This window comes from Petromyzon marinus, chromosome 8 (assembly GCF_048934315.1).
Source record: "Petromyzon marinus isolate PM22_M1 ecotype Great Lakes invasive population chromosome 8, UKy_Petmar_22M1.pri1.0, whole genome shotgun sequence".
NCBI classification, from domain to species: Eukaryota; Metazoa; Chordata; class Hyperoartia; order Petromyzontiformes; family Petromyzontidae; genus Petromyzon; species Petromyzon marinus.
In genome coordinates this window covers 3,059,271-3,131,359 of record NC_133674.1, presented here as the reverse complement: position 1 = coordinate 3,131,359, position 72,089 = coordinate 3,059,271, and the positions used below count along the sequence as shown (strand labels likewise).

Sequence of the window (72,089 nt, the reverse complement as noted above, 5' to 3'; positions counted from 1 at the left end):
TTGAAGTACGTACCATGTGTTCCCACCGCCCCCCCCACCCCCCATAGCGTGGTTAACTACATTAGCTAAACTAAAACTTTTATTTAACAGGTAAAGCCCACTGCCCTATCAGTTATTTTTCACAAGCGGCCTGGTTACAAATTATAGCTAAAAAAAGTGGCTTATGTGGAAATGTATAGCAGCCAAATACTCTAAACACAAGTTTCTAAATGTGGAGGGACAAACCAGAGAACCCGGAGAAAAATCCACGTGACCAGGGGTAGAACATGCAAACTCAAAATATACATGCGTCACGGTCGGGATCAAAGCCCCGATCTCTTCCACACCAGGGGAGGGTGGTAACGTCACACCACCGGGGCTAGATGTTACTTTTGGGATTCCTGTGCCACCCACGCATTGCGGTACTGTGGAGCTGTCATGTGTCCCGGGTGCACGAGGCCACTCCTCTTTTCTCAATCAGCCCTGCCCACTTTTATATAGCCACGCCTCCACTCGATCAGCAGGTTGGCTGCAGCGCAGTGGTGACGCTTGTGCCCCTCGGTGAAAATCCCTGAGTTCGATTCTCAACTCGGACGCCTTTCTGCGTGGAGTTTGTATCTCCTGATGGATAATTCCACCACCCGGAAACAGAGCCAATGAAAGCAAGTGGACAGATGTGCTAACTGATTTGGTTCATCAGCAAACCGATGACCTAAACCCACACTGAGCTATGAATCATATTAGTCGTGAATGTGCAAATATAATATTAATATTGTCGTTATCAGAATCCACGCAGTATTGCAGGGTATGACACTGACGCTGCTTCGTTGTTGTCATTGTTGTTGCTGCTGCTGCCTCTTTCACAGGGAGAGCCTCTATGATGTGATTACGGAAGCGGGGTTCCGGAAATTGCACATGGGGATGGTGAAAACTTACACCAGGGGCATCCTCAAGTTCCTTTGCCACACCAAGGCCAGGAGCATCATCCATGCGGACATCAAGCCAGTGAGTGGACACAGCATTCAGCGTGACTTTGTTCCGGAGTTGTGTCATTATTGGGGACTCGGTCCATAGAGAAAACTAACCATGTTGGTCACAGGGTCGATGTGTTAGCTCTGTCCGTCTATCTGGAAGGAAGCAGGGTCACGTTACCTCTGGTGATGATCTGGTATGAATTAAACTGTCGTGTAGAGTCGTGTCGCTATTGGGGGACTCACCACAGATAAAACTAGCAATGTAGATCACAGCGTTGCCCCAAACTTTGGGAAACACAAACCGGAGCTGAAAAGAATGATTTTCAAAACGTGCCAAACACGCGTTTGAACTGACAGCTGCCCGTTGTCAGCTTCCATGCTGTGAATGGAAAACTTCCCAAGACAAACGCGCGGTGGAAGGCGTCACGAAATCCATGCGCCCTCAAGCGTGGTTTTTGGTCCGTAACTCGTTATCGGGCAGCTGAGCAACTAGGATAAGTTGTCTATAGAGCCTCGACTAACATCGCTCATCTTGACGCATTTGAAAGGGGCACCCCCAGTGGCAGCTGTCAGAAAACAGCGAATGTTGCACTGGACTCAAGGTTGATGACGGCGCTACGCCTCACCTAGTTCCCCTGTTTAGCTTGTACCGTGGTACGTGATTGATCCACTGCTGGCTGAATGCTATCGGCGTAACCTCCGAGTGTGAATTCCTTCTGCCTTTCTTCCTTTAGGAAAATGTTCTACTCAAGGATCCCGTAACCGGCACCGTCAGGGTCACGGACTTTGGCACCAGCTTTTTTGTGAAAAGGCAACGTGAGTAACCTCACCTGGGTGTGAGTTTCTGCCTGTGGGTGTGTCTGTGTTCCAGTGTGTGTGTGTGTGCAAGTCTCTTAGTGTCTGTACATGTGACAGTGTGTGATAACGATGCTGTTCATGACACAGTGAGTATACACACACACCTACATATATATTTGTTGTTGTTGTGCAGCTCTGCATGTGGGTGGGACCCTGCAATACCTCTCTCCGGAGGTATTGCTGGGCTACAGATTAACGTGTGCAGTGGACATGTGGGCACTGGGCTGCACAGTGGCGAAGTTGGCGACCGGCAGGAATTTATTCCAGTCGGACAGCTGCGACGACCACCTCCCGTGCTGCATGGAGGTATTTCCAACTGGGCGTTCACCCGCTCGTGATTCCCCCCTCCTTTCTTGAAGTTGTAGGCTATGGGGGGGAGCCAGGAGAGGGGGGGCGATTGGCTACTTGGTGATCTGGCGAATGGCAGCCATCGTATGTTTTATGTGTGTACACGTGTGTGTCTTGTACGTGTGGGGGGAGCAGTGGTGTAGCGGTTAGCGTGCTCAGCTACAAACCTGCTAATGTGAGTTTGATTCCAATTCACGGCCAACATCAGTGAGGATTATCTGAACCGGTACTGGGCATCCCCTAGTACAAATCAGCCTCAAATGAGTACCTGGTGCCGTGTGTACCTGCTTCAATATGGCCAACCATCCCCTCTCTGTGTGTGCCACAGTCCTAGCCCTCAACAGGTGCCGCTACTGTTGCTGCTGCTGTTTCTACTCACTACTAAAAACACTTGCCCCTACAGTCTGCTGCGGCTACACGGGTGACTTTTGCCTTTATCTCAACCATGTGCAGATCCTCGGGTTGCCTCCAAAATGCATGATGGATGCAGCTCCTGACGGAATGCACTACTTTGGTGAGTTGAAGGGTGGGGCGAGCATCCGACCGGATTCAGTGTTAGGGTGTGGCCTGGAGCTGTTGTAGTTTTTTTGGGGGGGTGGCCATGGGGGGGGGTCTCTTTGTATTTTCAATTCCTTGGGTGAGTGGGTGGGTAAATAGGGGCGTGGGCGAGTGGGTAGGTGGGCAAAGTGGTGGTTGGTGACTGTGTGTTTCTCCTGCTGTGCATGTCTCCTGCAGATCGTTTGGGCATGATGTTCTGCCCAGTCAAGAGAAGGGTGCCAGGGAGCTTGTCACTTCAGAGGGCACTCAGAAGCCACGACCCGGAGTTTGTTGACTTTGTCAGCTCCTGCCTGCGGTAAGAATCATCCCCCACTCCCTCCCCCCTCCCCATGAGGATTTCCCCCACCAAGGTGATCAACGATCGCTCTCCACCGATAACCAGGAAGATGTGGAGCTGAGTTAACCTGCCGATGACCAGTACCACCGGTGTTAAGATCGCCCTCTTTGGAGGTCCGTTAAAGATGCTCCTCGGCAGTGCGAGGCTCAGGGCATTTTTAGAGTACTGCGTATTGAAGGATTGACGCTGCTACCAAGACTACCGCTGCTGCCGTGCATTCCTGGACCTCGTGGGAGAAGGGAAGGAACGTCAATCCTCTCACCACGCCTCTCTCACCATGTGCGCTGCGTGTGACCCCCGTGCGTCTCTCAACAGATGGGATCCGGATTGTCGTATGACGCCAGCGCAGGCGCTGGGTCACAGCTGGCTCCGGACCGTGGCCACCAGCACCACCAGCAACGCCACCGCCACCACCATTGCTGCTCCTGGCAGGGTACAGTGTTTTGGAGCTGCTGAGCGACGGTAAGCCACGAGCTGCTTGTCCAATGTTCAAGGCAGTCCATAGGGAGGTGTGGGGCCCGGGGCAAGTCACAATTAAATCGGAAGTATTAGCAACAATACAGGGGTTTTTTCGGTTAGATCGCATAGATATACATGTGTTGTTAAACTCACCACCACCCAACACAGCCAATTAGTAAGGTGTATCATGTAAACAAAATGTGCCAATTAGTTACTAGATCAGCACACCAGTGTTGGAAAGTAAACCCACCACATTTACTATTCGATTTCGACATTTTGCCGGGGATTGCAACCAGCCTCATAAGGTGACGGCCAGAATTGTGGAGAAATACTCCTGTTTCGGTCGTAAATAGTGATAAATGTGAATGTGATGTCATCATTTGTGAGCCAATCTGGTGCGAAAGCCTACGTGTTAAAAAGACATTTGACGTCTGACACCGTGACATCGAAGCACAGGGCCGCCAAAAGCACGGTGCCTGGGGCAGTTTCCCCAGTACACCGTACCCGGGGGACGGCTCTGCTCCTGTTAATGTATTTATATTTATTACTACTACCCTTATTTAGCCAGCATGAGCCTCACTCAGTCTCAAGACTCTTTTTCAGTAGAGTCCTGCCAAGTTGTTTGCAGTACAGAACAAATTTGCTTTTGCTACTGCTGCTATGCGATCCCGATTGAATGATTTGGAGGTTCAATTTCTAACACTGGCGAGGATGTCCATCCAACACTGGTTGCGTGGCGTGTGTCAGGGTTCAGTTACGTGGAGGAAAATGCCAAACCCAAAGGAATGAAAGTTACATTTTAATGTACAATTTTATTGAGGGACTGTGTGTTGTCTTGGAGGGGTCTGGGGCTGTTTTTGTTGATGTTTTGCTGCCTTGCCCAAGTTTACATTTAGTGTTGAAAATCTGGCAGAATTTTATGTACTTTGTGCTTATGTGCTCAATTTTTTGTGACTTGCTTACATTTTTACACGTTGCACTCCTTTTGTTTGTTGTTGTAACTTGCTGACCGTGTGCCTCGACTGCATATCTGTGAAAGAAGAGCTTCATAGCTTATCGGATTCCTCTTCATCCAGTCTAAATAATGTATTCTGATTTTGGAAACCAATGCAGGACAAAACGGGGGGGGGGGGGGGAGGGGGTAGAACACACTCCACATTCCACACGGAGAAAGTGGCCCAAGTATGGGAATCAAACCCAGGTCCCTCTTTGAATGAGTTCCAGCCCTGCCGCCTGCAAACGAACACATGTACAGTTCAAACCCCACGTATACATTCGGTTATATACGGATGTATTTTTATAATTGGTTCCTGGGTGAGGACAAATAATGAGACAGCCATATCTTTGCCATGTAGCCCTTCATCCTTTGTGATATCGTAAGACTAATGCCCATTCTGTAACCAGACCCACGATGGGCAAAGGTATGCTGCATTATTGCAGCATCGTTATTAGCCTGGTTAATCTATCTCTGCACACAGTTAGTCCGTACGCGGACGATGGTGGGGGGGCTGTGATCTCTGCTGTAGCAGGAAGTTGGAACGGTGTCGTGCGCATCTCTTTACAGAGCGGAGCCGGCGCTGCCCCCATCCTCCGCGCTTGCCCTGGCCTCTAAATGGATGCTGACGTTTGTGGTGGAAGAGGAGACCCTGGTGGAGGAGCTGGTGGTGCAGGAGGAGGAGGAGACCCTAGTGGAGGAGCTGGTGGTGCAGGAGGAGGAGACCCTTGTGGAGGAGCTGGTGGTGCAGGAGGAGGAGACCCTTGTGGAGGAGCTGGTGGTGCAGGAGGAGGAGGACACCCTGGTGGAGGAGCTGGTGGTGCAGGAGGAGACACTGGTGGAGGAGCTGGTGGTGCAGGAGGGGGAGGAGACCCTGGTGGAGGAGCTGGTGGTGCAGGAGGAGAGTCTGGTGGAGGAGCTGGTGGTGCAGGAGGAGGAGACCTTGATGGAGGAGCTGGTGGTGCAGGACGAAGAGGAGATGGAGGGGGAGACAGAGGAGGTGGAGATGAAGAAGGAGCAGGAGGAGGAGATGGTGGTGCAGGAGATAGTGGTGGAGGAGAAGGAGATGACAAGGAAAGAGGATCAGGCGATGGTGATGCAGGAGGAGAAGAGGAAGCGAGGGGGCCTGGCCCGCATAGGGAGAACCATCCGTTCACTCCTCCGACGCGCGCTGCTGTGTGGTGGCCGGTCCACCACACAGTAGAGGTGGTGGTCATGGATCGTTGTGAACCACGACCACTATCACCACACCCACCACATGCACACTCCACACATACACCCCCCTGTGATACCCACCACCCACCACACACACCCTGCACCCACCAACCCCGTGACACCCACCACACACTACACAAAGGGCTAGGGGTTTAGAGGGTTAGGGGTTTATAAAGTTATGGGTTTAGAGGTTTTGGGGTATTTTGGGGATAAGGGGTTTATATGTTTAGGTATTTCGAGGGTTATAGGGTTTAGGGGTTGAGAGTGTTAGGGGTTTAGGGGATTCTAGAGTTAGGGATTTAGAGGGTTAGGGTTTTAAGGGTAAAGGGGTTTAAAGGGTTAGGTGTTTAGAGGATTAGGCTATTAGGGGTATAGGGGTTTAAAGAGTTAGGGGTTTAGGGGTTCAGAGGGTTATGGTTTTAAGGGTAGAGGGGTTAAGAGGGTTAGGATTTAGAGGGTTTTGGGTTTAAAGATTTTGTGTTTAAGGGTTTAGGTTAGGGGTTCAGTAGGTTAGAGGTTTGGGGGTTTATGGGTTAGGATTTTAGAGCGTGATGGGTTTAGACCGTTATGGTTTTAAGGGTAAAGAGGTTTTGAGGGTTGAGTTTTAGAGGGTTACAGTTTAGAAGGTTATGGTTTTAAAGGGTTCTCGGTTTAGAGAATTAGGTGTTTAGAGGGTTTATGGGGTTTGATTGTTAAAGGGTTAGTGGTTTAGAGGGTTAGGAGTTTATAAGGTTATGGGCTTAGGGGTTTAGAGGTTTTGGGGTTGTTAGGGGGTAAGCAGTTTAGAGGTTTGGGGGGTTTTAAGGGTTATGATGTTTAGGGTTTGAGCGTATTAGGGGTTTTGAGGGTTAGGGTTTTAGTGGGTTAAGGGTGTAGAGGGTTAGGGGATTAGAGGGTGAGGGGTTTAGAGGGTTGGGGTTTTCGGGGTATTTGGGTTAGGATTTCAAAGGGTGAGGAGTTTAGACAGATAGGGTTTTAAGGGTGAAGGGGTTGAGGTCTTTATTTGGTAGAGTTTAGAAGGTTATGGGTTTAGAGGGTTAAGGGTTTAGAGTTACTGTCGGTGTTTAGAGGTTTATGGGGTTTATGGGTTTTGATTGCTCGGTGTTTTGGTTTACAAGGTTACGAGTTTGACAAGGTTATGGGTTTAGAGGTTTCGGTGTTTCGGGGATTAGAGGCTTATAAGGTGAGGGGTTTAAAGGGTTATGGTTTTACAGGTTTATGGGTTTAGACAATTTGGGGTTTAAGGGTTTAGAACAGGGGTGGGCAAATTTTTTGACTCGCGGGCCACAATGGGTTCTAAAATTTGACAGAGGGGCCGGGCCAGGAACAGATGGATGGAGTGTTTGTGTGAACTAATATAAATGTCATGTAAAAATAATAACATGAAAGGATTTGGCCTTTAACAGGTAGCAAAGCATTTATTTGCAAGGCAATTTAACAAATTGCACCAACATGAAAAATACAAAAACATGTCGTAACTCCCGGTCAAAGTGCACCATCTAATGGGGAAATGGGGGCATTACAGGAGAAAGGTAAAATTTAATTTAATAATAATATTTGTACACGTTCGGCGGGCCGGATTAAAAAGCCCAACGGGCCGTACTTTGCCCATGTCTGGTTTAGAAGGTTAAGGGTTTAGACAGTTAAGAGTTTTTGGGGTTTATGGGTTAGGGTTCTAAAGGGTGAGGTGTTTAGATGGTTGGAGTCTTCAGGGTAAAGTCCTTTAGAGAATTTGGTGTTTAGAGGGTTAGAGTTTAGAACGTTTTGAGTTTAGAGGGTTTAGAGAGTTACGTGTTTAGAGGTTTATGGGTTTCGATTGTTAGAGGTTGGATGGTTTAGATGGTTAGGAGTTGAGGAGGTTATAAGGGTATGTGTTTAGGGATTTAGAGGTATAGGGGTTTCAAGGGTTAGGGATTTAGAGTGTTAGGGGTTTAGTGGTTTGAGAGTTGAGGGTTTAACACCTAGACTTTCACAACTAATATTGGGTTAGTCTCCAATACTAAATGGCACTTTTTGTTGATGTGACAAATTTTCCTAATTGGCTGTGTCGGGTGGTGGCTGGTTTAACGACACATTTATAGTTACACAAGCTAACCCCCAAAAAACATTTATGGGTTTAGAGGGTTAGGGGTTTAGTGGGTTATGTGTTTAGAGGGTTAGCATTTTAGGGGTATAGGTGTTTTAAGGGTTAGGCATCTAGAGGGTTAGTTCTTTAGAGGGTTGGGGTTTAAATGTGTTGGGATTAGATTAGGGATTTAGGGTTTTAGAACGTTAGGGTTTTGAGGGTTAGGGTTTTAGAAGTTGAGGATTTAGAAGGTTGTGAGTTCAGAGGGTTAGGGGTCTAGAGGGTTAGTTCATTAGAGGGTTGTGGTTTAGATTGGTTGGTATTTTGAATATTAGGGATTTAGGGTTTTAGAAGGATAGAGTTTCAAGGTTTAGAGGGTTAGGGATTCAGAGGGTTGAGGGTTTGGTTTTTAATGGCTTTGAAGGTTAGGGTTAAAAGACTAAGGGGTTTGGAGAGTGAGGGGTTTTTGGAGGGTTAGGGTTAAGGGTAAAGGGTTTGAGAGGATTAGCGGTTTAGATGGTTATGGGTTTAAATGGTTAGGGATTTAGATAGTTACGGGGTTTAGAGGTTTAGAGGGTTTTATTTGTTCGAGGTTTAGTGGTTAAGGTCTCTGTGCGAGTCCAACAGGTTTATTTTAGTCTATGGTAAGATAAAAACAGTTCAGTTTAATTTGTATATATTTAAACAATTTGTTTACCTTTCCTGTCGTGTTTTTGTATTGTATTTTTGTTATGTTCTGACCCGCCCGATTGGACGTCTGTGAAAACAGATCGTTATAGCTCATCAGATTCATCCAGTATAAATAAATATTCAGATTAAAATTCTATTGACCTCTGTGCGAATCTATGGATTTCTGTGTGAGTTTTTGGGTCTCTTGAGTGTATGGATCTCTGTGTGAGGCTATTGGTCTCTGTGCATGTCAAAATGACTCTGTGTGAGTCTATGGGGTTGCCGTGTGAGTCTGAGTGTCTGTAGGAATGTGTGGGTCTCTGTTGGAGTCTATGGGTTTCTGGGTATGGTTGTTTGTGCGAGTTTTACATGCACAAATGGAACTTAAAAAGGCCATTGAGGGTTGCAGAATCCAAGTTGAATATTAAGTTCCCCGCAGTGCAAGCCAGCTCCCTAGTCGTGTCATCAAACAGCCCCTGTAATTCTTTATAATAATAAAAGACTTACTCCAAGAAATCCACACTGAGTCACAGTAGGGTCCTGAATTGGGGTTTTATTTTATAATCTTTGGTTTTATTCTGTTAAGACATGTAGGTAAAAAATAAATTAAAATTAAATAAAAAAATTAAACACGACGTTTCGAAGGCAACACAAGCTTCCGTCTTCAGGTGGAAACAGTCACAGCAAAAAATCGCTGCACCAAGTGGCGAGGCTCTGGAAACCTCTGGCTTAAATAAAGGTTAAGGGAGGGGGGGGGGAGGAGCCATGTAGGGGGACCTTGGTGGGGTGCGGGGCTGAGTTAATCCGTCTTTTGTTGTGTAGAGGGTGCGGGGGATGGGTCACTGTGTGTGTGCAATAGAAACGGAAAAAAATAGAAAAATTTAAGATCGGCAAGAATGTGCTGTCAGGGGGAAGTAGAAAAAAGGGAAATTGAAAGTTCAGAAGGAATATGCTTGGTACACCACTACTTGAAATTGCTGTTAGAAATTAGTTGACGTTTGGTATGATTTTAAACGTCCTTCCAGTGGTTGCTTAATTTGAAACTATCCTCTCGGTTGAAGGTATGCCTGTATTTGTATATCTGAATGGCTTGGTGAACACATCTCTGGTGATAACCTAGAGGTTTACAGAGAACCTTGGTATCGGAGAAGACAATCTCATGATCACCCATAGCGTTGTAACAATGATCTGCCACAGCAGATGAATTCGTTCTGCCGTGTTTCAGATCCGATTTGTGCTCGCGAATTCGGTCAGAGATATGTCGTTTCGCCTCCCCGATATAGCAATCACCGCAGGTACAACTCGATTTGTAAACTCCGGGGTACTGTAAGTCAGGGATGACATCCTTTACACATGGGATCAGATCACGAATTTTGTGTACTGTATTGAACCCGACTTGGATCTTGTGTTTGCTTAGAATTTTGGAAATCTTTTTGTAACGCCTGCTATGTATGGTAGTGTGATGGTTTTGATCAGAGTATCAAGTGGTTGTTTCTGTGTGGTAGGAGAAACAGCTTGGCGGATGGTACGGTCAGAGTATCCGTTCCTCTTGAGGGCCAGCCGTACCAATTTTAATTCACTGGTCAAGTGGTGTTGGTCCGAGATGCAATGAGCCCTATGGTGTAACGTTTTGATGAGAGCATTCTTTTGAGCCGGGTGGTGGTGGTGGGAATCCGGTTTCAAGTAGGAATCTGTGTGGGTGGGCTTTCTGTAAACAGAATGTCCCAACGAGCCATCAAACCTCCTCTCAAACAGAACATCCAAGAATGGCAGTTTGCCATTTTTCTCTACTTCCATGGTGAATTTGATGGAAGGGTGTCTGGAATTGATGTGGTCCAGGAAAAGGTTCAAAGCTGGGAGGCCATGTTGCCAAATGACGAAAGTGTCATCCACATATCTCTTCCACAGGGAAGGACTGAGGGTGGATGTCTGGATGGCGTCCGATTCAAATTTCTCCATGAAAACATTGGCTATCACTTGTGACAAGGGGGAACCCATGGGAGTACCCTCATTTTGCTTGTATAAGGTACCATTCCAAGTAAAGTAGGTGTTGGTGAGGCAGTGCCTAACCAACGTGGGTACCTCGGGGTTTACTCCGTGTTGGACCAGATCCACAATTATTTTAATGGTGTCAGGTATTGGGACCTTGATGAACAGAGAAACCACATCAAAGCTGACGAGGATATCGTCAGGGGCCAGTGCAATGTCTTTGACCATAGAGACCAATTGGGATGAGTTAAGTACTGCTGAGGAGGTCTTGCCAGTAAAAGGAAGCAGAGTATCTGACAGAAAACGGGCCAGTTTGTGGGTAGGGGAGTTGATCGTGGACACGATGGGTCGTAGTGGGGTACCTTCTTTATGGATCTTGGGAAGACCATAGAATCTAGGAGGTCTCGCAGCAGAGGGTTTTAGGGAGGGAATTTTGGCTGATTCAATTAGGGAGGTCGAATTTGTGATGATCTTGTTGGTTTTAATCGTTAGGCTGTTAGTAGGGACATTTTTAATTTTTGAATAACTCCCATCATTGAGTAGGTCCTGAATTTGATTGTTGTATGAGTCTTCATCCATAATTACAGTGGCATTGCCCTTATCGGCTGAGAGGATGACTATATCATCTCTCTCTTTTAATTTAGCGAGTTCAGAGCGTTCATGTTTGCTGATGTTGCTAACGGGTTTCTTAGCACTCTTAAGAATAGTGGCTATTTCAGCTCTCGTGACGTCTGCTTGGATGTGTCCTATACCTTTGAGAGCTACATCGACCTGACAAATGATATCATCTATTGGTATATATTTTGGGGTGACAGCAAAATTTAGCCCTTTAGCCAATACAGTTTTCAGATTGTCCGAAATCGAGGTGCAACTCTAATTGATAACAATTTTGTTCACGTCTAGTTTTGTGATCTGTGGAACTGGGTTTTTCTTTGATAGGTGGTTGAATTTAGCAATTAGGTTAGCCTTGCATTTGACTGATAGTGAATCAGCAGAAGAAACAGTCATATTATCAAAGTGGTTCCAATCATAAAGTGTTATTTTTTGTGTTAGCATTAAATGAGATTGTAGGAAAGTCCTGTCTAAACTACCGAGTTCAAATCAGAGTAACCTAATCCATTGGTTCTATTCGGTAACATCACGTAGGTAAAAAATAAAAAAACAAAAATCACGACGTTTCGGCCACAACACAAGCGGCCTTCATCAGGTGAAGGAACCAGGCTGTCTCGAGGACAGCGCTGGAGTGAAACACAGCCACGCTCAGACCCCGACCTTTAAGCTGTGTGCGAGGAAACAAGGTGCCTTGACAAAGGAAGTAGCATAAAAATTAGCATTTGATTGGCCGACTTAGCATGATGAACGGTGTAGAGGTGGTGTACATGCGGGTGCACATGCCGGTTGGCGCGGGGGGGGGGGGAGGGGGAGTTTACCTATTGATGGTGTGAAAAGGGAATTTTTAAGAGCTGCGAAAGTTGGGGTACCACTACTTAAAAAATATTCTATACCATTGAAAATTTGTTTAATGTTTGGTTCGATTTAGAACATCTTTCCAATGGTTGCTTAATTTGAAACCATCTTCTCGGTTGAAATTGTGTCTGTGTTTGTAGATCTGAATTGCCTCGTGAACAAATCTCTGATAAAAACCCGTGGGTTTGCAAAGAACTTTGGTATCGGAGAAAATTATATCGTGATCACCCAGAGCGTTGTAACAGTGATCAGCTACGGCAGAATAATTCGTTCTGCCGTGTTTCAAATCTGATTTGTGCTCGCGAATTCGGCCAGAGACATGTCGCTTTGTCTCCCCGATATAGCAATCACCGCAGGTACAACTCAATTTGTAAACCCCGGGGTACTGTAAGTCAGGAATGACATCAGATCACGAATTTTGTGTACTGTATTGAACCGGACCTAGATCTTGTGTTTGTTTAGAATATTGGAAGTCTTTTTAGTAACGCCTGCTATATATGGTAGTGTGATGGTTTTGACCGGAGTATCAAGTGGTTGTTTCTGTATGGAGGGAGAAACAGCTTGGCGGATGGTACGGTCAGAGAATCCATTCCTTTTGAGGGCCAGGTGTACATGTTTTAATTCACTGGTCAGGTGATGTTGGTCCGAAGTGCAATGAACCCTATGGTATAAAGTTATGATGAGAGAATTCTTTTGGGCTGGGTGGTGGTGGGAATCAGGTTTCAAGTAGGAATCTGTGTGGGTGCGTTTCCTGTAGACAGAATGCCCCAATGAGCCATCAGGTCTCCTCTCAAACAGAACATCTAAGAATGGTAGCTTGCCATCTTTCTCCACTTCCATGGTGAATTTGATGGCGGGATGTCTGGAATTTATGTAGTGTAGAAAAAGGTTCAGAGGTGGGAGGCCATGTGGCCAAATGACGAAAGTGTCATCCACATATCTCTTCCACAGGGAAGGTCTGAGGGTGGAAGTCTGGATGGCGTCTGATTCAAATTTCTCCATGAAAATATTGGCTATCACTGGTGACAAGGGGGATCGCATGGGGGTACCCTCATATCTTTTGTAGAAGGAGCCATTCCAAGTAAAGTAGGTATTGTTGAGGCAGTGCCTAACCGGTACAGGTGTATCGGCGTCTAGTCCATGTTGGACCAAATTTTCAATTGTTTCAATGGTATCAGGTACTGGGACCTTGGTGAACAAAGAGACCACATCGAAGCTGACAAGGATATCGTCAGGGGACAGTACAACGTCTTTGACCATAGAGACCAATTGGGCTGAGTTAAGTACTGCTGAGGCGGTCTTGCCAGTGAAAGGCAGCAAGGTATCTGACAGAAAACGGGCTAGTCTATAGGTAGGGGAGTTGATCGTGGATACGATGGGTCGTAGTGGGGTGCCTTCTTTATGAATCTTGGAAAGACCATAGAATCTAGGAGTTTTTGCAGCAGAAGGATTTAGGGAGGGACGTTTAGTTGGGTCGATTAGGGAGGTCGAACTTGTGATGATCTTGTTGGTTTTCATCGCTAGGCTATTGGTAGGGTCATTTTAAATTTTTGAGTAACTTCCATCGTTGAGCAGATTCTGGATTTTGTTGTTGTATGAATCTTTATCCATAATAACAGTAGCGTTGCCTTTATCGGCTGAGAGGATGACTATATCACTTCTGTTTTTTTTTAATTCGCGAGTTCAGAGCGTTCATTTTTGCTGATGTTACTAATGGGTTTCTTAGCATTCTTAAGAATAGTGGCTATTTCAGCTCTCGCAACGTCTGCTTGGATGTGTCCCACGCCTTTGAAGGCTACATCGACCTGAGAGATGATATCATCTACTGGTATGTTTTTTGGGGTGACAGCAAAATTCAGTCCCCTAGCCAGTACTTTTTCAGATTGTCCGAAATCGGGGTGCTACTCTGATTAATGACGATTTTGTTGATGTCGAGTTTTGTTATATGTGGAACTGGGTTCTTCTTTGATAGGTGGTTGAATTTGGAAATCAGGTTAGCTTTACATTTGACTGACAGTGAATCAGCAGAAGAAGCAGTCATGTTGTCTATGTGATTCCAATCAGAAGGTGACATTTTTTGTGTTAACATTAAATGAGCTTGTAGGAGAGTCCTGTCTAAAGTATCGAGTTCAAATCGGAGTAGCCTTATCCTCTCTGAGATTAAAGATAGGCTGGCCTTAAACAGAATCTGTTTAGAATTCGGAGAAGATACAGCAGAAGAAATGAGTGTGAAAGCGATAGGTATTACCTTGTGATTGCGGCATCTTTTGAGGAAGGTCAGCGTCTCGATGAGCTGTGACTTCTTGTCCCGTAGTCTGTTAAAAGCTCTAACAGATAGGTGAAAGCCCTCCCCGTAGAGGTTATCAATTCTAGATTTAAAGCTTTCGTGACTGCAAGGATCCATACTCTTTGGTTCTATTCGGTAAAGTCACGTAGGTAAATAATAAAACAACAAAAATCACGACGTTTCGGCCACAACACAAGCGGCCTTCATCAGGTGAAGGAACCAGGCTGTCTCGAAGACAGCGCTGGAGTGAAACACAGCCACGCTCAGACCGCGACCTTTAAGCTGTGTGCGAGGAAACAAGGTGCCTTGACAAAGGAATTAGCATAAAAAATAGCATTTGATTGGCCGACTTAGCATGATGAACGGTGTAGAGGTGGTGTACATGCCTGTGCACATGCCGGTTGGTGCGGATTGGAATCACGTAGACAACATGACTGCTTCTTCTGCTGATTCACTGTCAGTCAAATGTAAAGCTAACCTGATTTCTAAATTCAACCACCTATCAAAGAAGAACCCAGTTCCACATATAACAAAACTAGACGTCAACAAAATCGTCATTAATCAGAGTAGCACCCCAATTTCGGATAATCTGGAAACAGTACTGGCTAGAAGACTGAATTTTGCTGTCACCTCAAAACACATACCAGTAGATGATATCATCTCTCAGGTCGATGTAGCCCTCAAAGGCGTAGGACACATCCAAGCAGACGTTGCGAGAGCTGAAATAGCCACTTTTCTTAAGAATGCTAAGAAACCCATTAGTAACATCAGCAAAACTGAATGTCATGAACTTGCGAATTTAAAAAACAGAAGTGATATAGTCATCCTCTCAGCCTATAAAGGCAACGCTACTGTAATTATGGATAAAGATTCATACAACAACAAAATTCAGAATCTGCTCAACGATGGAAGTTACTCAAAAATAAAAAATGACCCTACCAATAGCCTAGCGATGAAAACCAACAAGATCATCACAAGTTCGACTTCCCTAATCGACCCAACTAAACGTCCCTCCCTAAAACCTTCTACTGCAAGAACTCCTAGATTCTATGGTCTTCCCAAGATTCATAAAGAAGGCACCACACTACGACCCATCGTATCCACGATCAACTGCCCTACCTATAGACTAGCCCATTTTCTGTCAGATACCTTGCTGCCTTTCACTGGCAAGACCGCCTCAGCAGTACTTAACTCAGCCCAATTGGTCTCTATGGTCAAAGACGTTGTACTGTCCCCTGATGACATTCTTGTCAGCTTCGATGTGGTCTCTTTGTTCACCAAGGTCCCAGTACCTGATACCATTGAAATAATTGAAAATTTGGTCCAACATGGACTAGACCCCGATACACCTGCACTGGTTAGGCACTGCCTCACCAATACCTACTTTACTTGGAATGGCTCCTTCTACAAACAAAATAAGGGTACCCCCATGGGATCCCCCTTGTCACCAGTGATAGCCAATATTTTCATGGAGAAATTTGAATCAGATGCCATCCAGACTTCCACCCTCAGACCTTCCCTTTGGAAGAGATATGTGGATGACACTTTCGTCATTTGGCCACATGGCCTCCCAGCTCTGAACCTTTTCCTACACCACATCAATTCCAGACATCCCGTCATCAAATTCACCATGGAAGTGGAGAAAGATGGCAAGCTACCATTCTTAGATGTTCTGTTTGAGAGGAGACCTGATGGCTCATTGGGGCATTTTGTCTACAGGAAACCCACCCACACAGATTCCTACTTGAAACCTGATTCCCACCACCACCCAGCCCAAAAGAATGATCTCAACAAAACTTTATACCATAGGGTTCATTGCATTTCGGACCAACACCACCTGACCAGTGAATGAAAAACATGTACAACTGGCCCTCAAAAGGAATGGATACCCTGACCGTACCATCCGCCAAGCTGTTTCTCCCTCCATACAGAAACAACCACTTGATACTCCGGTCAAAACCATCACATTACCATATATAGCAGGCGTTACAAAAAGATTTCCAAAATTCTAAACAAACACAAGATCCAGGTCCGGTTCAATGCAGTAGACAAAATTCGTGATCTGATCACATCCATGAAGGATGTCATTCCTGACTTACAGTACCCCGGGGTTTACAAATTGAGTTGTACCTGCGGTGATTGCTATATCGGGGAGACAAAGCGACATGTCTCTGGCCGAATTCGCGAGCACAAATCAGATTTGAAACACGGCAGAACGAATTCTTCTGCCGTAGCTGATCACTGTTACAACGCTGTGATTGATCATGATATAATTTTCTCCGATACCAAGGTTCTTTGCAAACCCACGGGTTTTTATCAGAGATTTGTTCACGAGGCAATTCAGATCTACAAACACAGACACAATTTCAACCGAGAAGATGGTTTCAAATTAAGCAACCATTGGAAAGATGTTCTAAATCGAACCAAACATTAAACTAATTTTCAATGGTACAGTATATTTTTCAAGTAGTGGTACCCCAAACTTTCGCAGCTCTTAAAAATTCCCTTTTCACACCATCAATAGGTAAACTCCCCCTCCCCCCCCGCGCCAACCGGCATGTGCACCCGCATGTACACCGTTCATCATGCTAAGTCGGCCAATCAAATGCTATTTTTATGCTAATTCCTTTGTCAAGGCATCTTGTTTCCTCGCACACAGCTTAAATGTCGCGGTCTGAGCGTGGCTGTGTTTCACTCCAGCGCTGTCCTCGAGACAGCCTGGTTCCTTCACCTGATGAAGGCCGCTTGTGTTGTGTCCGAAACGTCGTGATTTTTGCTGTTTTATTTTTTACCTACGTGACTTTACCGAATAGAACCAAAGAGTATGGATCCTTGCAGTCACGAAAGCTTTAAATCTAGAATTAACCTAATCCTCTCTGAGATTAATGATAGACTTGCCTTAAATAGAATCTGTTTAGAGTTCGGTGAAGATACAGCTGCAGATGTGAGAGTGAAAGTGATGGGTATTACCTTCTGGTCGCGGCATTTTTTGAGGAAGGTCAGCGTCTCGATGAGCTGTGACTTCTTGTCTCGTTGTCTGTTAAAAGCTCTGACAGATAGGTGAAAATCTTCCCCGTAGAAGTTGTTAATTCTAGATTTGAAGCTTTCGTGACTGCAAGAATTCATACTCTTTGGTTTTATTCGGTTAAGTCACGTAGGTAAAAAACAAATTAAAATTAAATAAAAGAAAAAATTAAAACGACGTTTCGGAGGCAACACAAGCTTCCGTCTTCAGGTGGAAACAGTCACAGCAAAAAATTGCTGCACCAAGTGGCGAGGCTCTGGGAACCTCTGGCTTAAATACAGGTTAAGGGAGGGGGGGGGGAGCCATGTAGGGGGACCTTGGTGGGGTGAGGGGCTGAGTTAATCCGTCTTTTGCTGTGTAGAGAGTGAGGGGGTGGGTCACTGTGTGTGTGCAATAGAAAAGGAACAATAGAAAAAATTAAAGATCGGCAAGAATGTGCTGTAAGGTGCGGAGTAGAAAACCGTGGAAATAGAACAGCTTAAATGCAGGTTAAGGGGCGGGGGAGGAGCCATGTAGGGGGACCTTGGTGGGGTGCGGGGCTGAGTTAATCCGTCTTTTGTTGTGTAGAGGGTGCGTGGGATGGGTCACTGTGTGTGTGCAATAGAAACGGAAAAAATATATAAAAATTAAAGATCGGCAAGAAAGTGATGTAAGGGGGAAGTATAAAAAAGGGAAATAGAAAGTTCGGAAGGAATATGCTTGGTATACCACTACTTGAAATTGCTGTTAGAAATTAGTTGACTTTTGGTATGATTTAAAACGTCATTCCAGTGGTTGCTTAATTTTAAACCATCCTCTCGGTTGAAGCTATAATGAATGATGAGTGCTTACACAAGTGGGTGAAACCAGAGCACCTGGAGAAAACCCACGCATACGAGGGGGCAGCACTTTAAACCGTACAGGCAAAGATGGCGATTATCCCAATTTCTGTACCGTCTTCTCCTGGCCAGCCAGCCAGGAGAAGGCACCTCGACGCCCACGGGAAGGGGGTTTCACAACATTCACTGTGTGGTCCACTAACCTTTGCTGCCTTCCACTGCTGGATTACAGGCTTGCAACACGACCGCCTGGTGAATAATAGTAATTATTTAAAGTTTATTAGCGCGCACAAGAACGACTCAGAGGCATGAGGAACCACACACGTGCAGGAAGGAAGCCACGTGGTGAGCCAGTACCAACGATTGTCCAAGCTCTGCAGTCCTCTATGGAGGCATTATGCGCCAATTAATTACAAGTGTTTATACACGTGGGGGAAACCGGAGTACCCATAGAAAACCCATGCGTGCGAGGGTGAAACACTCTATCCCTGTACAGATATACAACAAGGTGAAGATGGTGATTAGTCCACTTGCTCTACTGCGTTCTCCTGGCGAGTCAGGTTATAGCACCTTGACGCCCACGGGAAGGGGATTTGACAACATCATTGTGCGGTGATTCGCCAACCCTCGCTACCTTCCACAGTGCTGGATTAGAGACGTGCGCTACCAACACCAGGCGAATGATAACAATAATAACTTTCTACTTATGACTTGATAACAACAGGCGAATGAGAACAACAGGCGAATGAGAACAGACGAATGGTAAGAACAGGCGAATGATACCAATAATATTATTTCCACTTACAACTTGATAACAATATTTATTTCTTCTTTTAACGAAATAATCACAATTTTTTCTCCTTATAACGTGATTACAACAATAATAACAACTCTTTCTACTTTTAAATTGATAACAGGCAAATGATAAAGACGGGCACGACATCTACGTCTCTATATAAGGAACAAAACAGGGTGAACGCCTCCACAAATCTGGCAGTCGCCTGCTGAAGCTAGTTGTAATTACTGGCGAAACGTCGTACTCAGATTGTAAATGTTGTGGCTTGACTCTCCAACACACCGGTGTGCTGTACTAGTTACAAATTGGAATGTTCTGTTTACGTGACAACCCTTACTAGTTGGCTGTGTCGGGTGGTGGTGGGTTTTAACGACACATTTATAGATTTACGCGATCTAACCCCCAAAGAAACCTCTTATGGATGATATTGGTCATGAAAGTCTACGTGTTAAACAAACCCGAAGGAATCAGAGAAAAATCGACGCAACCACGGGAGAAGATGCAAACTCCAAATATACAGGCTCAGGGTTGGGATTGATGACTTCCTGTATACTGGGCGAGGTAGTTAACATCTCAACACCGTAGTGACCCATTTTCTGACTCAACCACCCACTCACACACTAACTCACCCACTCAACCTCCCACACTAAATTACCCACCCACCAGTCACCCAACCATTTATCCAAACACCCACTCACTCAACCACCCACACATTCACCTACTCACCACTCACATATTAACCTATCCACTCACACAATGACTCACTCACTCAAACACCCACAAACCCACCCACCCAACCACCCAGGAACCCACTCACTCACTCAATAAACAAAAACTACAAGTTAGTTATATAGATCTTTTTCAGCAGCGACGTGGCCACAAATGATGGCTCAACCAAGTGGGTTAGCACATATAAATGTATAGCAGCTAATTTCCTATAGAGGCATGTTTGTAAATGTGGAGGGAAAACCCAGAGAACCCAGAGAAAAATGCCCACGACCACAGGGAGAACATGCAAACTCCAAATATACAGCCATCAGGGTTGGGGTCAAACCTATGAATTCCAATATACCAGTTTAACACGTCAGCTTTCGCGACCAATATCATCCATAAGAGGGGTTTTATTTTATTTCTTACAATGTCCAATATACCAAGCGAGGGAGTTAACATCTCGCCACTGTGGCGCCTCATTATCTAACTCACCACCCAGTCAACTACTAAAGCCACCCACACACTTACTCACAAACTCACTCACAAATCCAGTCACCCTGCCACCCACTCAGCCGCCAACCCACTCGCTCATGGACACAGCCAGCCACTCAAAAACTTACCTGTGCACCCACCTACACACCCACTCATTAACTCTACGACCCACCCACCAACCGACTCACTCAATCACTGACCCACTCACTCAAGACTCCACTCACCCACCCACTCACCTATTCACTCCCCCACTCACAAACCCACCCATCCACCCACCCACTCTCTAACTCACACACTCACACGCCCGCTCACCCAGCCACTTACCTACTCACCCACCTACCCAACCACCCATGATTCAATCACACACCTACCCACTCAATAAACTAAAACTGAACTATTTTTCATCGTACTAGCTAAGGCCCACAGAGATATATAGATCTTTTTCAAAAGCGACCTTGTTACAAATGACAGGAAAAAAGTGGTTTATCACATATAAAGTGAGGGAAAAAAGTATTTGATCCCCTGCTGATTTTGTACGTTTGCCCACTGACAAAAAAAATGATCAGTCTATAATTTTAATGGTAGGTTTATTTGAACAGTGAGAGACAGAATAACAACAGTGGGTGGCATGGTGAGTGGGTGCGTGTGTGAATGGCTCGGTGGTTGAGTTTGTGGGTGGTTGAGTAAGTGGCTGGTTGAGTTAGTGAGTGGTTAAGTTAGTGGGTAGGTGTTTGAGTGGGTGAGAGAGTCCAAGAGCGAAGCGCCATGGTGACGAGATACTATCTTGCCTGGTATCCAGGAGCTTCTAGGTTCAATCCCTACCTTGTTGCGTCTCTATTTCCCTAAACATTTAGAAACATGCATTTAGAGGAGTTGTCTGCTATAAATGTATCCGTGATACGCCAAATTGTTGAGCTATCATTTGTGGTGAAGGTTTTTTTGAAAACGAGCTATATAGCTCAGTGTGCCTTACCTGGTAAAATAAACATAATTTAGATTTAGTTTAGTGTGTAGGTGAGTGGGAGGTGGGTGAGTGAGTGCATAAGTGGATAGGTGAGTGAGTCGGTGTGTGAGTGAAATAGTGGGTTAGAGATATAGTAGTGGGTGGCTTGCTGAGTGGGTGAGTGGATCGGTGGTTGAGTTAGTGGGTGGTCGAGTTAATGGGTGGTTGAGTTAGTGGGTGGTTTAATTAATAGGTGATTTAGCTTGTGAGTGGTTGAATTATTGGGTGGTTCACTGATGGGTGAGTGGGTGAATAATTCCGTGGTAATGGGTAAGCAGATGAGTGGGCGGGTGGTTGGGTGAGTGGGTGGGTTAGAAATTGAGTGGGTTGCATGGTAAGTGGATGTGTAAGTGGGTGGGTAAGTAGGTGAGTGGCTGAGGGAGTGGGCAGCTGGTTGAGTGAGTGAGTGGGTTAGAAATTGAGTGGGTGGGTTATAAATTGAGTGGGTGGCAGGGTCAGTTAATGTGTAAGTACTGGGTGAGAAGGTGAGCAGCTCATTGAGTAAGTGAGTGCATGGGTGAGTAGGTGAGTGGATGGATGAGGGAGTGAATGGGTGGGTGGGTGAAGCAGGGCCCATATATCTACTGAGAATTTCATCATCGCCTGCGGCTGGGGTTGGCATCGTCCCCCACTCCTCCTGATGTCGAGGGTAAATGGGCGAGGTTTAGGACTGTGACTCATGCAGCTGCAATGGCTGCTTTTGGGTACGCGGTCCAGACCTCCCCAGAGACCCTGGTTGACAGAGGAGGCGTTCAAGATGGTTGAGAAAAAGCGACAGGCCCACTGTCATTGGCTACAGAATCCCACGTCAGAGAATGAGGAGGCTTACCGCAGCCTTCGCTCGGAGGTTCGGAGAGCCGTGAGGCGCTGCAAGGATGGGTGGTGGTCGCGGGTTGCTGAGGAGATGGAGTCTGCCTCAGTGGCCCACGATCACAAATCTCTATTTAACTCCATCAAAAAAGTAACCTGCAGTGCCACACCTATTACCATCATTAGGGGAAAAAACGGTGATCCAATCTCTGACCCCCCGGTGAAACAGGTTTGCAGATCTGCTGAGCATTTCTGTGAGGTCCTGGGGGAGGGAAAATCCCTCAGCCAGGAAAAAATCGTGGCACAAAGTGAGGATGACTCTGCTGAGGCTGCGGTGCCTCAAATATTGGGAGAAGTCACCGCCTGTGAGTGGCTGGCTGAAGTGCCATCTGTTGAGGAAGTACTGAAGGCAATCCGGAGTCTGAGACCAGGAAAGGCAGCGGGCAAAGATGATCTCCCAAGCGAAATGCTGAGGGAGGGTGGCGTTGGTGCACAGACTGCCCTATATGACATCATAACAACAGTCAGGACCACTTGACAGGTTACGCAGGATTGGAAGGATGCCCTGGTGGTCCCCCTCTTTAAGAAGGGAGACCGCACAGACTGTAACAACTACAGGGGCATCTCACTCCTCAGTGTGCCGGGAAAGGTCCTGGCAAGGATTATTCAACATCGCCTTTCCAGGCACGCTGAGGAGAGGCTTGCGGAGCCCCAATGCGGTTTCAGGAAAGGGCGGTCCTGCACAGATGCCATATTTTCTGTCCGTCTGCTACAGCAGAGGTGTAGGGAATTTCAGCAAGACCTACATCTCTGCTTTATTGACCTGGTCAAGGCCTATGATACCATCAGTAGGCCTGGGCTCTGGTTTGTTCTTCGTGCTTTTGGAGTACCTGACCCTTTGCTCACGATCATTAAGGACCTTCATGAGGGTGAGCGGGCCCGGGTAAAACTACGTGGCCGGGAGTCCGAGCCATTCCCTGTATACCTTGGGGTACGACAGGGATGTCCTCTAGCTCCCACATTATTTAACATCTATTTTGACCACGTAGTTCGTGAAGCTTTCAATAGCTGTACCGGGGGAATCTCCATATGGTACAGATATAATGGGAGGCTGATCGATGCCCGGGTGCGGTCAAGGGATGGCTCCCTATTGCTCAACCATGTTATGTATCTTCTTTGGTTCTTTCGGTAAAGTCACGTAGAATGATAATAAAATAATAATTTGATAAAATAAAATAACACAATAATATTCTCACGACGTTTCGGCCACAACACAAGCGGCCTTCATCAGGTGAAGGGGGCGAGACTGTCTGGTAGGACAGCGCTGGAGTGAAAGAGCCACGTTCAGATACGGCCTTTAAGCTGTGTGAGAGGAACTAAGCACCCTCAAATTTCAGCACCACGGATAGCTACGGGCCCCGTTCAGACGGACGAGTTCGTCCATGGTCGGAACAGAGGAGGGGGAGAGAGACAGCTGCGAGGCCCTAGTATGCTCCATGTTGTAAAACTATACCATTAACCGTGGTGTGAGAGGTATTAAGAGGCAATGCTGGCGAAAGAGCTGCGGTCTGAAGGTCATCGTAAAAATACAATTAATTAAGAACAGAAATGATTTAAAACATCTTTCCAGTGGTTACTAAGCCTGAATCCATCTTCTCGGTTGAAATTGTCTCTGTGCTTGTATATGTGAATGGCCTCATGAACGAATCTCTCATGGTAGTCGGTTGGTTTGCAAAGAACCTCCGTCTTGGAGAAGTCAATGTCATGTGAGCCCACTGAATTATAACAGTGATCTGCCACGGCAGAAGAGTGCGTCCTACCCTTTTTGGATGTCTTAATTAAAAGAAGACATGATGGTTCAATGAGCCACTCTGTCTACAGGAAAGCTACCCATACAGATGCTTACTTGAAACCGGATTCCCACCACCATCCATCCCAGAAGAACTCCCTCATCAAGACTCTATACCATAGAGCCCAATGCATTTCCGACCAGGAACACATTACCAGTGAACTCAAGCACGTACACCAGGCTCTCAGGGCTAATGGCTACTCCGACTACACAATCCGCAAAGCCATCACTCCAGTCATGAAGAAGGATCCTCTTGTGGAGCCACTCAAAACCATCACCTTACCCTACATTGCAGGGGTCACTAAAAAGATCTCCAAAATCCTGAACAAACACAAGATCCAGGTCCGATTCAACACAGTACATAAAATCCGTGATTTTGTTCCATCTGTAAAAGATGCTGTTCCAGACATACAGTACCCGGGCGTTTACAAACTAAAGTGCCTCTGTGGTAGTAGCTACATTGGAGAAACCAAAATACATATCTCAGACCGCATGCGCGAACACAAAGCAGACTTGAAACACGGTAGGACGAACTCCTCTGCCGTGGCAGATCACTGTTATAATTCAGTGGGCTCACATGACATTGACTTCTCCAAGACAGAGGTTCTTTGCAAACCAACCGGCTACCATGAGAGATTCGTTCATGAGGCCATTCACATATACAAGCACAGAGACAATTTCAACCGCGAAGATGGATTCAGGCTTAGTAACCACTGGAAAGATGTTTTAAATCATTTCTGTTCTTAATTAATTGTATTTTTACGATGACCTTCAGACCGCAGCTCTTTCGCCAGCATTGCCTCTTAATACCTCTCACACCACGGTTAACGGTATAGTTTTACAACATGGAGCTTACTAGGGCCTCGCAGCTGTTTCTCTCCCCCTCCTCTGTTCCGACCATGGACGAACTCGTCCGTCTGAACGGGGCCCGTAGCTCTCCGTGGTGCTGAAATTTGAGGGCGCTTTGTTCCTCTCACACAGCTTAAAGGCCGTATCTGAACGTGGCTCTTTCACTCCAGCGCTGTCCTACCAGACAGTCTCGCCCCCTTCACCTGATGAAGGCCGCTTGTGTTGTGGCCGAAACGTCGTGAGAATATAATTGTGTTATTTTATTTTATCAATTTATTATTTTATTATCATTCTACGTGACTTTACCGAAAGAACCAAAGAAGATGAATCATTGCAGTCACGAAAGCTTTAAATCGTCATGTTATGTATGCCGATGATTTGGTAATAGCTGCTCATTCAGAGGAGGAGTTGGAGATGCTGCTGCTGAGACTGGAGCGTGCTACTAATAGATGGGGCCTTACCATCAGCAACACCAAAACGAAGCACCTGCCTGGGTATTTTGTACCATCGGACACTCCACCCCCACAACTCCCAATCGGTGATGGGGCAGTTGTGGAGAGAGTAGAGAGTTTCCCATACCTGGGTAGTGTGCTTATGACCGGCTCCAGTTTAACAGCAGAGGTCTCACTCTGAATAAGTCGAGTGGCAATATCTTTTCATCGGTTGCGTAACGTTGTGTGGAAGCTGCCTGGTCTGTCGCGCCACACGAAGCTTCGGGTCTTCTCGGTCACGGTCATTTCCTCACTTCTCTATGCTTGCGAAACGTGGACCCCCCTAATGGAACATCTTCGCCGGTTAGAAACATTTAGACAGGCCTGCCTACGATCCATCCTGGGTTTAACCAGACTGGATTGTGTGAGGAGCTCACAAATCCTTGAAAGATCTGGGCAAGGTCCCATCGGTGAGCTCCTCCGGCGGGCAAGGCTGCGATGGCTGGGTCATGTAACCCGCATGCCCAGCCACCGCATGCCGAAACAGCTTTTGTTCGGCCGGATCGAGGGGGCTAAACGGGCGCGGCACGGGCTAGAGAAGAGATGGAGTGATGTGGTACAGGAGGACGTGGAGCTGAGTGGAGTTGCCGATGACTGGTACCAGCAGTGTCAAAATCGGCCTCTGTGGAGGAGGCTCATGAAGGACGCTACTGGGCATTTGGAGGTAGTCGCCCTCCAACAACAATGGAGGGCAGAGGAGCGACGCTCACAACAACGAGGGGAGCGCCGGGTGGCTAGGGCACAGCAGGTTGGCACAATAGGGGGCACAGGTGGTGCATCAGCCAGTCATCTCAGTCATCTCAGTCAGTCAACCCGTGGCGCCTGGGTCTGCCCCGTGACCTCCTGCCAGCGGGCGTTCGACACTTCACGTGGCCTCAAGGTGCACATGGCCTGGCACAAGCGTCGTGGTGACGTCACCGCCACTTAGTGGCGAATGGCGGTTGTTGTTATATATCTACTGTAATCACCCAGGAATGTATGTCCTTAACGTTCGTGACGTCACTCCACATCGACCAGCCCCCCTCATTAATATTCATGAGAAGGTGACGTCCTCCAAATGGACACACCCCCACCCCTCATTCATAATCATAAGCGGGTGACGTCACTCAAGATGCAGTACTCCCCCCCTCACTAATAATCATGAACAAGTGACGTCACTCCACATCGAACAGCCGCCCTCAATAATCATGAACAGGTTACGTCCTCCACATGGAACCCCCCCCCCCCATCTCAGTAACATCTGGCAGTTCACCAGTTCAAGCGAGCCTGACTGCTGATGAGACACTGAGAGACGAAGCCTGTTTCAGGGTGCTGCTTGTGTTGAGTTAATGTTGATGATGAGATGCACTCTTAGAAGCGTGTGCGGCTGAGTAGCACCACTCGCATTGTGTGCGTGGAGAAGTGGCGATGTGGAGGCTATACAGCTCGGATATCTTGTTCCTTGAGCTGCAGCAGCAGCTGTAGTTATGCATTTGTCCACTAGAGGGCATCACGTGCCTTGTGGAGAACCTGCAGTGCCCCTACATCCTGTAGCCCTAACCCTATAGCCCTGACCCTATAGCCCTGACCCTATAGCCCTGACCCTATAGCCCTGACCCTATAGCCCTGACCCTATAGCCCTGACCCTATAGCCCTGACCCTATAGCCCTGACCCTATAGCCCTGACCCTATAGCCCTGACCCTAACCTAATGCTTTTGGTGTCCTTCCCCGGCACCTCCGATTAGCACGGTTGGCTATATACGGTGCGAAAGAAATTCAGCCTTCAATAGCTGCCCCCAGACATGAGTGATCATTTGTGGTCAAGTGGCTTCTGAAAAATAAGCTAATACCTCATTGGACTTTACCTGATAATATTTTTAAAAATTGCTTAGTTTATTCTTTGTTTAGTGATTTGTTTACTTTTCCTATACGTTGCACTCCGATCGTTTTTTTGTATTGTTTGTTGCTGTAACGTACAAAGCCGTCCCTACTGGACATCTCTGAAAAAAGCTTTATAGCTCATCGGATTCCTCCAGTATGATTACATATTCAGATTTTGATTCTTATATACATATCTGGGGCAGCTCGTGTTGGTAGTGAGCCCCGATGAAGGCCAGCAAGGCGCTCGAAGGGGACGGAATGGTCAGAACAGTGTCTGGTCCTCAGACTCACCAGAGACACTCACCAAGGACAGACTCACCACATATCGACACACTCACTCACCCACCCACTAATCCACTCACTCAATCTCCCACCCACCCACTCACCCTCACCCACCCATCCACCCACCTACTCACCCATCCACTCTGACTCACCCACCCACCCACTCTCACTCACCCACCCACTCACTCACTCATACACACACTCACCAACTCACCCAATCACTCAATCATACAAATACCACTTACCCACGTACTTATTCACCCACTCACTCAATTACCCACTCACCCACCCACTCAACTACTCACCCACCCACTCACCCACTCACTCGCCCACCCACTCACCCACCCACCCATTCAACCACCCACTCACCCAGCCACCCACTCACTCACTCACTCACCCGCTCACTCACTCACCCACCTACTAACTCACCCACCCGCTCTCCCACCCACCCACGCACCCACTTGCCCACCAGCTAACTCACCCACTCACTCAATCACCTCCCCACTCACCCACCACTCATTCACCCACTAATTTACCCACTCACACATCCAACCACTCCATTACCCTTTAACACACAGACTCACGAACTCACCCATTCACCCAATCACTCATTCAAAAATCCACTCACCCCTATACTCATTCACCCACTCGCTCAATTACCCACTGACCCACCCAAGCACCAAATCATGTATCCAGCTCCCCATTCATTTAATTAGCCACTCAACCACTGATTCATTCAAACTAACTCACTGACCCACCCACTCACTCATCCACCCACCTAATCATTCACCAACTCAACCATCCACTTACTCATTAACACATTCACACATCCACCAATTTACACACTAACCCACTCATTCAATTACCCATCCACCCATTCAACCACCAACCATCCACTCACCCAGGCACCAACTGATCCAATTACCCATCCACTCACCCACATATCCACACACCGATGCACTCATTCATCCACCACCTACCCACCCACTTACTCAATTTCCCACTCACCCAAGCAGTAATGTGATGGTTTATAATGTGCAGTCAATGGCAACCGCGCTGAGACCATTAATTCACCAGACTTGAGAACCTGCTTTAATCGTAGGTGAATGCCTGGATTCAACCCCATTTTAGTGCTCTGACCTCTGAGCCACTGGACCATTTCTAAACAATCAACACCCCCCCCCCCATGTTAAATACATAAGCAGCCTGTTTAGTAAGAAGCATTATTGAAATACTTTGCCAAGACAATTGGTATTGTGGAGCAGTCCTGCAATTGCTTTCTCATGCCTCTGCTGCCAAGAATAATTTACACAATAGAGACCTCTAGAAAGGCGTTTGAACGATATTTTGGTCTATTCTTCCATACTCGTCAGATGATTTTGAAGAGGAAGGAGTACCCACACTTTTACCCACCACACGCAACTTGCCACTCGATTTTGGTGTACCCAGTTGTACTGTTTGGCGGACAGAGGCAGGGGAACTTCAGATACTCGACCATTTGTTTCAAATGCTGTGCCAGAAGGTGGAACCAGCAATCTCTCCATTGCCAGTGAAGTTTACGAGCCATTGCATCACAGCAGCCCCCTCCAGTATGCAATGCTAAACGAGGGTCTCTCTCTCTGCGTGCACATCAGGGTAATATTGAATGAGGTGGTATGGACGTCTCGCTGCTTCGTGATGGATGTGATGGCAGTGGGAAAGTGGAGCAATGGAACAGCGGGGCATTAGGGCAGAGTGGCATCAAAGCAGTGGGGCAGCGGAGCAGAGGGGCAGTGAGGCAATGGGGCAGTGGGCAGAGGGGCAGCAGGACAGCGGAAGCAGCTTGGCAGAGGGGCAGTGGGGCAGTGAAGGGGTGGATGTGTCAGACGAATCGCCTGATGATCTTTTCCCACCACTGCTTGTACACGTTCTGAAGAAGGGCCATTGCCTGAAACTTCTCTCATGACATAGTTGTCATTGTACCGGCGCACACACAGCCGGGACACTGCACACGAGCCAAGGCACATTGAACCAACCCAGGCAGCGCTCACAAGCAATGCAAAGTTACATTGTTTCCTCATAGGTTTATGTCATAAAGTTTATAATAAAAACAACAATGATAATTATTACATAATGCATTGGATTGATGCTAACTCTTAACAGAGTTAGTCTGTTGGCAGCAGTCAGTGTCCAGTACAGTCCTGGCATCTGCTGCTCAGTTTCCTTCCCCGGCTGCGGTCCCAGTGGCACCTCCATCACCCCAACTGTGCGGTCGACCGGCCGCAACCAAACAGCATCATGCTGCGGAAGAGCGCACGGATCGCGTTCGCCACACGAGCCAGGCCCTTTCGTTCCTGCACTACCACCGCCTCCTGCCACTCTGTCTCCTCCTCTGTCTCCTCCTCTGTCTCCTTCCCCGTCGCCTCCTCTGTCTCCTCCGTCTTCTCTTTCTCCGTCTTTTAGACCTCCTGCATCACCATCTCTTCCATCACCACCACCACCATCACCACCACCACCACCATCTTCTCCTTTTCCTCCTCCACAGCCATCTTCTCCTCCATCTCCTTGTCGTCCTCTTCGTCCTCCACCGCTATCTCCTCATTTGTCTTCTCCAACTCCCTCTCCACCTTCTCCATTTCCTCTTTCACCTCCTCCTTCACTTCCTCTTTCATCTTCTTCTCCACAACCTCTCTCTTCTCTTCAACGGCCTGCGAGGATTGCTGCGCTGCCTCCGCTCTGTGAAGAGACGCGCATGACACCGTTCAACCTTCCTGCTATGGCAGACATCGCAGTCGTCTCCTTACAATCTGTAGGTGGACTGTGTGGCGGATTAATTCGAATTTAATAACCACACAAAACATCACAATCAGTGAGTACGCTTGGCATTGCAGCTGTCATTCTCTCAATGCAAGGCTAGCACGAAGAAAGGTGCTGCTGAATCTAACACAGACTGCTGTACTTTCACAGTAGCGGCTGGCATTGCTGTGTAAATCCAATCGAATTACTTGCAGTGACATTTGTATATGTGTACTATAATTGATCCCTGGCACACAATGGCATACTCATTTCCAATGACATCAGGGGAGATTTTTAACGTGTGCTATGAAGGAGAGAGTGTGCGTGTCTTTGTGGTTTACGCAGCAGCAGTAATACCCAGGGCAGGACGCCAGAGCTGAACTGTAAGCAGTGAGTGATGAACCCGCTATCGCTGGCCCGCTTCACCCATGCACGATTGTGGAAAAATATCTATGGTGATTCGTGGTCGACTAAGTTGCCCCCTTTGACTTTGATGGCATCTCAGAGCACTTTACACGTGATGAGCCACTCACATCTTGCATTTCTCGTCTCAATGCATTTGAAAGGGGGCACCCCCCTCCTCCCAATGGCAGCTATCCTTGTGCAGTAAAAATACACTTGGTAGTTGGCCAGGAAACGGGCATTAGTCTGGCAACAATATAGTGGATGTAGGGTTACATGGTGAATATATTACCGCATTGTTACGTGGTCTCACCCAGAAAGCAATTATGGAGAACATTTCTATCGCCGAATGTACATGTGGGGTTTGCATTGTCTGTGTGTTTGTGCGGGTGGCAGAGCTGGAACATCTTTGCCTCATAACTAGAGGGATCTGGGTTCGATTCCCAACTGGGCCACTTTCTCTGTGTGGAGTTTGTTCTCTCCCCCTGTTCTGGGTGGGCTCTGCAGCTTTCTCCCCATAACTGAACCCACATAAGCAATGCAAATCACTCAATTAGGATCGCAAACAACAGTCATTTTGTTCCCGATTACTAACAAAACTTGGCAGGACCCTGCTGAAAAAAGGTCTTGAGACTCACTGATGCTTATCCTGCGTAAACAATAATAATAAATACACACAGGACACACGCAGAGTTGCTTACCCTGGCTCAGCGGCTCCTTCTCTAAAGACATCTTCTCCAATGTGCAGTGTGATTGGGCCCTGCACAGGAGTGGTAGTGGTGGTTGCAGCGGTAGCGGAGGAGGTGGCAGCGGTGCTGGCGGCGGTGCTGGTGGTGGTGCTGGTGGTGGTGCTGGTGGTGGTGCTGGTGGTGGTGCTGGCGGTGGTGCTGGTGATGGTGCTGGCGGTGGTGCTGGTGGTGGTGCTGGTGGTGGTGCTGGTGGTGGTGCTGGTGGTGGTGCTGGTGGCCGTGGTCCGGAGGCAGTGGTGCTTCAATTTTGTGAAGCGCTTCTCCTCCTCGAGAGGCTTCACCTCGCCGAGGTTATTCACCTCCCGAATGCTCCTCTGGTTCTTGGGGCGCCTACACTTGAGCTGCTTCTATTCGTGCATATGCGCAACGATAAGCACAGGAACATTCAAACATGCACACACATGCACAAAATAATACCCACACGCACGCAAACATGCATTTCCACCCATACACAAATGCATACTCACACACCTATGCATGGACGCAAACATGTATATTGACTCATGAAAATATGCTGAGCACACACATACATATACACAATCACCCGATGTTAAAACAAACCTTTACCAATCAGTACTTTTGAACACAGCATTAATGTAGCCCTAACCACTAAATCACCTAAACCCTGCAAACTAATGATACATGTTACACCCTCATATATTCCCACAGACACCTATCGACCCCACAGACCTCATGAACCCCATTGAGGCCTTGATCAACTGCGATAATTTAATGGCGATTGTTATTAACATTCATCACGGGCAATAGGTGCCACAGAATGTTCCATTGTAAGGATCTAGCTGCCCATAATCTGGAAAAATCTAACAGCAGCGCTCATCGTGGGCAACTGGAATAGCACCTTCCAATGAGCTCACAGACAGAGGTCGCGTCACTGCCTGAAAAAAAGGCCAATTGATGTGCATGCACGAGTGGGATATGGCGTGACATGGTGGCAAGATGGGGTGATGTCGGGAGATGATGTGGTGGTATTTAGATGTGATGTGTTGGAATGTTATGGAGAGATCGTGTCATGTGATGGTGTAGACACATGGTGAGGTTCTGTGATGGGTTATTGACTGGATGGTGGGGTGGTATGATGGGAAAGGTGGTGTGGAGAGATGGTTTGGTGATGTGATGTGTAGTCATGTTGTAGTTTTATCGTGTGGTGGCATCGTGTGCTATAGTGTACAGATGGTGTCCTTGACCCTCACCGACCACATACACACCTTTTGGTCGCCATTCTTGTCACCTTGGTTCGGGAAAGGGTCAACTCTGTCCATAATGTCCCCCCACGTGGTCGTTTGGAGCTGCGACGTCCGGACTACGGAGCACAGACATTTCATTCAAAGGATGAGTGATGGGTTAGAGAACGAAACACATGGAGATTTCACAGAACTCATTCTGAGATCCCTCTAGTTACCTCTTATCACACTACAGGCCCTGCTATTGAGAAATATTCATCACATGGCATTAACACTTTACATGTCATATTTTTGTGAGCATGTTGAGATCATTCATTCCATAAACTTGAGACCCTAGTTTAATTATAGGTTGCTGAAACCCAGAGCTTAATAAACGTTCTCTGCCATGCTGGATCAGTGTCTAATCCCTTACCCACCAAGCCAGTTCTGCTGAATGCCATTATTATGGAGTTCTCCTCTGCATTTCCTAGTAATTTGTGAAAAGTAAGTTTATAGCTCATCAGAATTCTCCAGAATATATAAATATTCTGATTCTAACAAACTATTTTATGTAGGTATATGTAACTTACTCTCATAGTGCTCCAAGATATCAGCCCACTTAAGTTGTCTGTCCATGTTGTAGGTGTCGTGTCTGTTTGATGGTGGTGGCCTGGAGGGGTTAGAACAAGGATCAAATTTATCAACTCAATTAATCACTCATCCTCTCAATTATTACCATTTTCCACTCACAGTACCAGTTCACTCACTCTTGTGCATGTTGATTTACAAGCCCCTTCATTTACTTGCTTACTGCCAACTCACTCACTTGTGCACCCGCTCACTCACTCATTCACTCACCCACTCACACATGTTTATTCCAATCCACTATTCCATTGAACATAATCGTCAGACTTAACCATGTTCATGTAGAACCCATTTGTATTAATCCACTGGTTGATAAAGGCCTCTTAATGCCTCATGGATGATGAGGGTTATGTAACCATACTTAAAAACGCTGGTCACTGTGGGTTGGTGAAGGTCGGGGAGACTGCAAAAGAAAATATATTTCTGCACTGCCCTCCAATGCTCACAATGGCTATTACACCATTTATAGCACGTGGTGGCCACCCAATGCTAGGACATCCAATCACTCCCCAAGCTAGACCCTGCTTAGCTTCTGAGACCTGATGAAATCAGGAACATAACAGGTAATCTATTCAGAGGTCAACCAATCGAATTACCTGAGCAATATCCCTCGCCCAAACATCAAAATACTATTACTCAAGCATAACCCGAACACCTGATAGGCAACCCTAACCCCTCATACCGAACACTAACCCTTAATACACAAACCCTAACACACAACCGTAACTCTAACTCCTAAACCGTAACTGTATCACACCTACCCCTTTGGCAAACTCCAACCTCTAATTATAACTGTGAACTCTAACCCTTCACTCTATCCCCAAACACTAAAACTCAGCCTGTAGCCCATAACCACAACTTTTCACCCCTAATTATTAACAACGATCCCTGATCATTTTTAAAACGCCCGTGTCGGGCTCACTTTTCAGATGTGATGAAGACCAGGCTCACAACTGACGAGATTAACTTTACTTTTATCACCGGTTGTGCATCTTTTAAAAACTAGAATGCGAAATTATCGCGTCCAGTTGCACATTATTTAATTGTAAATGCATTTACATAATTTTGCTTTACAAACAATGTTTTCCATCAATTAAATAATTGTTGAATAACAAGACAAAATGCAGGAGTATCTGCATTATTATGAAAAAACTATTGTAACATTTACAATATTATAGAAATAAGAGAGAAAATAATAAATTGTGTCAAGCAGACGATCATACACTGCAACACGTAAATTAACAATTGGGAATTGTTTAATGATTAATGTTCACCTCTTTTGCATGCCGTTTCTATTTGAAACTAATTTTTACATCAATAATCAGTCACAAAAAACGACAATGTCAGAAATATCCACATCAATATTATTTCTACCGTCAAGAATCCAAGAATCACAATATCCACGACATTGCAGTTTGATTTTCTGATAACATATGCTAAAATTATATATTCAAAAGTATTTGTTACAACACGTTACCTTAAGCTAAGCTAAACCCCCAAACCCCTCATGCTCATGTAGTGAGTGAGACTCCCACACCCTTGAAAGCCTCAATAATAAACCCCATTAACACGCAAACAATCCTTAAACCACCCCTTTCAGGCTCACCGGTTAAATGATGTGCAGGCTTACAACTGCTGAGATTCATTTCAGTTTCATCAACAATAGTGGAGGCTTTAATAACCACGAGGCTAAATAATCTCACGCTTATTTTAGCTGAGACAAGAAACACAGCGACCAATAAACACAGCTCTTCCAATATGAATGACACGTGGTGCATGACGTCATAGATATCATGATGTCAAAGGTACCACCCACATGACTGTGACATCCCTAACTGGAGACAACTACGTCATCAGCCAGGATCTGACCTGAACAGCAGACCCCTTCCTAATGTTAAATGTAATGTAACTCAGATTATTTCGGGCACAATTGTCCCAGTAATAAGAAAATGATGATTGTGTACATTTTATTCGTAATCTAGATGACTTAAACAGGCTCGTTTTCAACGTTTTGAATGGTTACACGGTTACGGTCTAAACAATGTTAGAAACAGCAATATATGAAGTGATATTCCAAGTTACGAATCTAATTGTCTTAATTTGATGGCAGACAATCCAATTACCACAATATTTCGGTTTAAAGCTTTCGTGACTGCAATGATTCATCTTCTTTGGTTCTTTCGGTAAAGTCACGTAGAATGATAATAAAATAATACATTGATAAAATAAAATAACACAATAATATTCTCACGACGTTTCGGCCACAACACAAGCGGCCTTCATCACCTGATGAAGGCCGTGACTTTACCGAAAGAACCAAAGAAGATACCACAATATTATGAATATTTGAGTCTAGTTTGAGGTGACAATGTAAAATTATATTTTTAAAATGGCATCTTATGAAAAAAACTATTGTAACATTTACAATATTATAGAAATAAAAGAGAAAATCATAAATTGTGTCAAGCAGATGATCATACACTGCAATACAAATTAACAATTGGGAATTGTTTAATGATTAATGTTCACCTTTTGCATGCCATTTCTATTTGAAACTAATTTTTACATCAATAATCAGTCACATAAAACGACAATGTCAGAAATATCCACATCAATAATATTTCTACCGTCAAGAATCCAAGAATCACAATATCCACGACATTGCAGTTTGATTTTCTGATAACGTATGCTAAAATTGTATATTCAAAAGTATTTGTTACAACACGTTACCTTAAGCTAAGCTAAACCCCCAAACCCCTCATGCTCATGTAGTGAGTGAGACCCCCACACCCTTGAAAGCTTCAATAATAAACCCGATTAACACGCAAACAATCCTTAAACCACCCCTTTCAGTTTGATTTTATAATAACATTTGCTAAAATTATATATTTAAACGTATTTGTTACAACACGTTACCATAAGCTGAGCGAAACCCCCAAACCCCTCATGCTCATGTAGTGAGTGAGACTCCCACACCCTTGAAAGCCTCTCGGTCACGGTCATTTCCTCACTTCTCTACGCTTGCGAAACGTGGACCCCCCTAATGGAACATCTTCGCCGGTTAGAAACATTTAGACAGGCCTGCCTACGATCCATCCTGGGTTTAACCAGACTGGATTGTGTGAGGAGCTCACAAATCCTTGAAAGATCTGGGCAAGGTCTCAACGGTGAGCTCCTCCGGCGGGCAAGGCTGCGATGGCTGGGTCATGTAGCCCGCATGCCCAGCCACCGCATGCCGAAACAGCTTTTGTTCGGCCGGATCGAGGGGGCTAAACGGGCGCGGCTCGGGCTAGAGAAGAGATGGAGTGATGTGGTACAGGAGGACGTGGAGCTGAGTGGAGTTGCCGATGACTGGTACCAGCAGTGTCAAAATCGGCCTCTGTGGAGGAGGCTCATGAAGGACGCTACTGGGCATTTGGAGGTAGTCGCCCTCCAACAACAATGGAGGGCAGAGGAGCGACGCTCACAACAACGAGCGGAGCGCCGGGTGGCTAGGGCACAGCAGGTTGGCACAATAGGGGGCACAGGTGGTGCATCAGCCAGTCATCTCAGTCATCTCAGTCAGTCGACCCGTGGCACCTGGGTCTGCCCCGTGACCTCCTGCCAGCGGGCGTTCGACACTTCACGTGGCCTCAAGGTGCACATGGCCTGGCACAAGCGTCGTGGTGACGTCACCGCCACTTAGTGGCGAATGGCGGTTGTTGTTATATATCTACTGTAATCACCCAGGAATGTATGTCCTTAACGTTCGTGACGTCACTCCACATCGACCAGCCCCCCTCATTAATATTCATGAGAAGGTGACGTCCTCCAAATGGACACACCCCCACCCCTCATTCATAATCATAAGCGGGTGACGTCACTCAAGATGCAGTACTCCCCCCCTCACTAATAATCATGAACAAGTGACGTCACTCCACATCGAACAGCCGCCCTCAATAATCATGAACAGGTTACGTCCTCCACATGGAACCCCCCCCCATCTCAGTAACATCTGGCAGTTCACCAGTTCAAGCGAGCCTGACTGCTGATGAGACACTGAGAGACGAAGCCTGTTTCAGGGTGCTGCTTGTGTTGAGTTAATGTTGATGATGAGATGCACTCTTAGAAGCTTGTGCGGCTGAGTAGCACCACTCGCATTGTGTGCGTGGAGAAGTGGCGATGTGGAGGCTGTACAGCTCGGATATCTTGTTCCTTGAGCTGCAGCAGCAGCTGTAGTTATGCGTTTGTCCACTAGAGGGCAGCACGTGCCTTGTGGAGAACCTGCAGTGCCCCTACATCCTGTAGCCCTAACCCTATAGCCCTGACCCTATAGCCCTGACCCTATAGCCCTGACCCTATAGCCCTGACCCTATAGCCCTGACCCTATAGCCCTGACCCTATAGCCCTGACCCTAACCTAATACTTTTGGTGTCCTTCCCCGGCACCTCCGATTAGCACGGTTGGCTATGTACGGTGCGAAAGAAATTCAGCCTTCAATAGCTGCCCCCACACATGAGTTATCATTTGTGGTCAAGTGGCTTCTGAAAAATAAGCTAATACCTCATTGGACTTTACCTGATAATATTTTTAAAAATTGCTTAGTTTATTCTTTTTTTAGTGATTTGTTTACTTTTCCTATACCTTGCACTCCGATCGTTTTTTTTGTATTGTTTGTTGCTGTAACATACAAAGCCGTCCCTACTGGACATCTCTGAAAAAAGCTTTATAGCTCATCGGATTCCTCCAGTATGATTACATATTCAGATTTTGATTCTTATATACATATCTGGGGCAGCTCCTGTTGGTAGTGAGCCCCGATGAAGGCCAGCAAGGCGCTCGAAGGGGACGGAATGGTCAGAACAGTGTCTGGTCCTCAGACTCACCAGAGACACTCACCAGGGACAGACTCACCACATATCGACACACTCACTCACCCACCCACTCATCCACTCACTCAATCTCCCACCCACCCACTCACCCTCACCCACCCATCCACCCACCTACTCACCCATCCACTCTGACTCACCCACCCACCCACTCTCACTCACCCACCCACTCACCCACCCACCCATTCAACCACCCACTCACCCAGCCACCCACTCACTCACTCACTCACCCGCTCACTCACTCACCCACCTACTAACTCACCCACCCGCTCTCCCACCCACCCACGCACCCACTTGCCCACCAGCTAACTCACCCACTCACTCAATCACCTCCCCACTCACCCACCACTCATTCACCCACTAATTTACCCATTCACACATCCAACCACTCCATTACCCTCTCACACACAGACTCACGAACTCACCCATTCACCCAATCACTCATTCAAAAATCCACTCACCCCTATACTCATTCACCCACTCGCTCAATTACCCACTGACCCACCCAAGCACCAAATCATGTATCCAGCTCCCCATTCATTTAATTAGCCACTCAACCACTGATTCATTCAAACTAACTCACTGACCCACCCACTCACTCATCCACCCACCTAATCATTCACCAACTCAACCATCCACTTACTCATTAACACATTCACACATCCACCAATTTACACACTAACCCACTCATTCAATTACCCATCCACCCATTCAACCACCAACCATCCACTCACCCAGGCACCAACTGATCCAATTACCCATCCACTCACCCACATATCCACACACCGATGCACTCATTCATCCACCACCTACCCACCCACTTACTCAATTTCCCACTCACCCAAGCAGTAATGTGATGGTTTATAATGTGCAGTTAATGGCAACCGCGCTGAGACCATTAATTCACCAGACTTGAGAACCTGCTTTAATCGTAGGTGAATTCCTGGATTCAACCCCATTTTAGTGCTCTGACCTCTGAGCCACTGGACCATCTCTAGACAATCAACACCCCCCCCCCATGTTAAATACATAAGCAGCCTGTTTAGTAAGAAGCATTATTGGAATACTTTACCAAGACAATTGGTATTCTGGAGCAGTCCTGCAATTGCTTTCTCATGCCTCTGCTGGCAAGAAGAATTTACACAATAGAGACCTCTAGAAAGGCGTTTGAACGATATTTTGGTCTATTCTTCCATACTCGTCAGATGATTTTGAAGAGGAAGGAGTACCCACACTTTTACCCACCACACGCAACTTGCCACTCGATTTTGGTGTACCCAGTTGTACTGTTTGGCGGACAGAGGCAGGGGAACTTCAGATACTCGACCATTTGTTTCAACTGCTGTGCCAGAAGGTGGAACCAGCAATCTCTCTATTGCCAGTGAAGTTTACGAGCCATTGCATCACAGCAGCCCCCTCCAGTATGCAATGCTAAACGAGGGTCTCTCTCTCTGCGTGCACATCAGGGTAATATTTAATGAGGTGGTATGGACGTCTCGCTGCTTCGTGATGGATGTGATGGCATTGGGAAAGTGGAGCAATGGAACAGCGGGGCATTAGGGCAGAGTGGCATCAAAGCAGTGGGGCAGCGGAGCAGAGGGGCAGTGAGGCAATGGGGCAGTGGGCAGAGGGGCAGCAGGACAGCGGAAGCAGCTTGGCAGAGGGGCAGTGGGGCAGTGAAGGGGTGGATGTGTCAGACGAATCGCCTGATGATCTTTTCCCACCACTGCTTGTACACGTTCTGAAGAAGGGCCATTGCCTGAAACTTCTCTCATGACATAGTTGTCATTGTACCGCCGCACACACAGCCGGGACACTGCACACGAGCCAAGGCACATTGAACCAACCCAGGCAGCGCTCACAAGCAATGCAAAGTTACATTGTTTCCTCATAGGTTTATGTCATAAAATTTATAATAAAAACAACAATGATAATTATTACATAATGCATTGGATTGATGCTAACTCTTAACAGAGTTAGTCTGTTGGCAGCAGTCAGTGTCCAGTACAGTCCTGGCATCTGCTGCTCAGTTTCCTTCCCCGGCTGCGGTCCCAGTGGCACCTCCATCACCCCAACTGTGCGGTCGACCGGCCGCAACCAAACAGCATCATGCTGCGGAAGAGCGCACGGATCGCGTTCGCCACACGAGCCAGGCCCTTTCGTTCCTGCACTACCACCGCCTCCTGCCACTCTGTCTCCTCCTCTGTCTCCTCCTCTGTCTCCTTCCCCGTCGCCTCCTCTGTCTCCTCCGTCTTCTCTTTCTCCGTCTTTTCGACCTCCTGCATCACCATCTCTTCCACCACCACCACCACCATCTTCTCCTTTTCCTCCTCCACAGCCATCTTCTCCTCCATCTCCTTGTCGTCCTCTTCGTCCTCCACCGCTATCTCCTCATTTGTCTTCTCCAACTCCCTCTCCACCTTCTCCATTTCCTCTTTCACCTCCTCCTTCACTTCCTCTTTCATCTTCTTCTCCACAACCTCTCTCTTCTCTTCAACGGTCTGCGAGGATTGCTGCGCTGACTCCGCTCTGTGAAGAGACGCGCATGACACCGTTCAACCTTCTTGCTATGGCAGACATCGCAGTCGTCTCCTTACAATCTGTAGGTGGACTGTGTGGCGGATTAATTCGAATTTAATAACCACAGAAAACATCACAATCAGTGAGTACGCTTGGCATTGCAGCTGTCATTCTCTCAATGCAAGGCTAGCACGAAGAAAGGTGCTGCTGAATCTAACACAGACTGCTGTAGTTTCACAGTAGTGGCTGGAATTGCTGTGTAAATCCAATGGAATAACTTGCAGTGACATTTGTATATGTGTACTATAATTGATCCCTGGCACACAATGGCATACTCATTTCCAATGACATCAGGGGAGATTTTTAACGTGTGCTATGAAGGAGAGGGTGTGCGTGTCTTTGTGGTTTACGCAGCAGCACTAATACCCAGGGCAGGACGCCAGAGCTGAACTGTAAGCAGTGAGTGATGAACCCGCTATCGCTGCCCGCTTCACCCATGCACGATTGTGGAAAAATATCTATGGTGATTCGTGGTCGACTAAGTTGCCCCCTTTGACTTTGATGGCATCTCAGAGCGCTTTACACGTGATGAGCCACTCACATCTTGCATTTCTCGTCTTAATGCATTTGAAAGGGGGCACCCCCCTCCTCCCAATGGCAGCTATCCTTGTGCAGTAAAAATACACTTGGTAGTTGGCCAGGAAACGGGCATTAGTCTGGCAACAATATAGTGGATGTAGGGTTACATGGTGAATATATTACCGAATTGTTACGTGGTCTCACCCAGAAAGCAATTATGGAGAACATTTCTATCGCCGAATGTACATGTGGGGTTTGCATTGTCTGTGTGTTTGTGCGGGTGCCAGAGCTGGAACATCTTTGCCTCATAACTAGAGGGATCTAGGTTCGATTCCCAACTGGGCCACTTTCTCTGTGTGGAGTTTGTTCTCTCCCCCTGTTCTGGGTGGGCTCTGCAGCTTTCTCCCCATAACTGAACCCACATAAGCAATGCAAATCACTCAATTAGGATCGCAAACAACAGTCATTTTGTTCCCGATTACTAACAAAACTTGGCAGGACCCTGCTGAAAAAAGGTCTTGAGACTCACTGATGCTTATCCTGCGTAAACAATCATAATAAATACACACAGGACACACGCAGAGTTGCTTACCCTGGCTCAGCGGCTCCTTCTCTAAAGACATCTTCTCCAATGTGCAGTGTGATTGGGCCCTGTACAGGAGTGGTAGTGGTGGTTGTAGCGGAGGAGGTGGCGGTGGTGCTGGTGGTGGTGCTGGTGGTGGTGTTGGTGGTGGTGCTGGCGGTGGTGCTGGTGGTGGTGCTGGCGGTGGTTCTGGTGGTGGTGCTGGTGGTGGTGCTGGTGGTGGTGCTGGTGGCCTTGGTCCGGAGGCAGTGGTGCTTCAATTTGGTGAAGCGCTTCTCCTCCTCGAGAGGCTTCACCTCGCCGAGGTTATTCACCTCCCGAATGCTCCTCTGGTTCTTGGGGCGCCTACACTTGAGCTGCTTCTATTCGTGCATATGCACAACGATAAGCACAGGAACATTCAAACATGCACACACATGCACAAAATAATACCCACACGCACGCAAACATGCATTTCCACCCATACACAAATGCATACTCACACACCTATGCATGGAGGCAAACATGTATATTGACTCATCCAAATATGCTGAGCACACACATACATATACACAATCACCCGATGTTAAAACAAAACTTTACCAATCAGTACTTTGGACACAACATTAATGTATCCCTAACCACTAATTCGCCTAAACCCTACAAACTAATGATACATGTTACACCCTCATATATTCCCACAGACACCTATCGACCCCACAGACCTCATGAACCCCATTGAGGCCTTGATCAACTGCGATAATTTAATGGCGATTGTTATTAACATTCATCACGGGCAATAGGTGCCACAGAATGTTCCATTGTAAGGATCTAGCTGCCCATAATCTGGAAAAATCTAACAGCAGCGCTCATCGTGGGCAACTGGAATAGCACCTTCCAATGAGCTCACAGACAGAGGTCGCGTCACTGCCTGAAAAAAAGGCCAATTGATGTGCATGCACGAGTGGGATATGGCGTGACATGGTGGCAAGATGGGGTGATGTCGGGAGATGATGTGGTGGTATTTAGATGTGATGTGTTGGAATGTTATGGAGAGATCGTGTAGTGTGATGGTGTAGACACATGGTGAGGTTCTGTGATGGGTTATTGACTGGATGATGGGGTGGTATGATGGGAAAGGTGGTGTGGAGAGATGGTTTGGTGATGTGATGTGTAGTCATGTTGTAGTTTTATCGTGTGGTGGCATGGTGTGCTTTCGTGTACAGACGGTGTCCTTGACCCTCACCGACCACATACACACCTTTTGGTCGCAATTCTTGTCACCTTGGTTCGGGAAAGGGTCAACTCTGTCCATAATGTCCCCCCACGTGGTCGTTTGGAGCTGCGACTTCCGGACTACGGAGCACAGACATTTCATTCAAAGGATGAGTGATGGGTTAGAGAATGAAGCACATGGAGATTTCACAGAACTCATTCTGAGATCCCTCTAGTTACCTCTTATCACACTACAGGCCCTGCTATTGAGAAATATTCATCACATGGCATTAACACTTTACATGTCATATTTTTGTGAGCATGTTGAGATCATTCATTCCATAAACTTGAGACCCTAGTTTAATTATAGGTTGCTGAAACCCAGAGCTTAATAAACGTTCTCTGCCATGCTGGATCAGTGTCTAATCCCTTACCCACCAAGCCAGTTCTGCTGAATGCCATTATTATGGAGTTCTCCTCTGCATTTCCTAGTAATTTGTGAAAAGTAAGTTTATAGCTCATCAGAATTCTCCAGAATATATAAATATTCTGATTCTAACAAACTATTTTATGTAGGTATATGTAACTTACTCTCATAGTGCTCCAAGAGATCAGCCCACTTAAGTTGTCTGTCCATGTTGTAGGTGTTGTGTCTGTTTGATGGTGGTGGCCTGGAGGGGTTAGAACAAGGATCAAATTTATCAACTCAATTAATCACTCATCCTCTCAATAATTACCATTTTCCACTCACAGTACCAGTTCACTCACTCTTGTGCATGTTGATTTACAAGCCCCTTCATTTACTTGCTTACCGCCAACTCACTCACTTGTGCACCCGCTCACTCACTCATTCACTCAGCCACTCACACATGTTTATTCCAATCCACTATTCCATTGAACATAATCGTCAGACTTAACCATGTTCATGTAAAACCCATTTGTATTAATCCACTGGTTGATAAACGCCTCTCAATGCCTCATGGATGATGAGGGTTATGTAACCATACTTAAAAACGCTGGTCAGTGTGGGTTGGTGAAGGTCGGGAAGACTGCAAAAGAAAATATATTTCTGCACTGCCCTCCAATGCTCACAATGGCTATTACACCATTTATAGCACGTGGTGGCCACCCAATGCTAGGACATCCAATCACTCCCCAAGCTAGACCCTGCTTAGCTTCTGAGACCTGATGAAATCAGGAACATAACGGGTAATCTAATCAGAGGTCAACCAATAGAATTACCTGAGCAATATCCCTCGCCCAAACATCAAAATACTATTACTCAAGCATAACCCGAACACCTGATAGGCAACCCTAACCCGTCATACCGAACACTAACCCTTAATACACAAACCCTAATACACAACCGTAACTCTAAGTTCTAAACCGTAACTGTATCACACTTGCCCGTATGGCAAACTCCAACCTCTAATTATAACTGTGAACTCTAACCCTTCACTCTATCCCCAAACACTAAAACTCAGCCTGTAGCCCATAACCACAACTTTTCACCCCTAATTATTAACAACGATCCCTGATCATTTTTAAAACGCCCGTGTCGGGCTCACTTTTCAGATGTGATGAAGACCGGGCTCACAACTGACGAGATTAACTTTACTTTTATCACCGGTTGTGCATCTTTTAAAAACTAGAATGCGAAATAATCGCGTCCAGTTGCACATTATTTAATTGTAAATGCATTTACATAATTTTGCTTTACAAACAATGTTTTCCATCAATTAAATAATTGTTGAATAACAAGACAAAATGCAGGAGTATCTGCATTATTATGAAAAAACTATTGTAACATTTACAATATTATAGAAATAAGAGAGAAAATAATAAATTGTGTCAAGCAGACGATCATACACTGCAACACGTAAATTAACAATTGGGAATTGTTTAATGATTAATGTTCACCTCTTTTGCATGCCGTTTCTACTTGAAACTAATTCTCACAACAATGTAAGAAATATCTACATCAATATTAATTCTTCCGTCAAGAATCCAAAAATTACAATATCCACGACATTGTAGTTTGATTTTATAATAACATTTGCTAAAATTATATATTTAAACGTATTTGTTACAACACGTTACCATAAGCTGAGCTAAACCCCCAAACCCCTCATGCTCATGTAGTGAGTGAGACCCCCACACCCTTGAAAGCCTCAATAAAAACCCCATTAACACGCAAACAATCCTTAAACCACCCCTTTCAGGCTCACCGGTTAAATGATGTGCAGGCTGACAACTGCTGAGATTAATTTCAGTTTAATCAACAATAGTGGAGGCTTTAATAACCACGAGGCTAAATAATCTCACGCTTATTTTAGCTGAGACAAGAAACACGGCGACCAATAAACACAGCTCTTCCAATATGAATGACACGTGGTGCATGACGTCATAGATATCATGATGTCAAAGGTACCACCCACATGACTGTGACATCACAGACTGGAGACAACTACGTCATCAGCCAGGATCTGACCTGAACAGCAGACCCCTTCCTAATGTTAAATGTAATGTAACTCAGATTATTTCGGGCACAATTGTCCCAGTAATAAGAAAATGATGATTGTGTACATTTTATTGGTAATCTAGATGACTTAAACAGGCTCGTTATCAACGTTTTGAATGGTTACACGGTTACGGTCTAAACAATGTTAGAAACAGCAATATATGAAGTGATATTCCAAGTTACGAATCTAATTGTCTTAATTTGATGGCAGACAATCCAATTACCACAATATTATGAATATTTGAGTCTAGTTTGAGGTGACAATGTAAAATTATATTTTTAAAATGGCATCTTATGAAAAAAACTATTGTAACATTTACAATATTATAGAAATAAAAGAGAAAATCATAAATTGTGTCAAGCAGATGATCATACACTGCAATACAAATTAACAATTGGGAATTGTTTAATGATTAATGTTCACCTTTTGCATGCCGTTTCTATTTGAAACTAATTTTTACATCAAGAATCAGTCACATAAAACGACAATGTCAGAAATATCCACATCATTATTAATTCTACCGTCAAGAATCCAAGAATCACAATATCCACGACATTGCAGTTTGATTTTCTGATAACATATGCTAAAATTGTATATTCAAAAGTATTTGTTACAACACGTTACCTTAAGCTAAGCTAAACCCCCAAACCCCTCATGCTCATGTAGTGAGTGAGACCCCCACACCCTTGAAAGCTTCAATAATAAACCCGATTAACACGCAAACCATCCTTAAACCACCCCTTTCAGTTTGATTTTATAATAACATTTGCTAAAATTATATATTTAAACGTATTTGTTACAACACGTTACCATAAGCTGAGCGAAACCCCCAAACCCCTCATGCTCATGTAGTGAGTGAGACCCCCACACCCTTGAAAGCCTCTCGGTCACGGTCATTTCCTCACTTCTCTACGCTTGCGAAACGTGGACCCCCCTAATGGAAAATCTTCGCCGGTTAGAAACATTTAGACAGGCCTGCCTACGATCCATCCTGGGTTTAACCAGACTGGATTGTGTGAGGAGCTCACAAATCCTTGAAAGATCTGGGCAAGGTCCCATCGGTGAGCTCCTCCGGCGGGCAAGGCTGCGATGGCTGGGTCATGTAGCCCGCATGCCCAGCCACCGCATGCCGAAACAGCTTTTGTTCGGCCGGATCGAGGGGGCTAAACGGGCGCGGCACAGGCTAGAGAGGAGATGGAGTGGTGTGGTACAGGAGGACGTGGAGCTGAGTGGAGTTGCCGATGACTGGTACCAGCAGTGTCAAAATCGGCCTCTGTGGAGGAGGCTCATGAAGGACGCTACTGGGCATTTGGAGGTAGTCGCCCTCCAACAACAATGGAGGGCAGAGGAGCGACGCTCACAACAATGAGGGGAGCGCCGGGTGGCTAGGGCACAGCAGGTTGGCACAATAGGGGGCACAGGTGGTGCATCAGCCAGTCATCTCAGTCATCTCAGTCAGTCGACCCGTGGCACCTGGGTCTGCCCCGTGACCTCCTGCCAGCGGGCGTTCGACACTTCACGTGGCCTCAAGGTGCACATGGCCTGGCACAAGCGTCGTGGTGACGTCACCGCCACTTAGTGGCGAATGGCGGTTGTTGTTATATATCTACTGTAATCACCCAGGAATGTATGTCCTTAACGTTCGTGACGTCACTCCACATCGACCAGCCCCCCTCATTAATATTCATGAGAAGGTGACGTCCTCCAAATGGACACACCCCCACCCCTCATTCATAATCATAAGCGGGTGACGTCACTCAAGATGCAGTACTCCCCCCCTCACTAATAATCATGAACAAGTGACGTCACTCCACATCGAACAGCCGCCCTCAATAATCATGAACAGGTTACGTCCTCCACATGGAACCCCCCCCCCCCCATCTCAGTAACATCTGGCAGTTCACCAGTTCAAGCGAGCCTGACTGCTGATGAGACACTGAGAGACGAAGCCTGTTTCAGGGTGCTGCTTGTGTTGAGTTAATGTTGATGATGAGATGCACTCTTAGAAGCTTGTGCGGCAGAGTAGCACCACTCGCATTGTGTGCGTGGAGAAGTGGCGATGTGGAGGCTGTACAGCTCGGATATCTTGTTCCTTGAGCTGCAGCAGCAGCTGTAGTTATGCGTTTGTCCACTAGAGGGCAGCACGTGCCTTGTGGAGAACCTGCAGTGCCCCTACATCCTGTAGCCCTAACCCTATAGCCCTGACCCTATAGCCCTGACCCTATAGCCCTGACCCTATAGCCCTGACCCTATAGCCCTGACCCTATAGCCCTGACCCTATAGCCCTGACCCTATAGCCCTGACCCTAACCTAATACTTTTGGTGTCCTTCCCCGGCACCTCCGATTAGCACGGTTGGCTATGTACGGTGCGAAAGAAATTCAGCCTTCAATAGCTGCCCCCAGACATGAGTTATCATTTGTGGTCAAGTGGCTTCTGAAAAATAAGCTAATACCTCATTGGACTTTACCTGATAATATTTTTAAAAATTGCTTAGTTTATTCTTTTTTTAGTGATTTGTTACATTTCCTATACCTTGCACTCCGATCGTTTTCTTTGTATTGTTTGTTGATGTAACGTACAAAGCCGTCCCTACTGGACATCTCTGAAAAAAGCTTTATAGCTCATCGGATTCCTCCAGTATGATTACATATTCAGATTTTGATTCTTATATACATATCTGGGGCAGCTCGTGTTGGTAGTGAGCCCCGATGAAGGCCAGCAAGGCGCTCGAAGGGGACGGAATGGTCAGAACAGTGTCTGGTTCTCAGACTCACCAGAGACACTCACCAGGGACAGACTCACCACATATCGACACACTCACTCACCCACCCACTCATCCACTCACTCAATCTCCCACCCACCCACTCACCCTCACCCACCCATCCACCCACCTACTCACCCATCCACTCTGACTCACCCACCCACCCACTCTCACTCACCCACCCACTCACTCACTCATACACACACTCACCAACTCACCCAATCACTCAATCATTCAAATACCACTTACCCACGTACTTATTCACCCACTCACTCAATTACCCACTCACCCACCCACTCAACTACTCACCCACCCACTCACCCACTCACTCACCCACCCACTCACCCACCCACCCATTCAACCACCCACTCACCCAGCCACCCACTCACTCACTCACTGACCCGCTCACTCACTCACCCACCTACTAACTCACCCACCCGCTCTCCCACCCACCCACGCACCCACTTGCCCACCAGCTAACTCACCCACTCACTCAATCACCTCCCCACTCACCCACCACTCATTCACCCACTAATTTACCCACTCACACATCCAACCACTCCATTACCCTCTCACACACAGACTCACGAACTCACCCATTCACCCAATCACTCATTCAAAAATCCACTCACCCCTATACTCATTCACCCACTCGCTCAATTACCCACTGACCCACCCAAGCACCAAATCATGTATTCAGCTCCCCATTCATTTAATTAGCCACTCAACCACTGATTCATTCAAACTAACTCACTGACCCACCCACTCACTCATCCACCCACCTAATAATTCACCAACTCAACCATCCACTTACTCATTAACACATTCACACATCCACCAATTTACACACTAACCAACTCATTCAATTACCCATCCACCCATTCAACCACCAACCATCCACTCAACCAGGCACCAACTGATCCAATTACCCATCCACTCACCCACATATCCACACACCGATGCACTCATTCATCCACCACCTACCCACCCACTTACTCAATTTCCCACTCACCCAAGCAGTAATGTGATGGTTTATAATGTGCAGTCAATGGCAACCGCGCTGAGACCATTAATTCACCAGACTTGAGAACCTGCTTTAATCGTAGGTGAATGCCTGGATTCAACCCCATTTTAGTGCTCTGACCTCTGAGCCACTGGACCATCTCTAAACAATCAACACCTCCCCCCATGTTAAATACATATGCAGCCTGTTTAGAACGCAGCATTATTGGAATACTTTGCCAACACAATTGATATTGTGGAGCAGTCCTGCAATTGCTTTCTCATGCCTCTGCTGGCAGGAAGAATTTCCACAAGAGAGACCTCTAGAAAGGCGTTTGAACGATATTTTGGTCTATTCTTCCATACTCGTCAGATTATTTTGAAGAGGAAGGAGTACCCACACTTTTACCCACCACACGCAACTTGCCACTCGATTTTGGTGTACCCAGTTGTACTGTTTGGCGGACAGAGGCAGGGGAACTTCAGATACTCGACCATTTGTTGCAACTGCTGTGCCAGAAGGTGGAACCAGCAATCTCTCTATTGCCAGTGAAGTTTACGAGCCATTGCATCACAGCAGCCCCCTCCAGTATGCAATGCTAAACGAGGGTCTCTCTCTCTGCGTGCACATCAGGGTAATATTGAATGAGGTGGTATGGACGTCTCGCTGCTTCGTGATGGATGTGATGGCAGTGGGAAAGTGGAGCAATGGAACAGCGGGGCATTAGGGCAGAGTGGCATCAAAGCAGTGGGGCAGCGGAGCAGAGGGGCAGTGAGGCAATGGGGCAGTGGGCAGAGGGGCAGCAGGACAGCGGAAGCAGCTTGGCAGAGGGGCAGTGGGGCAGTGAAGGGGTGGATGTGTCAGACGAATCGCCTGATGATCTTTTCCCACCACTGCTTGTACACGTTCTGAAGAAGGGCCATTGCCTGAAACTTCTCTCATGACATAGTTGTCATTGTACTGCCGCACACACAGCCGGGACACTGCACACGAGCCAAGGCACATTGAACCAACCCAGGCAGCGCTCACAAGCAATGCAAAGTTACATTGTTTCCTCATAGGTTTATGTCATAAAGTTTATAATAAAAACAACAATGATAATTATTACATAATGCATTGGATTGATGCTAACTCTTAACAGAGTTAGTCTGTTGGCAGCAGTCAGTGTCCAGTACAGTCCTGGCATCTGCTGCTCAGTTTCCTTCCCCGGCTGCGGTCCCAGTGGCACCTCCATCACCCCAACTGTGCGGTCGACCGGCCGCAACCAAACAGCATCATGCTGCGGAAGAGCGCATGGATCGCGTTCGCCACACGAGCCAGGCCCTTTCGTTCCTGCACTACCACCGCCTCCTGCCACTCTGTCTCCTCCTCTGTCTCCTCCTCTGTCTCCTTCCCCGTCGCCTCCTCTGTCTCCTCCGTCTTCTCTTTCTCCGTCTTTTCGACCTCCTGCATCACCATCTCTTCCACCACCACCACCACCACCATCTTCTCCTTTTCCTCCTCCACAGCCATCTTCTCCTCCATCTCCTTGTCGTCCTCTTCGTCCTCCACCGCTATCTCCTCATTTGTCTTCTCCAACTCCCTCTCCACCTTCTCCATTTCCTCTTTCACCTCCTCCTTCACTTCCTCTTTCATCTTCTTCTCCACAACCTCTCTCTTCTCTTCAACGGCCTGCGAGGATTGCTGCGCTGACTCCGCTCTGTGAAGAGACGCGCATGACACCGTTCAACCTTCTTGCTATGGCAGACATCGCAGTCGTCTCCTTACAATCTGTAGGTGGACTGTGTGGCGGATTAATTCGAATTTAATAACCACAGAAAACATCACAATCAGTGAGTACGCTTGGCATTGCAGCTGTCATTCTCTCAATGCAAGGCTAGCACGAAGAAAGGTGCTGCTGAATCTAACACAGACTGCTGTAGTTTCACAGTAGTGGCTGGAATTGCTGTGTAAATCCAATGGAATAACTTGCAGTGACATTTGTATATGTGTACTATAATTGATCCCTGGCACACAATGGCATACTCATTTCCAATGACATCAGGGGAGATTTTTAACGTGTGCTATGAAGGAGAGGGTGTGCGTGTCTTTGTGGTTTACGCAGCAGCACTAATACCCAGGGCAGGACGCCAGAGCTGAACTGTAAGCAGTGAGTGATGAACCCGCTATCGCTGGCCCGCTTCACCCATGCACGATTGTGGAAAAATATCTATGGTGATTCGTGGTCGACTAAGTTGCCCCCTTTGACTTTGATGGCATCTCAGAGCGCTTTACACGTGATGAGCCACTCACATCTTGCATTTCTCGTCTTAATGCATTTGAAAGGGGGCACCCCCCTCCTCCCAATGGCAGCTATCCTTGTGCAGTAAAAATACACTTGGTAGTTGGCCAGGAAACGGGCATTAGTCTGGCAACAATATAGTGGATGTAGGGTTACATGGTGAATATATTACCGAATTGTTACGTGGTCTCACCCAGAAAGCAATTATGGAGAACATTTCTATCGCCGAATGTACATGTGGGGTTTGCATTGTCTGTGTGTTTGTGCGGGTGGCAGAGCTGGAACATCTTTGCCTCATAACTAGAGGGATCTAGGTTCGATTCCCAACTGGGCCACTTTCTCTGTGTGGAGTTTGTTCTCTCCCCCTGTTCTGGGTGGGCTCTGCAGCTTTCTCCCCATAACTGAACCCACATAAGCAATGCATATCACTCAATTAGGATCGCAAACAACAGTCATTTTGTTCCCGATTACTAACAAAACTTGGCAGGACCCTGCTGAAAAAAGGTCTTGAGACTCACTGATGCTTATCCTGCGTAAACAATCATAATAAATACACACAGGACACACGCAGAGTTGCTTACCCTGGCTCAGCGGCTCCTTCTCTAAAGACATCTTCTCCAATGTGCAGTGTGATTGGGCCCTGTATAGGAGTGGTAGTGGTGGTTGTAGCGGTAGCGGAGGAGGTGGCGGTGGTGCTGGTGGTGGTGCTGGTGGTGGTGCTGGTGGTGGTGCTGGCGGTGGTGCTGGTGGTGGTGCTGGCGGTGGTGCTGGTGGTGGTGCTGGTGGTGGTGCTGGTGGCCGTGGTCCGGAGGCAGTGGTGCTTCAATTTGGTGAAGCGCTTCTCCTCCTCGAGAGGCTTCACCTCGCCGAGGTTATTCATCTCCCGAATGCTCCTCTGGTTCTTGGGGCGCCTACACTTGAGCTGCTTCTATTCGTGCATATGCGCAACGATAAGCACAGGAACATTCAAACATGCACACACATGCACAAAATAATACCCACACGCACGCAAACATGCATTTCCACCCATACACAAATGCATACTCACACACCTATGCATGGAGGCAAACATGTATATTGGCTCATCCAAATATGCTGAGCACACAAATACATATACACAATCACCCGATGTTAAAACAAACCTTTACCAATCAGTACTTTTGAACAAAGCATTAATGTATCCCTAACCACTAATTCGCCTAAACCCTACAAACTAATGATACATGTTACACCCTCATATATTCCCACAGACACCTATCGACCCCACAGACCTCATGAACCCCATTGAGGCCTTGATCAACTGCGATAATTTAATGGCGATTGTTATTAACATTCATCACGGGCAATAGGTGCCACAGAATGTTCCATTGTAAGGATCTAGCTGCCCATAATCTGGAAAAATCTAACAGCAGCGCTCATCGTGGGCAACTGGAATAGCACCTTCCAATGAGCTCACAGACAGAGGTCGCGTCACTGCCTGAAAAAAAGGCCAATTGATGTGCATGCACGAGTGGGATATGGCGTGACATGGTGGCAAGATGGGGTGATGTCGGGAGATGATGTGGTGGTATTTAGATGTGATGTGTTGGAATGTTATGGAGAGATCGTGTCGTGTGATGGTGTAGACACATGGTGAGGTTCTGTGATGGGTTATTGACTGGATGATGGGGTGGTATGATGGGAAAGGTGGTGTGGAGAGATGGTTTGGTGATGTGATGTGTAGTCATGTTGTAGTTTAATCGTGTGGTGGCATGCTGTACTATCGTGTACAGACGGTGTCCTTGACCCTCACCGACCACATACACACCTTTTGGTCGCAATTCTTGTCACCTTGGTTCGGGAAAGGGTCAACTCTGTCCATAATGTCCCCCCACGTGGTCGTTTGGAGCTGCGACTTCCGGACTACGGAGCACAGACATTTCATTCAAAGGATGAGTGATGGGTTAGAGAATGAAGCACATGGAGATTTCACAGAACTCATTCTGAGATCCCTCTAGTTACCTCTTATCACACTACAGGCCCTGCTATTGAGAAATATTCATCACATGGCATTAACACTTTACATGTCATATTTTTGTGAGCATGTTGAGATCATTCATTCCATAAACTTGAGACCCTAGTTTAATTATAGGTTGCTGAAACCCAGAGCTTAATAAACGTTCTCTGCCATGCTGGATCAGTGTCTAATCCCTTACCCACCAAGCCAGTTCTGCTGAATGCCATTATTATGGAGTTCTCCTCTGCATTTCCTAGTAATTTGTGAAAAGTAAGTTTATAGCTCATCAGAATTCTCCAGAATATATAAATATTCTGATTCTAACAAACTATTTTATGTAGGTATATGTAACTTACTCTCATAGTGCTCCAAGATATCAGCCCACTTAAGTTGTCTGTCCATGTTGTAGGTGTTGTGTCTGTTTGATGTTGGTGGCCTGGAGGGGTTAGAACAAGGATCAAATTTATCAACTCAATTAATCACTCATCCTCTCAATAATTACCATTTTCCACTCACAGTACCAGTTCACTCACTCTTGTGCATGTTGATTTACAAGCCCCTTCATTTACTTGCTTACCGCCAACTCACTCACTTGTGCACCCGCTCACTCACTCATTCACTCACCCACTCACACATGTTTATTCCAATCCACTATTCCATTGAACATAATCGTCAGACTTAACCCTGTTCATGTAGAACCCATTTGTATTAATCCACTGGTTGATAAACGCCTCTCAATGCCTCATGGATGATGAGGGTTATGTAACCATACTTAAAAACGCTGGTCAGTGTGGGTTGGTGAAGGTCGGGGAGACTGCAAAAGAAAATATATTTCTGCACTGCCCTCCAATGCTCACAATGGCTATTACACCATTTATAGCACGTGGTGGCCACCCAATGCTAGGACATCCAATCACTCCCCAAGCTAGACCCTGCTTAGCTTCTGAGACCTGATGAAATTAGGAACATAACGGGTAATCTAATCAGAGGTCAACCAATCGAATTACCTGAGCAATATCCCTCGCCCAAACATCAAAATACTATTACTCAAGCATAACCCGAACACCTGATAGGCAACCCTAACCCGTCATACCGAACACTAACCCTTAATACACAAACCCTAATACACAACCGTAACTCTAAGTTCTAAACCGTAACTGTATCACACTTTTGATTTAAAGCTTTCGTGACTGCAGTAATTCATATTCTTAGTTTTTTCGATAAAGTCACGTTGAAGGGAAACAACTAAATAACAAAATATATATAAAACAATAAAAAAATTCTCACGACGTTTCGACCATAACTGATGATGACCGTTTGAGTTATGGTCGAAACGTCGTGAGAATTTTTTATTGTTTTATATATATTTTGTTATTTAGTTGTTTCCCTTCAACGTGACTTTACCGAAAAAACTAAGAATATGTATCACACTTGCCCGTATGGCAAACTCCAACCTCTAATTATAACTGTGAACTCTAACCCTTCACTCTATCCCCAAACACTAAAACTCAGCCTGTAGCCCATAACCACAACTTTTCACCCCTAATTATTAACAACGATCCCTGATCATTTTTAAAACGCCCGTGTCGGGCTCACTTTTCAGATGTGATGAAGACCAGGCTCACAACTGACGAGATTAACTTTACTTTTATCACCGGTTGTGCATCTTTTAAAAACTAGAATGCGAAATTATCGCGTCCAGTTGCACATTATTTAATTGTAAATGCATTTACATAATTTTGCTTTACAAACAATGTTTTCCATCAATTAAATAATTGTTGAATAACAAGACAAAATGCAGGAGTATCTGCATTATTATGAAAAAACTATTGTAACATTTACAATATTATAGAAATAAGAGAGAAAATAATAAATTGTGTCAAGCAGACGATCATACACTGCAACACGTAAATTAACAATTGGGAATTGTTTAATGATGAATGTTCACCTCTTTTGCATGCCGTTTCTATTTGAAACTAATTCTCACAACAATGTAAGAAATATCTACATCAATATTAATTCTACCGTCAAGAATCCAAAAATCACAATATCCACGACATTGTAGTTTGATTTTATAATAACATTTGCTAAAATTATATATTTAAACGTATTTGTTACAGCACGTTACCATAAGCTGAGCTAAACCCCCAAACCCCTCATGCTCATGTAGTGAGTGAGACCCCCACACCCTTGAAAGCCTCAATGAAAACCCCATTAACACGCAAACAATCCTTAAACCACCCCTTTCAGGCTCACCGGTTAAATGATGTGCAGGCTGACAACTGCTGAGATTAATTTCAGTTTCATCAACAATAGTGGAGGCTTTAATAACCACGAGGCAAAATAATCTCACGCTTATTTTAGCTGAGACAAGAAACACAGCGACCAATTAACACAGCTCTTCCAATATGAATGACACGTGGTGCATGACGTCATAGATATCATGATGTCAAAGGTACCACCCACATGACTGTGACATCACAGACTGGAGACAACTACGTCATCAGCCAGGATCTGACCTGAACAGCAGACCCCTTCGCAATGTTAAATGTAATGTAACTCAGATTATTTCGGGCACAATTGTCCCAGTAATAAGAAAATGATGATTGTGTACATTTTATTCGTAATCTAGATGACTTAAACAGGCTCGTTATCAACGTTTTGAAAGGTTACACGGTTACGGTCTCAACAATGTTAGAAACAGCAATATATGAAGTGATATTCCAAGTTACGAATCTAATTGTCTTAATTTGATGGCAGACAATCCAATTACCACAATATTATGAATATTTGAGTCTAGTTTGAGGTGACAATGTAAAATTATATTTTTAAAATGGCATCTTATGAAAAAAAACTATTGTAACATTTACAATATTATAGAAATAAAAGAGAAAATCATAAATTGTGTCAAGCAGATGATCATACACTGCAACACAAATTAACAATTGGGAATTGTTTAATGATTAATGTTCACCTTTTTTGCATGCCGTTTCTATTTGAAACTAATTTTTACATCAATAATCAGTCACATAAAACGACAATGTCAGAAATATCCACATCAATATTAATTCTACCGTCAAGAATCCAAGAATGACAATATCCACGACATTGCAGTTTGATTTTCTGATAACATATGCTAAAATTGTATATTCAAAAGTATTTGTTACAACACGTTACCTTAAGCTAAGCTAAACCCCCAAACCCCTCATGCTCATGTAGTGAGTGAGACCCCCACACCCTTGAAAGCTTCAATAATAAACCCGATTAACACGCAAACAATCCTTAAACCACCCCTTTCAGTTTGATTTTCTAATAACATTTGCTAAAATTATATATTTAAACGTATTTGTTACAACACGTTACCATAAGCTGAGCGAAACCCCCAAACCCCTCATGCTCATGTAGTGAGTGAGACCCCCACACCCTTGAAAGCCTCAATAATAAACCCCATTAACACGCAAACAATCCTTAAACCACCCCTTTCAGGCTCACCGGTTAAATGATGTGCAGGCTGACAACTGCTGAGATAATTTCAGTTTCATCAACAGTAGTGGAGGCTTTAATAACCACGAGGCTAAATAATATCACGCTTATTTTAGCTGAGACAAGAAACACAGCCACCAATAAACGCAGTTCTTCCAATATGAATGACACGTGGTGCATGACGTCATAGACATCATGATGTCAAAGGTACCTCCCACATGACTGTGACATCACAGACTGGATTCATCTACGTCATCAGCCAAGATCTGAATGTAATGCAACTCCTATTATTTAGGGCACAATTGTCCCAGAAATAAGAAAACGATGATGGTGAAAATTGTATTCATATTCTAGATGACATAAACAAGCTAGTTAGCAAAAGTTTAAATGGATACACGCTTGCGGTCTAAACAAAATATCAGGGAATATGCGAAGCAACGAATCTAATTGTAAATTGGTGGCAGAAAATCAAATTATCACAATATCATAACCATTGTAGCCTAGTTTGTGGTGAAAATCAAATTATCACAATATCATAACCATTATAGCCTAGTTTGTGGTGAAAATCAAATTATCACAATATCATAACCATTGTAGCCTTGTTTGTGATGAAAATCTAATTATCACAATATCATAAGCATTGTAGCCTTGTTTGTGGTGAAAATCAAATTATCACAATATCATAACCATTGTAGCCTAGTTTGTGGTGAAAATCTAATTATCACTATCATAACCATTGTAGCCTAGTTTGTGGTGAAAATCTAATTATCACTATCATAACCATTGTAGCCTAGTTTGTGGTGAAAATTTAATTATCACAATATCATAACCATTGTAGCCTAGTTTGTGGTGAAAATCTAATTATCACAATATCATAACCATTGTAGCCTTGTTTGTGGTGAAAATCAAATTATCACATCATAACCATTGTAGCCTAGTTTGTGGTGAAAATCTAATTATCACAATATCATAACCATTGTAGCCTTGTTTGTGGTGAAAAGCTAACATTTTTTTCATTTCATTTTTATAGCACTACTGTAAAATGTACAATAATATAGAAATAAACGTGAGATCCTCAGAAATTGAGTCGAGCAGACAATCATACACTACAACACATAAATCAACAGTTGCGAATTGTTTCATAATTAACTGAAACCTTCTTTGCATGCCGTTTAAATTTGAACCTATTTTTTACATCAATAATCAGTGGCATAAAACGAGAATATAAGAAATATTCGCAATAATATTAATTCTACCGTCAATAATCCAAACATCACAATATCCACGACGTTGGAATTCGATTTTTTTAAAATAAAATATGCCAAAAAATAACCCGTACCCATGACCCAAGCCGAAACCTACAACCCCTCACTCTTATGTACTGAGAGAGGCCTCCACTTCTTTGAAACCCTCAGCAACAGACCTCATAAACATCCATGAAATCATATTCTTTGGGTCTTTCGGTAGTCACGTAGATAAGTTGAGAGAAAATAATTTTTAAAAATAACAAAAAACTACGACGTTTCGATCATCATCAGGAGAAAAGAGGAAAGCTGCTGAGGCAAAACAGTCTGTGACAATTCTGTAAGCAGCCAGGGCCTTAAATGAAGGGCAGACCCCTCCCCAATGTTGAATGAAATGCAACTCGTATTATTTCGGAAATCAGAAAACGATGACTGTGGACATTTAATTCATATTCTAGCTGTGAGTGGGGACCGGTGGCGCAGCAGTGAGCGCACTGTGAGAATGTGGAGATTGGTGGCGTAGTGGTTTGCACATTGTGAGGGGGGAGTGGTGGCACCACGGTGAGCACACCGAGTGATTGGGGAGCTGTGGGCAGTGGTTAGCTATAAATGCTCCGATACGTGTGGCATTGCCTTTGCACTGTTCCCCTTTTGGCGATCTCTGATCTGACACTGGTGGTGAGACTAGGTCATAAAGAAGGCTGTCTCTGGTGTAGGCCAATCAGTTTCAAAGACAATTCAAATATTATCAGAGCATGTTTGTTTGCATATTGACCACAAGTCACGTGTGTGGTTAATGCAGTAAGTTGATTCCTTGCAACAGGTTTCTAATTGGTTGTTTGAACATTTTAACACCACTTCCTGCTTTACTGCCAGAAAGGATAAAACCTTTTATTATTTTTCACACTTTGATTCTGGAAAAAGGTCCCATGATACAGCTTGTTTGGCTGGATGGGGCTAAATGGATGTGTCATAGGCTAGAAGAGAGATGGAATTATGCGGTTCAGAAGGATGTGGATGGAGCTAATTGGACTTTCTGATGACTTGTACCAAGTGTCAAAATCGGCCTCTGTGGAGGTTTTCATATAAAGTCTTATAACTTTTTTCACAAGATCCCTAATCTCAAGCAAAAGCCACCCAGACACGAACATGTGACACATTGCAATGTTTATTCACCCGATCGCTACTAAGCATGCATCAATTTTCAATTGCAGTCGACAGACACGTTATGGTTTGATGTGGAAAATAGACTGTTGCAGAGTGTGAATACGATCTTCAAAAAATATATATTTTTGAAAGCAGCTTACAGTCTTTTACATGATGAAGGATCATTGCCATTTATCATCCCAACGAGTAAACCATCTTAACCAATCAAATGTCTAAATTTTTGGAATACCATGAAACACTATTAAAGTGTTCATTTTTGTACATATTTTCATGAAATGTTTCCAATAGATGTTTATATAGTTTTCTTACACACGTCATGTAGTTCACTATGATAATAATGGTCTTGATATCACGCCATTTACACAGGGGCGTCTCAGATAAGGGGCGTCTCAGATAAGTGCCATGCATCACGTTTCATGAGGTTTTCTAAATAAAATTTTTGCAGGCTCCTTGTGCAAACCAGTCTTGTTTTCATGTCGTTAGTAAAGCAAAACTCACAAACTCATGGACTGTGTTGACCGGGGGAGGTGAAGGTAATCACCAATAACCTTGCCATGGACACTCAAAGGCAATGAAGAACGTTCTCCCTGTGGAACTCATCATCCCTTCTGGATGCCCCGATCATTGCAGTGGTCCCCTAGAAGGCCAATAGACCCCCTCTGAGTACCCCTACTGCTCAACATCCATGGCAATTAATGTATGGGAGATGCGAGTTGATGACCCAGGTCAAAATATAACAAGAATATAAATGTATCATACGTAGTTTGGACAACACTCACTTTGCTAGCATGTATAATCAGGTTGGGCCAAATATTTAGACAGTGCATTCATTGTCCATTGTGTCAGTTTTGAAAGAATTAAGCAACATTGAAAAATAGCAAGCTCTGTCTTCATCTCCTGCCAATGCCAACATCATGCTCATGTTTGCTTTGCCAGGCCCGTTGACATGTGTGGCAAACCCAAAAGATAAAAACGCTATTGACAACGCATGTAAAAAAAATACTTTTCTGATTTGACCCAAAATCTGTGTTCACTTGGAATTTTTTTTTGCATTATGGTGCAGTTAAAATATAGCATTCAGCTCATTAAATTAACCTTTTAACATTAACTTTAAATCAGTTTTAGAAAAATATATTTATTGCCTTAATTAATTATTTTGATGTTTAGTTCCCATAATATTTATATCCCTGATCTATAGTATTCTGCTTGTGCAGAAATGTATAAGAGACTACTGCATGTTCTGGTGAATCCAGTCCATGAACTTGGCGACTGTGCGCTAGACACCTGGCTGGTATGCCCGTGCACAGCCAACACCCCAGCTGGTGATTCCAGAAAGCAACCAGCGGCCGTTTGAGTCCTGGCAAAGAAAGGGCCCCCCAGAGTATCCCTGCAACAGACACACACGACACCAATGTTAGAAGTTTACTGACTGACAAGGAGGCATGATGGAGCGATGATTACAATGATCCAGTATAGGAAATGGCATGTCATGATACCAAAGAGGGCATATCAGAAGGCCCAATAAGTAGGTTTAAATGTTCAGTGCAAAGAGCAGTAGAACTGAGAGGGAGGCTTGAAATGTTGTGGGACTGGGATCCTGAATGAGGACTTTGTAATGGAAGGCCCATTCAGGACATGGCATTAAAACTCCACTCTCCTCTTGCTTAAAACAAACACCTACAAAATCACCCGAAGACAAATTGGAAATATATTTTAATTACATGCTGCGTCAAATCTCACAAAGGGTGATTAATGCACTCAGCAGTGACTTATCTGTGTGCTCCAGTTTCCTTCCACATATATACACACTCACTAATTGGCTGGCAACATCTGAACATATATAGAAATGCAGGGCAATTGTTGGTGCAGGCTCACCTCCCTTGCAATATTCCAGCTTGGTCTTTGGCTCCTCAGAAATTCTGAGATGCAATAATCATGAACGACGCTATATAAAATGAATCGCTAGATATTTTTTAAATAGCATAGCAAATGTGCTAAATTATCAGTGACAATTTGCTTGATTCGGAAAAGCCACATAGATCAGAAGGCTGGGAATGCGTTCACGTCGTGCTGAACAGGGAGCTGTGCGAGTGACTCGAAGCATGGCTGCCCTTGTGGCGCCCAGCTGATGCCCGCATCGCTCGTGCCACTCTCCTGGACCACCGAGTCATGGAACTACCCGCGGGACCCTGAGTCAATGCGACTCGTGTCGTTGAGGGAGTGGCCGCAGGGCAAGTGAATGTCGGGTGCCCACAACTTAATCGGCATTATTTTCTATTGGCAAGCTTTAGGCAACCCTGTGATGAATTTGTATGTTTGTCTAGAGGATACATTCATCATAGTAACAGGACCTTTCTACCAAAATCTGTTCTTAATTATCATGGTAACTCAACACGTTCGTCAATAACAATGACCTTAAAATTAAATAAAAATGAAAAAATGTAGACTTTTGGGCAATGGCCCTTTTTCATTGTACAAATGGGAGAAGGACCATGGCCCGAAACGTTGCATATAATGTTGTGTCTATTGAGGCCACAACATTACTGACTAATGTGTTGAGTTTTTTAGTTAATTGTTCTTGGGCACCACTGCCAACGCAGCAGCAGCATTGCCAAATAATAATGTATCATCCGGTTAACTTATTAGCACTCCATACTGCTCAGTCTGGGTCAGCAAAGCATTGAACCAGTTCAGATTTTGCTTTCCACTGATACTAGCCATGACTGGTTATCAAACTCATGTGGCTGGCTTCCACAGCAGGGCACGCTGAACAACACTGCCATTGCCGTGAATATTGCATGTTTATATTATTCTTATAACATATGATACTTGTTTCGTACCACGTGTGTTGATTTTCGATTTAAAGCTTTCGTGACTGCAGGGATTCATCTTCTTGGTTTTTTCGGTAAAGTCAAGTAGAAGGGAAATAATAAAATAATAAAATAAAAACTATTAAATAAAATTATCACGACGTTTCGGCCACAACACAAGCAGCCGTCCTCAGGTGAAGAAACAGAGCTGTCGGAAAGACAGCGCTCCAATGAACACTGCTAAGCTTGGCAGCGTATTTTAAGCTGGGTGGGAGGAGCGGAGCACCTTGACAAAGGAGTTTACATATCAACAGAACGATTTAGCATTGAAGTAGCTATGCTAATGTGATATATTAGCAGGATGTTAAAGTCAGAAATTAGCATGTAAATGGGAGATTAACATAATGTTAATGTGAGGAATTAGCATGTAACTGGTCATGGAAGTGGCTATGTTAAAGTCAGAGTTTACATATCAACAAAATAATTTAGCATATATATAAATAAATAGTGCATATTTAGTGTATCATTGAGTGCATGTTTACGTGCTCTAACCCAAAAATCTCGATTATGGACTCAAAAAACCGCTGGGAGACTTCTCACTCAGACCCGTAGCAAGACAATATCGCCCCAATATTCAAATTGTTCAAATATCCCCCGAACGAGTCCAGGATCAATTTAAAGATCATACTCGGCATTCTGAAGGTTCTCCGTGGTCTGACAATGATCACGTTGCCATGTTTACGCTTCTTACAAATATTTTTGCCCCGTTGAATCGATCACCAAACCCAAGTGACGGTAATGTTACGGTAAAAAAAATCTCAGTGGGTGACCTCTGGGCAGAGCATGACCTTGCAAACAGACGACCAATCGAGTGAAATAAACATGGGAAACGCACCTCGATGAACAGGCTGACTTCCCTGTGTGTTCGGACAAACTCATTCATCACAGGCAAAACGAACATGTCCCGAATGCCCAGGTCCTTCAGGAACTGCATCTGGAGGTGTTGGCACACCAATTGCATCACCTAGCAAAAGAGGAAAACAGCAGGAACGACGTGAATACATCATCGCCATACAGCAGTCTACGCCCGTCAATTTCTCACAGCGGTAGTAAGGTCCTTAGGTGTCTGGGAGCACAAGGCAGGTGCAGGTGGGTGAGTCATAATTTCCCTCCCTTACGCCAAAACTTATTTCAGGCAGTGCAAGAGATAATGACACAGGTGAATTGTCACACAAGCCAATTAGAAAGCTGCCATGCTGTTAATGGTTAGTAAACTGAACTCACAGACCAGAGGTCGCTAAATGGGCACACCACAGCTGATCGGCAAGTCGTGTGTGATGCAGCAAAGTGTGGCTTTCAGCCGGCTCTTCCAACACATCTGGTCAACGTGGAAAAGTAGAATATGGGACCTTCCTGGTGTGGACTAATCAGTTTCAAAGAATGTTCACCACAAGTACGTGTGGTTAATGCAGACAGGATTCCTTGAATGAGGATTCTGTTTGGTGTTTTAACATCTTGACACCTGTTGTATTGCCAGAAAGGGTAAAACCTATTGTTATATGGAAAAGTAGACCAAATACTCGTAAAGAGTTTGCTCTCATGAAGGTCTTTTCACCAGCGGTGGTGTGACCAAGCAATTGCAGAGCTGCACTTTTATATAAGTCAGGTCAGAGCCAGATACACATTGGAGGATAAACATCCCACGGTGGCTGGGCAATTGTTGTGCAATAATGTCAGGTCAAACTTACTTAGGATATTTACAGGTGCGTTTTATTCATGCCGTATATATTAATGCACACATTGTGTAGTAGTATTATTAAACTCACCTTTAATGACAATGACCATAAACATGATTAAGAGTGTGACTATTAATGAATGTGCGACTGTACGATGTGGACGTAGCGGAGGGGCCCCCACGGTGAGCGGTGACGCAACGCGCGCAGTGGCCCGCGTCACGTGGTTGACACCTCACGTGCACAGAGCGAGGCAGGCAGAGCCAGAGGGGGGCGGCGTTGCCTAGGCGACGTTGGCGTCCTCGCGGTCTACTCCACGGTCAAGCTGCGTGTCACTTGGTGACCCCCCCACCGCCTCTTACTGCGCAGTCAGAATTGGGTTACAAACAACTTGAGGGGACGCCGCCGCGTTACCGTCTCGTCTCGCTCAACCGCGCAGCTCAAGAAAGTAGTTCGGCGTCGACCGCTCACAAGTCGCCTTATGGCGGTGCGCGTTCCCTAAATGAAGGCAACCGCGTTATAGCGTGAACACGCGGGACAGACCCAGTTGTCGTGTGCGGGTCAACTCCCTGAGATAAACTTGCTGCCGACTTCATGCGTTGTATACGCCCAGTGCTCAGCCAATTGTTGTGAGTGTCGCTCCTCTGCCCTCTGTTGTTAATGGAGGGAGACTGCACCCAACTGCCAAGTATCATCCTTCGCGAGCCTCTTCAAAACGCTCATCTTGACACCGCTGCAAGCAGACATCGGCCTTGACCTCACCCCACAACAGTGCAAGTTTAACTGCTCAACATTAAAACACAACGATGGGGTCGCTTGCACCAATCGCACAACATCACAGCATTGACTCTCAACTGTTACTTGTGTAGAGGGGGTCACATGTGTCACCATAATTGTCCTAATCGTGCTGCGAAATATTTTCCTTGCCATATTACCTGTGACAAACAGAATGAGTACAACTGGTAAGTTAAATAAAACCAGAGGTGGGCAACCTGTACTTTAAAATATTATTCATAGCAGGCAATTTGAATACGACTTATAGAAACACCGATGCAGCTATACACAGGCCAGATTGTCCGGATATTCGGTTGACACTAATAGGGTTTATTTGCCAGTATTGTAGATTATTTGAATTACATTTGTTTGGGCGTCAGGGTGGTGCAGTGGTCACGCCCGTGCATGGCATCTTCTGAAGGAGTGCCTGGTTTCGCTTTCCTAATTCTGGTCCCTTTCTCTGCATGGGTTTACTCCCATAGCAAAACAACAACAAAAACATACACTGTAACTGGTACTAGCCAAACATCTGGGATTGTTTTTGTTATACTGCATTGCCCAAAATGGCATTTGGTGATAAAAAAATTTGGCAGGAATTGATGCACTAATGCAATTTGAACTCTTACATATTTTTATTTCATGACTTGCTTAGCGTTCATATTCTTGGTAAAGTCACGTAAATAAAGTCACGTAAATAGAAAACAAGAAATCAAATTCAAATTAAATAATTAAATACATAAAACAAATAAAAAATAAATTGAAAATAATAAAAGCAAAAAACCCAGGACGTTTCAATCGCAACACAAGCGGTCTTTATTTTATTGTTTTTTGTTTTCTATTTACGTGACTTTACCGAAAGAACCAAGAATATGAATTCCTGCAGTCACGAAAGTTTTAAGTCAAAATTTGCTTCGCGTTCCTTTACTTTGCCCTCCTATCTGTTTGTACTGTTGTTTGTTGTTGTAACTTTCTGACTCGCCCCGACTGGACATCTGTGAAAAAAAGAGCTTCATAGCTCATCAGATTCGTCCAGCCTAATTAAAGATTCTGATTCGGACATTAACTGACCCAGTTTTCGCGTGGAGATCACGGCCAGGATGTGGAACAAAGGGACCCCCGGTCACACTCACGTGGAATGCCTAGGGCATTGCACAGCATTTAAATGGACTAGTTTTGTGAGATTGAGTGGTGGCTTAGGGAAGGCCTTTATTCAACAATGTATATCATGGCCGATAATAATTTTTATAGTCATACACCATAGCCCACGATTTCCTGCACCGTTCATTCACTTGAGAAGACTGCGCATGGTGGAGATGGATGACCCTCGGTATCCTGTCCCAAAGTGATTCCAGTGGTTCAGGTAGTGGAAGAGTTGCTAGAGCTTCTGGCTCTTGCCGAAGCCTTGTGACTTTGGGATGAGAGCGTGGTAGGATGAGTGAAGCGTGGAGCTAAAGCTCCTGGAACATCCTGTACCCAAACAACACCAAACATTCAAAATCTTACAATGCTGCTGTTCCAGTATGAACAACATAACAATGAACAACATTTTCACAAATTCAACGTAATGCAGGAAATTGAGTGGCTCGAGGTTAATTTCAATGTCAGAGCACCGAGCCAATGCCATTGAGGTCCTCCGTTCAAAATTCAGTGAGCCATCTATCAACAAACGTTCCTGCCAATTGAGGGCAGGAATGCTGTGGTCTCAACTTAGTCACCAATGGCTGCACAGTAAACATCATGTCAAATGTGTTTTTGTTCACTGAAGCATATCCCAGCTCTGAGGGTTTGAATTCCATTTGACGTGTAATGAATTATCTTCAGCTTGGATTTCTGGTAAAGCACATCAGTGGCAACTTGTCTTCCTTGTTCGACAAACTGTGTTTCTGGAACATTCAAGCATCCTCAAGTGCCGTGGATAAGTAAGAGTTTTATCGTTCCACTAGTGTTTTGTGCACCGTATCAGCTTTAACAGGATTTGCCCAAAAAGCCTTAGCAAGGAAGGATGAGTCTTTGTAAGTTAGCAAATAGAGAGGGTGGAGACCTAAGCATGTAGACATCTCAACCACAACTCTACCTGGTCTCTGTTATTTATTTAATGAGCCAGCCCTTGCCACACTGAGGTTATACGAATGAACCTTGCATGCCATAGACAGGGCAGTGAACGGCAGTCGCTGCAATTGTTTTGGTTGTTTGTAGTTTTTTCTTACCCAGCGATGGCAAGCTCGTACTCCGAGTGCCTATAGAAGGAGGCTGGGTCAAAGATGACGGGCCCTTCATTAATCTCTGCAGCGTTCCCAGTCCATAGGTCACCGTGGAGCAGTGCCGGAACCACCTCTACGTCCCGGAAAAATTCCCCCAACCGAAGCTGCACACCACGCAAAAAACAACACCACTTTATTCATGATAACGTTTTTTTAGAGTTAGATCGCATAAATTTACATGCGTCGTACACCCACTCCAATTGCCATTAGGCAATTGCCAGAAGCCAGAACGCTTCTGGCAATTGCTTGATGATGCTGGGTGTAATCACCAGCGAAAGGTCGTACTCGTTTGAAAATGTTCTGCGTTTCCTCTCTAACACACCAGAGTGCCGAGCAATAACATAAATGGCACGTTCTGTTCATGTCAGAAACATTACTAATGGGCTGTGTTGGGTGGATGTGGGTGTACGACGCATTTACACTTACGCTATCTAAGCCAAAAAAAACTTTATCATGAATAATATTGGTCGCGAAAGCCTGCGTGTGAAACACCACTTTACCTTTAAAGTCACCTCGAAAACCCACTGCGATCAAATGGGTTTCCCATATGGCTGTGCACATGATGAGCTACACTGCTGCATGTATTAACTCTTTCCTGCTCCGAGATGACTGCAAGTTGCGGGGTGCATCCCGTTCACCGCTGAATCTCGTGTACGTCATCGGAACGTAATAGGAAGTAAATATTAAATAACTTTATCGGTACCGAGGATCCCACAAGGCCGTGCGGGAAGGTGTGTAGCACAGTTTGGTACCAGCTATAATAGAGTGCTGTCCTGTCGCTACGGTGCTCTGCGGCGAGTACAATGTCTTTAAAAACAACGGCGCTATGCCTCTCTAAAAAAAATTACCGCTGAACCACTTGCGCGTTCCGAGATTCGGTGGTGAACGAGACCCATCCTGAAATGAGCAGTCGTCTCGGAACAGGAAAGGGTTAAGGGCGAGAGTGAAACGGCTTACGAACCTGAAGCCGAGACCAGAGCTCGCGGGTTTCCCGTTCACCGTAGTCCTTCTCTATCATGTCCAGCTGAAGCTGCAGTCGCTGCCGTGAGAAGAACGTCACCCAGTCCTCCTGCCACTCATTCAGCTGGTGGCATAAATATAGTTTTATTACAGACATTTAAAAACATAAGCAAATAATACCTACTTTATTTGGCCAATCCTTGACCTAAAACAGTGATATTCACTCATTTTCGGAGGCGGGCCACTTTCGCGAATAAGACATTATCAGTGAAAGAGCCATCTCACATTTGAAACCATTGGGGGGTTTGACAGCATGATGGGGTGTTTTCACTTGTGTGTATTGTCGAGGACTGCACGTCAGGGGTCGCAGTAAAAAGGACACCAGGGACTGCCACCGGCCCGCGGGCCTTGCAATGAAGAACACGGTCACCCAGAAACGTTGAATTTTATGTACAAATGGCTGGGTAATTCTTAAGACATAATTCGACACTCATGTTATGTACCGATTATCATGCTGTAGTCTTTGAACATCTCATTCTAGCCACCAATTGATATCCTCATAAAAAATTACAACAGCATTGATCCTAACGATAGGTTCTGCGCTTAATTCCCGCACCTCCGTTTAGCACGGTTGGCTATGTACGGTGGAAAGGAAGTGCAACATACATTCATACAAGTCTGTCAAACCCGGCTGAGTGTAATTGGTAATTAGCGAAAACATAACTGATTACGTGAACACTGGTTATGCAAGATCGATCTCTGAGGGAACTTGAGTGACATCTGGTGATGTCAGTTGTAACTGTGTGCCCTGTTATCAAAGGTACAACTCTGTGCAATTGAAGAAAATATATGCATTTTTTCATCAAATATACTGTTTTATAAATTTGTGTACTTATGCAAGAAAAAATGTACGTCAATCTAGTTCTTAAAATGTAACCTTAAACCAATGTTACCATCATCAGTGGTTAATAGACTATTACACAAAGGACTCTCATATTTCTACGATGTAATACTAATTAGACTGACATCTGAACAACAGCTGATTTTACCGCTCCATGATAAAACTAATTTAATCAAGTAAACATTATTGCCGCTCCTATAAAACTTTGGTCACCCAGGCTGTCCTTCAACAAAAGGGTATATTAAATCTATAATATGCTTTTTTCTGGGTTAGATCGCGTAAAAATAAATGAGCCGTTAAACCTACCACCACCTAACAGCCAATTTGTAAGGTTGTCACGTAAACGGAACATGACAATCCGCTACTAGTACAGCAAACCGAAGTGTTGGAGAGAAAATCCACAACATTTACAATCTGAGTATGACGTTTCGCCAGTATTTACAACTATCATCATTAGGTGGACAGCCAAATTCGTAGAGAAATCCTCCTGTTTCATTCCTTGGAGGGATAGATGTGATGACGTCACTTGTGAGCCCTTCACGAATTGGAATGTTCTGTTTATGTGACAAACCTTACGAATTGGCTGTGTCGGTGGCGGGTATAACGACAAATTTCTATTTCAACGATCCAACCCAAAAAAACCGATATTATGGATATTGGCCGCGAAAGCCTACGTGTTAAACGGGTATATTAAAATTTAAATGGGCTACAACCAGTTTCATGACTTTAAAGCGGAGATCACATGTGGGATGTAACCACAGCATATAGCCGTATGAAACCCACATACTCTACATCCTCCTGCCCAGGGTCCATACCTGTTGGGAGAAATTCAAGACTGAAATTTGTATCAAAATCTGTAAAGCACATGAGAACCTTAATTTAGCAGTCTCAAACTGACTGGGACCCCTGTCGTGACGGAGCAGCTGAACATTGCACAAAATCATCAACGCATATACCAAGGGTGACCAACTTTCCTGACCCTACCAGCAGCATACCATAATCTTTAGATGGCCACGGGAGCCACAAGAGATAAAGATTAGCCATACAGAAGTTGACTCGTGTTGACTGGCTGTGGAATTTTGAGTTTAGAAATCTCAGTGCCCTGGGAGTACTCATGGCCTGCCTCCGATACCAGATTGTTCTCACTTCATATAAAGTTAAATTGAAGAGTTACAAATTAGCAGCGCCTCTGCAGAGCCACACTTGAACTGCCCAGGAGCCACATGCAGATGCCGAGCGATGGTCTGGCCAACCATGGTATTTTCTGTACATTATAGACTTGTAAATCTAGCGTATATAAAAAAATTAGCTGGAAACATTTATTTTAGCATTTACTCTATTGCCCTTTAATGAATGAATAGCAAAACTACATGAACTCTCTCCTAAAGCCTTCTTTTGGCTAGCAGACCTTGACATTTATCTCCTGAACATATTGCGATTATATTCTTGGTTCTTTCGGCAAAGTCACGTAGAAGGGAAATAATACAAATAAAACATAATATAATAAAATTCTCACGACATTTCAGCCACAACGCAAGCAGCCGTCCTCAGGTGAAGAAACAGAGCTGTCGGAAAGACAGCGTCTTAATGAACACTGCCCAGTGTTCACTGCCCAGTGTTCATTAAGACGCTGTCTTTCCGACAGCTCTGTTTCTTCATCTGAGGACGTCTGCTTGCGTTGTGGTCGAAACTTCGTGAAAATTTTATTATATAATGTTTTATTTGTATTATTTTATTATTTCCCTTCCACGTGACTTTACCGAAAGAACCAAGCATATGAATCCCTGCAGTCACGAAAGCTTTAAATCGAAAAATATTGCGATTAGCAAAAATATCAAGGGACGCAATGTTGAATGCTCTAAGTCTCCTTTGCAGAAGAGTTTGCCCTGATGGACTTAAATACAGATACTTTTAATAGCCATAATTCATATATTACCCAACATAATTCATATTCTGAAAAGTACATTGCACACACATGAACAATACAGTTCCCTTCATCACAAAGATGGCTAAAACAAAGAGATGAATGTGATTAGGTGTGGAAAAGCATGACTGCTGGCTGGCTAGTTGTGTTCATGTATGAAATAATGACAGCATGTGTCTATCTCATTCACTAGCTCAATCGCTTGATTTTTACGATTAATAAACAGCTGTATGAAATGTGTGTTTGTTTACACACAAATCGCCTGTTTACACATATTCATTAGATCCGATTAGCATGCCTACTCTCAGTGCGAAGGAATGTCAACATAATACATAGTTGACATGATGCTAGGGTTGGATCGGTGGGCCTAGTTTTCCACATGTTTTACATTTTCATGATTCAATACCGATAGTTTTCTCTTCCTTGTGAAGCCTCTCTCCAATCTTCCTGTTGTGAAGGTGCATTTCAGCCAGATGCTGCCCCAACAAGCCTGAGCCCCTGTCAGAGTGTACAACACAATAGACATGTCAAAGAAAACATTAACTTTATCATGTCAACAAACCCCAAGTAATAATTCATATGCAAACTAAACTACATCATATTTGTCCAGGTGGTCTGTGGCCGAGAACCTCGCTTGAAAATACGAATATATCAGTTCACATTCTGGTTTGGGTGACTCAAAACAATATTCTTCTGGGGTTTATACAATGAGTGTTACTTCCTGGGAAGTCAATCCTATGTAGACTATAAATGAAACCATTTTTTATTTTACCAGAGCTATTTTTCAGAACCGACCTGGCCACAAATGATAGCCTAACGAAGTGGCTTATCACATGGAAATTTATAGCAGCCAAATGCTCAAAATACTCATGTTTCTAAATGTGCAGGGAAAAACTGGAGAAACTGGAGAAAAACCTGCACGACCACGGGGAAAACATGCAAACTTCAAATATACAGCAGGCGTCAAGGTCGGGATCGAACCTACGAAGTTCAATATACCAGGCGAGGTAGTTAACATCTCCTAGCCACCATGGCGCCCCATTCTCTGACTTATCCACCCACCCACCCACTCGTAAAGCCACCCACCCACTCACTCACCCTGCCACGTACCGAATCTCTAAACCAACAACTCAACCACCCACCCACTCATCCAACCTCTCACTTACTAAACCAGCTACTCACCAACCCACCGACCCACTCATCCACCTATTCACTTAAAATAGTTCAACTACAATTGAATTATTTTAAATTCACCAGGTAAGGCCCACTGAGCTATACAGATCCTTGTCGGAAATGACATGGCAAACAAATGATAGCTCAAAGAAGTGGCTTATCACGTGGACATTTATAGCAGCCAAAGCCTCTAAATGTATATTTCTAAATATACATGAAAAACTCTGAGGTCCCAGAGAAAAATCCATGCAACCACAGGGAGAACATGCAAACTCCAAATATACAGGCGTCACGATCGGGATCGAACCCACGATGTCCTATACAAATGGCGAGGGAGTTAACATTCTGATACCCTGGCGCTCCACTCTGACTCAGCCTCCCACCCAACCACTCAAACACCCAGCCAAAGCAC

General features: G+C 45.2%; 1 protein-coding gene across 8 annotated transcripts; it reads right to left on the bottom strand.

Annotated features, from left to right (window-relative positions):
• Positions 1 to 59,124: 59,124 nt before the first annotated feature.
• LOC142924085 (fructosamine-3-kinase-like) lies at positions 59,125 to 71,045 on the bottom strand. 8 transcript variants are annotated; one of them, XR_012941228.1, is made up of 7 exons: positions 70,911 to 71,045; positions 67,681 to 67,803; positions 66,666 to 66,823; positions 65,737 to 65,925; positions 62,847 to 62,975; positions 61,982 to 62,033; positions 59,125 to 60,528 (listed from the first exon to the last, which is right to left on the bottom strand). XR_012941228.1 is itself a non-coding variant. In XM_076065520.1 (4 exons), exons 1-4 carry the CDS (start codon positions 71,028 to 71,030, stop codon positions 65,907 to 65,909), a joined length of 420 nt encoding a protein of 139 aa, XP_075921635.1. In that variant the 5' UTR covers positions 71,031 to 71,045; the 3' UTR covers positions 64,768 to 65,906. The 8 variants fall into 8 exon arrangements, 1 of the variants encoding a protein (XP_075921635.1); XR_012941227.1 differs by having other exon boundaries at positions 61,982 to 62,030; XR_012941229.1 differs by lacking the exon at positions 59,125 to 60,528 and adding an exon at positions 60,535 to 61,060.
• Between the last annotated feature and the right edge of the window lie 1,044 nt (positions 71,046 to 72,089).

Bases quoted from the DNA above. Each gene is read 5' to 3' on its own strand.
- LOC142924085 (XM_076065520.1), bottom strand. From the start codon at position 71,030: ATGTCTATTGTGTTGTACACTCTGACAGGGGCTCAGGCTTGTTGGGGC. The intron at 67,804-70,910 runs GTATTGAATCAT...TTATGCCACCAG, and splicing joins CAAGGAAGAGAAAACTATCG to CTGAATGAGTGGCAGGAGGA. The intron at 66,824-67,680 runs GTTCGTAAGCCG...CGTGGTGTGCAG, and splicing joins AGCTCTGGTCTCGGCTTCAG to CTTCGGTTGGGGGAATTTTT.